The sequence below is a fragment of the Quercus suber genome, unplaced genomic scaffold, assembly GCF_002906115.3.
Source record: "Quercus suber isolate HL8 unplaced genomic scaffold, Cork oak 2.0 scaffold_802, whole genome shotgun sequence".
Classification (NCBI taxonomy): Eukaryota; Viridiplantae; Streptophyta; class Magnoliopsida; order Fagales; family Fagaceae; genus Quercus; species Quercus suber.
This window is the reverse complement of record NW_027070237.1, coordinates 1-60,400: the sequence shown is the minus strand read 5'-3', so window position 1 is coordinate 60,400 and position 60,400 is coordinate 1. Positions and strand designations below refer to the sequence as shown.

The following is a 60,400-nucleotide window of genomic DNA, read 5'->3' as shown; positions in this document are numbered from 1 at the left end:
CGCCATTACCAACTGCCGTTGCTTCCACTTACACTCAAGCTCTTCCTGCAGACGGCGCCAATTGTAGGGTTAGGATTTGTGGCCCAAGCCCAAAACAATGAATTTGTAGAGAATGGGTGAAAGAGTTAGACTGACTATGGAATTGACAGCAGTTAATCACAACCTCCAAGTATAAACCAGCATGAATTTACACATAAAAAAAATGGAATCAATTGGTGTCCGAAGAGGCATATCATTGATTATATAGTGATTACAATTCTTAGAGCTACAGTAAAGTTTTCTTTTCTTTCCTATTGCCTTTTTTTTTCTCCCCCCTTTTTTCAAGAGCCTCCTTCCTTTATATATCATCTTTTTCCATCATCTCCATCGTCCACTTGTACTTCATCTGTGAGCCTACTTGAGTATATGTCACGTCAAGTATCTCCTTTAGCTCTGTGTGAGTGGCGGTAAGTGAGGTTATACTGTTTAGGGGTCTTCTCCACATAAATGCGGCCAGAAAAGTTGTTGCAGAGCCTTAAATATGGTGGTAGCAGCTTTTCCTTTAGATATTTCTTCATTCTTATCGTCTCCAAGTATACTCAGAGCTTATCTTGATCAGGAGGAGTCCTCGGAAGATCATTCTGACCTTTTATACGTTCAATTGATCTGTACTATTCGCGTCAGAGGAATAAAATCTCTCCGGACAGAAGGCGATCTCTTCGAATTGTAATCATTTTTCTTTTTGGGGATCCCTCTTCCAGATGGGCCTTGCCCTTACCCCTCATTCTCTTCAGACGCACAGTAATCCTCACATGGGGCTCTAGGCCCACTACGTTAGACTGAGCCTTTTCCCCCACATATATAATTCTTACATTTTGAATAATACATTGTTGATGCCCATTTTTGCAAATTCGTACCCAAAGGCCCATGAGGAAGAAAGCCTAATAAGTTGTAAGACGCAAAGGCCTATAACGAAGAAAGCCCAATGAGAAACAAGGCCCAAAGACCCACCAAGAAGACCGAAGAGTAAAGAAAGAAGTGCAAGTGAAAGCAAATCTATAGCAAAACACAAATCTGCTGCAGAATACAAATCTGCCGCAGAATATAGCTTTACCGCAGAATATAATTCTCTGGTAGAATGGCTTCGGCAGATAAAGTCACAAGGCCCTATTCTTCGGCAAAAGGCTTTACTGCCGCAGAATACAGATCTGCCGCAGAATGTAGTTCTTCAGCAGAATACATATCTGCCACAGAATACAGTTCTCTGGCAGAATGGCTTCGGCAGATGAAGATAAATTGGGCCTAATACTCTTTTGATCTAGTCAACATTATTGGGCTCACAAAGGCCCAAATTCTTTTGTATAGAAAAGATAGGTCTGAAAATTGATATGAAAAAGAACGATGATAAGAAACAAGGAGCAGCAGGAAACGTCAGCAGCAGGAAATGCGTGAAGGAAAGAAAAGCCAAGCTAAAGGAAATAACAAACACATCAAAAAACGTGTGAAGAAATAAGACAGAGACATGCAACAGGACGAAATAGAACTAATCTGCTACGGCAGGAACAGCATAGGAATGAAAGAAAACAAAAACAGAAAGGCCGGAGCCCCACCAACCTCTACCCAGCCAATACAAGGGAGGTGGGCCCACGGTCAAAAGGATTCAGATGGTGTGATTTGATGGTGGGGGGAAAAGGGGGTCTATATTTGGTTTCCTATCATAACTTCTTTTAGGAATATATCTTGCTGGGATGATATCTTACCCAAAAGAAGTAATAACTGGTTGGGACCATCTGATGCATGCCATAGAGCTAAGTAGTGAGGTAGCCCATTCCTGGTCTTTGAACCTAGAGGTAGAGGTATACGGCAAGAACAAATAAAAGGGAATTTTGTCGTGAAATGAGTAGCATTGCAGCAAACATGTATTAAGCAATAACAAGGGCAACCAATGGGTGAGTGGGTAATCTTGAAAGGATGCCCACAACAAACCAAAAACAGTTGGTGAATCCCTAGGAGTAAAAGGGAGAAATCCCATTGAATCAGTTTGCTATAAAAGGAAGGTAACCACGGTAGAAAAAAGGGGACGGAGGTAAAGGAAAAAATAGGGAAAAGAGTGAAAAACAGGGGAAGAAGAAAAACACCCAGGGGGAGGGGGAAAAGCACCTAAGGAAGGAAGCTCATGATAAGAGAGTAGTAAATACTCAGAGAAAGGAACCCAGAAAAAGGGAAAAGACCCAAGTGAGAAAAACAACCCACGGCAAGGTAGTAGTTAGAAACTAAGAGTAAAAAAAAGAACACAGAGAAAGAAAAAGAAGAGAGAAAATGTGGCAGGAATAGGGGCATACATCAATAGACCATCTTTTCACTCACTCTTAGCAAACCCACTCTTTGAAGTATCCAAAAGTAATAGCTAGTAGCCATTTAGGCCTATTCTCCAAAATACACAACTTTTATGGCAGGAACCTATGACAAAGTTATTCAAGTTGGAGTTTGGGTTCTTTCTTGGTTTACTTATTCTATAGGTAGATTCAATATTTAATTTTGATTGCAAATATATTTGATTTCTCTCATTATAATTTATATCTACCATATTTAGTCATTCTGCTGTAGCACGTTTTTATCATGTCTACCACATCAGTTGTCCTGCTGCGGTGTCTTTACTAGCTGAACTAGTTATTCTACTGTAGTACCTTTTTATTATATTTACCATGTTAATTATTATACAAGCTAAACATTTCCTGCCGAAGCTTTCTTCTTTATTTGTTATTACGTGTTTTACTGTTGACACAAACTAATCATTATCTTGCCATAAGTATATATATATATATATACATATATCTTTATTTACGAACATGTGTACATATTTGAGAATATACTAACCCATTTAAACTAACATTTGTTTGATGAGTATTTTCTTTGGGTTTTAGATTTGTTTATGTGCAGGAAGTGGAAAAGTATTTTTGCAGTAAAAATTAAGAGAAGTCATTCACACAGCAGAAGGCTTTAAAGCACAACAGACAGCTCTATTGCACAGCAAAAGGCTTTACAGTAGAAAGTTTTACTGCACAGCAGAAAGCTTTATTGCACAGCAGACAGTTTCACTACATAGCAGAAAGTTTTATTGCACGGCAGACGGTTTTACTACATGGCAGAAAATTTTGCTGCATAATAGAAAAGTCAATCCTACGATAGAAAATGAAGAAAAGTTTCTTCTGCGGCGAAAACTGGCAATGGAAGAAACAGAGGATAAGCCCACTTTGCAGCTTCTTCCCTTGGACTTGGACTCAACGTTTGCGCACAAGTCGGACCAAATTGAGTTGCAGTTGGACCGGTCTCAACTCCTTTACTAAGAATACTTGGGCCTACTACCGCGGGAGGCAGCCCAACCTAACACCACTAACACTCTTTTCTTATCAATCCCTCTAACAAGAGAGGTGGATTCCATCCATAAGTCCCATGTGAGGACCATTCCTTGAGAGATGGGAGAAGACTCCATGATTAACCTATTAATTTTTCTAAGTTAACACGACAAAGAGTTTTGAATGGTGTGTCAACAAAAGTACAATTAATCAAGAGAGATAATTATTTTCACAACTTCTAATGTGACTTGTTGGGATTAGTGTATGATTAAAGTGGTGTTAATAATGGATCAATGTAACAGTAATTGTGTTTCCATCACAAGTTATTACCTTGATAATCAATCATCAAAAAAGTTATTACCTTAATATATTGTGAAAAACTATGTGTTTATTTAATAAATGGAAATGCTAATGAATGCCCTTAGGGCATTCGTTAAGAATCTATTTAAATAAAGTTTTTATAGGAAAAGAAAAAAAAAACAATTAATGTTTTGACAGCTTTTTTCATTTCCCATAAAAGTGGTATAAAAAATTTTCTAAAATTGATTGTTAACCAATGCCCTAAGGGCATGACCCTTTTATAAAATGAAGGGTTTAGTTAACAACTATCAAAGTGCATTGGTTAATGTTGAATTTTTTTATTGCAATCAACTTGCTTTTTTTAAGGAGTCAAGCATTTTTTAATTAAGGGATATTTGTTTGTTCTTTTTTACGGGTTGTAGGCTCACGTAATGCGTGAGAATATATAATTATTTTGTAATTGTGAAATAATGTATAATTTGTTTTCTAAAATTTGTTAAAGATAATTTCTTTTTCCTAAAAATTAAACAATTTGTAATTGAGTGCATTTGATTAATATTATTCCTTTATGAGACGGTTCATATTCATCGAAATTATCTTTTACTTTTTAAGTTTCAAATAAATTATTCAAATTCTTCATTCTCACTTAAATGCATAATCAATATTATGTTTTGATATAAATTCAATTCTCATTTCCAAAATAACTATGTATTAACTTAAACAAAAATCAAACCAAAGTTATAAAAGGGAAATGGACTACTTGTGCTGGAGAACTAAAAAATACAATACCAACACTTATTAACTCATAATAGAATTTTAAAAAACACAAAAAATCACCAACCTAAAATCGAGTTGCAAGAAAAAAAAAATATGAGAGAGAGAGAGAGAGAGAGAGAGAGAGAGAGAGAGAAACCATTTTTTAAAGAGAGAAACCATTTTTTAAAGAGAGAATGTGAGAGACAATAACAAATTCATAGAAAATAAGATGAAAAGAAAAAGTAAAAGGGAGGGGAAATGTTGAAGAAAGTGTAACAATAAGTAATAACTTGAGAAATTAAGAAGCAGAAAAGTGGTTAAAAATAAGAGAGAATTGGTTTGAAATAAGTGAATGAGGTGACTGCTGATGTGGCTCAACAGAAGTGTAACAACAATAAATGCTAAACTTGAGCTTTTAGATATATATAAATAGATTAATCTCAAATACAGCTAGATTCCTCCTTATCATGTGCTATGTCTACAACATTTTCACAACAAAACTTAGGTAGTAGGTTGTTACAGGTTTTTAATTTGAATCTATTACTGAAATTACTTCTTTGCCCATCAATAACAGTTCGTAACAACTTACTACCTAAAATTTGTTGTGAAAGTGTTTTGAAAATGTTGTATAATCTAACATTTCTCTAACAAAAGCCTATAATTGACTATAAATCTTGAAATCAATATTTTTGAATCAAAGCTTTTTGTTGGAAAGCAAAATAGTATTTGGGGGTTGTGAAAAAGAGGTAAAAGATGGCGCAGCAATAAATTTCTTCAGTAAAATTTGAGAGAATCGCTGCTTTTTGTGAAAAGCAAAAAAGTATCTGGGTTTTTTCTAAGAAATGCAGAGAAGCACGAGGGCGAAAGAGAAAACAAGTTCTTTTATTTAAGCATTAGTGAAGTGGACTGGTTTCTTCTTGTGTTGGTTTGAAAATCTCATGAGGAGTGATAGACAGGAGAGAGAAGTTGGCGTTTCTTTGTCTTGTAGCCCTTGTAATCCAAAGCCTTGAATAAATAAATCAGAACCCAAGTGTCAGTTAAGTTTTGCTTTTCATTCTCAAAAAAAAAGTTAAGTTTTGCTTTGTGTCCGTTTCAGAACCAATTACCCAGACAAAATAGCCACCAAAAAAGGAAAAGAAAGAGAAATACATCTTTGCTGCTATTATATATTTCATTATTTTGAGCAACTTTTATAGGCCTTTTTTTTTGGGTTATACTCCTTTTTTTTTTTTTTTTTTGCTTGTTAAAGTTGAATTTTGAGTGAGGAAGGAATTGGGTTTTCACTTTTCAATGTCTTCAGATCTTTATATCTTTGATGACCCTTTTTACCGCCATTCAAGCTCAGACATGATCTCCTCTGATGGAGACCCGACCTTTATGTCAGACTCACCGATTGATATTTTTCAGGGAATTTCAATTTCAGACAGCCAAAACTATCATAACCGAGTTGAAGAATCTCACTCCTTTGACCACTTTTCTCCTCCACTTGTGTCTTCCTCCTCTCCAAGCCAGCAATTAGATAGCTTGAACCATATGCAAACCCATAATTTGCAGTGTTTGCCTAATGTTTCTGGTGTGCCATATGGGTTTGGGAATTTGTCTGGCTTGGAAGGTTTAGAGGTTAAAAATGAAGAATGTCAATTGGGTTTTGAGTCTTGTTTAAGCCAGGTCTTTGTTCCTCAAAGTTACAGTTGTGGGACTGAGAATGTGGCTAATAAGTTCATGCAGAGGAGCTATAGTAGTAATTGTTTTGAAGGAAAGCCCAGCTTTCTCTTTCAGCCTCACTTTGATACTTTCATGGAGTCCCAAAACTTCCAAAACCAGGCCTTAAGCCCACCTGAAAATAGTTTTTTAGCTGGACAGATGAGAAGGGTTTGTAGCACAGGTGATTTGCAGGTCAGAACTTAGAAATTTCTCTCTAAAGTTCTCTTCTTTTCCTCTGTTTTTATTTTCCTCTGTTTTTCAATTTAACATCTAATCAAATTCTGTGTTCTTTTGCTTTGTTTTCAGAATATCAAAGCAACTCACACTGCCCCAAGGTCCTACTCAGGTCCTTTGGCTACAGAAAGCTCATTCAATGAAGAAACAAACTTTAAAGTAGGGCGATATAGTGCAGAAGAGAGAAAAGAGAAGATTTCCAAGTACAGAGCCAAAAGAACCCAGAGGAACTTCAACAAGACCATTAAGGTAATAAAATTATGGTTGTTAGAAAAACAATTAGTTTATTAATTTTACCTTGTTTGTGCAAATCTTTAATAATCTAATCAAAATACTATTAAGAAAGTGCCTTATAGGCTTATATTATATAAGTGTTCGATAAATTTTTTTTTAAAAAAAAAACTAAGGCCCTGTTTGGTTGTGCATTTTAAACAACATTTTAGTTTTTAAACAGCATTTCACACATTTCAACACACTTTTTCACCCACACATATTTCAAAAAACAATAAACAACAATTTCAAACTACTCTACCAAACACCCTAAATGTGGCTGCTTTTTATTTTTATTTTATGTCTAATGTATTTGCATCACCACTACCTCAGTATGCATGTCGGAAAACACTAGCCGACAATCGACCCCGCATACGTGGCAGATTCGCACGCAATGACGAAACTGGTGAGATTCCCAAAGCTGCATGTTCAACCGGTATTGAAGATGAAGATTATCTCTGGGTAAATAAAACACTTAATACCCATTTCTAGATTTCAATTCTAACACATTTTCTCTGTTTTTTTTTTTTTTTTTTCTTTGCTACAATCTTAGTGTATTGTCAATCTGTGTATGCAGCTTGAGCGTTTGCATGAAGAGAATGGAACAGTGAATATGGGACAGTTTGTGAACGGTTTTGGTGGAGCCACAGAAGAGTTTCAGTGCTATGGCTTTTGAATAATATTGATAGTTGGAAGAATCTATAAATCTTTTTCTTGGAGGAGCTTTCATAGTATAGTTAGGTCCGTACGACATGACCAGAAAAAGGCCTTTTGAAAATACCTTTTTTTCCTTCTGAATAAGTCACCTCGTGTTGCTGAGGTTTAAACATTGTAGTTTGGGAGTTGTTATACACTAAGCAGTCTTAGCAAGAGTTAACTTTAAAGTCTTTTTTTTTTTTTCTTCTTCTTGGTTGACATTTTCCATGTCTAATAATTTGTCTATATTTATATTTGATGATCAATAATGAGATACAATGAATTTTATAATCTTCCAATTTCCAAGCTCTGACCTTGAGTGAGATCTAGATTCTATTTGGTATCTGTTTTTGGTAGCTTTTATGCTAAATGCGTGACAAAAAAAAAAAACCTAAAATTAAAGCTAATTTTATTATTATTATATTTTTTTATAAAAAAAAATTAAGACAAAAAACAAAAAGCAAAACAAACACTAGCGATTTATTCACCAAATTATTGGTTATATTGCTCCTTTTGGGTAAATATGTCTAATTGTGGGTGAATTTTTGGAAAAGATGGTAATTTAGCCATGCAGAAAATAAAGAATCATATTTTTGTTAGTGTTGGAGGGATTAGCGTAAAAACTAATCAGAGATTAAGAATTAAATAATGTGATTAAAATAATTGAATTGACACCTTTGTTTTCTTTAATTTTTTTTTTTTCAAAGTAGCACTTTAGAACAAGGGAGTCAATACCGTACCGGAGGCTGTACCGATTTGACCAGCGGTACGATATATTTCGGATACCGGTCAATACCGGTGTACCGTTTCAGGTTTACCACTATTTTTTATATTTATAAATATATATATATGTGTGTGTGTGTGTGTGTGTGTGTATATTATAAAATATATAAAAGTTTATCATAAAACATTTCTTCAATTCAGAACTAATTATTCATGATTTTAGACTTTAGTATCAATTAAAAGAAAAAGAAAAACACAATATAAAAAATAGAAAGCTTAAAAGTTACCATTGCATACTAAGAAAATAAATAATACTAATAAGTTACCATTCTGCCCTAACAAAAATTCAAAATTTACAAAACTTAAAAAAAATAAAATAAAATAAAAACTTTTTTCTATACGCCCGGTACGCTCGGTACCGGCCAGTATAACCCGAAATTGGTCAGTATAGCCAGTACGGCCGGTATTTTTTTCGGTACGAAACAGGGAGGTTATATGTACCGGTTTGCTTGCCGTTACGGTATATACTGGTAATACCGGCCGGTACGATACGGAATCGACTCCCTTGCTTTAGAATGTTATTAGACATTTTAATGAACCTTTATAGGTCAAATGACCAATAACTTTCTAATAATAGCCCAACCCAACATATTAGTCATTGTTTAGAATCACACTCATATATATATATATATATATATATTTTTTTTTTTCATTTTCATTAGTAGCTAAAACACACTCTTGTAAATGATGCTAGACAAGACAACAATGTCTTGCTTTGTCCGATCTGTGGTCTCTTCTTTATTTTAACCTATAATAGCATTATATTCTCCATTATGAACCAGTATCAGTTAATTCTTATTTGAATATTTTTTTTCCGGTCAAAAGAATAAATGTTTATTATGCAACGGATTTGTTAGAAACCTGGGAAACGAAGACATCATCAAGTAATTTTTATCTATGTTTACTAGGAGAACAACTTGTGCAGGAAAAAAAAATTGTAGAACAATTTCCCTTCTACTCGGCCAAATTTAAGAGAAACTTGAAGGGAATTTATAAGAGTAGAGGCAAAAAATATACAGGAAAAAATAACACACAACTTAGGAAATATTCACGAATTCCTAAATCTGTGAGATGCGCAAATAGAGAAAAAAATGTGCCAAAGAAAATAATTACACAAGATAATATTTACGTGATTCGGCAATTTGCTTACTTTGACAAAGTTAGTACAGGTTTTTGGAAACAATAATATTTATATCTCATATAGAGGATTTACAATGGGCTAAAAACGGCCCAAATTTTTTTCCCAAGGTTTGGGGGTAGCCTATCAACCCAACCATCCGCTCCATAAACTAAATCTCAAAAAATTTCCCATTAAAAATTTTAACACTTTTATATCAAGTTGAGTCATAATCTGAATTAAACACAAATTAAGCTCCATATATTCCAAAGAAACTTTTGTAAGAAGGAAAAATATTTGAGGAAAAATCACATTTGCACCGTACACAAAAAGTCTGTTTTGGATTTGTGGTAGAAAATTGACGCAACCAGGACACAATCACACGCAATCACAGAATAAAATGCGGTTCAGCCAACTGTTATGGAATCGGGTGGAAGGAGAACATTTAGCATCTTACAGTTACATGAAAAAGACATTACAACTCATGGATTTCTAGTTATATGCATAAAAATGGTATCAATTAAATATTTAAATGTGAGCCCTAATTGCTAGCTAATTAGGGTGTGCTTTAAATTATAAGAACTTTTTCCAGTTAATTGAGTCCATTAATTACACGATAATATTCTGTTTTCCTAACTTATCTAAATGCATATTTTCTTTTTTTCCTTTTCATCTTTGATGATCATATTGTCCTTTATTACTTTTATGGCCTGTTTAGATGCAGGGGAGAAGGAAGGGGAGTAGAGTAGTGTTGATTAAAAATAAACTAATTTTGTGTTAAATCTACTCTACTCCCCCTCCCTCCCCCTCGATCCAAACGGACCATTACTGTCTTCCACTTGAATGATTGAATCCTTTACCGTAATAATGCATCATATGTTTTTGTTAAAAGAATATCCGCTCCTATTTAAATTCTACCATTCTCTCTTTTTTCTTTTTTTTCTTTTTGAGAAATTTTTAGCTAGGTTTGTGACAATTTTTGTAATTTTGTATGCTTTACATGGAGATTATAAGATCATTGAATTTTTTAAATACCACACGTCTCTCATGTAGCTAAAAATATTAAAAAAAAGAAAAAAAGAAAAGGAAAGATTTAAATGTGAGAAGTTCCTTTTGCACAAATATCATCACCCTCCTTAAAATAATTATACAACTCAAATGTTAGTCAGCGCCTAGTGCTTACATTTTAAATTTTACTCTAACAAACTCCTTCAAAGGCACTCCATAGAAGCCAGCCCTCTAGGCTTTAGTAAATCTGAACTCATACCAATAATTCATCTTTGGATTTCATCAACATATTGTTGAAACCAGATGTGGTTTAAAATATTTTCATTTGTGCCTTCTCATTCATCCTGTGCTCATTTAAATTCCAAGACAAGGTTAGCCCAACTTGATTCTTAAGAAAACAAAATTATTTATCATGTGTGTTAAGAATAAACAAAGCAGACCCCATCTATTGTTTGCTCACAATGCTAATCTCTAATTAAACGGTGGCTGGTATTAAAAAAAAAAAAAAAAATTAAATACCTGTCTCGTTGTCTATATTTTTGAGCGGTGCTAAACTTGTTATCTTTTGCCATCAAACAAAAAGCAATCCACAAAATCTCCTCCTCTATTTTCTGCCTACAAATAAACCTTTCAACTATTATCAGTAAAAACTATATTCCCTCCCCACCCTTCATTTTTTTTCAAGTTCCAAAATGATGCTACTTATAGAGCAAGTTGCTCTAGATACTTTAAATTTAAAGTGTCATGCAATATTTGCTAGCTTATTGGTTAGCTAGACCACAAAGGCACACACTACATATTTGCAGGAATATGACAAAAAGTACACTTACAAGGACTCGGTTAAGGTACTATTGTACATTCATTTTAACATCTTTGACTGAAAAAGAATATGGAAAATCTCATTCAATACATGTAAGATATACCTTTGGTCATTCTTCCAAATAGTTGCCATGTATTTGAGTGCATTTTTGGATTGGATGCATAGTATTGCTTTTTCTACAACTTGGTGTGGCAAGGACTAAGATATGTGGTACGATATTCACAACAGTAATATGCTTCAACTCTGAACCGGGGTAGTCACACCTGGTTTACCATTTGATGAGATATAAGGTTGTCCCTCTAGATTTGACTCTGGAAAAGTATATGATTCTGCACTAGAGGGATCCTCATTGTGTTTTTTTCCTTCCTCTATTTTTCCCTTCATAGCTTAAGTTGCTTACTTTGTCTCAACAGTATAATCATGCTGAAATAAATCTTGTCTAAAGTAACCAAACCATGAATGGGGTTCTTTTGGCTCAACCATTATATATACTCATATTCTCTTCTTGATTAGATAGCTTTCCTTTCCTGCCCAAAATTGGAAAAAGAACAAAGTGCAAGTGAAAAAGAGACAAAACATATTGTTTTTTAATAAGATTAATGTGACAGCCTTTCAAAATGAGAATTTTGTTCACCAATCATAGATCAGTCAAAGAATTTCCAATTCCAGAGGATTTTATATATAGCTTATGCTTCAACCCTTTCAAGTGTTGTCAAATCGTTGGTCATAATAATGAATTTGCAGCGCAATTTTGAAGTGTTAAGTGTGGACTACAAGACCCGTCTAGTATGCCACAATATTTCTAAGTTTTTACTTAGTGCCTATATATGCTATTCTTCCCCTCTTCATAAAATGGTTTCAGGAATAGCACTTATGTAATTTATGCAATTGATACAATCATTTTAATCATTTTGATTTTGAAATGAAGATTAGTGATAAACCACATTAAACAGAATAGGAGTTGAACCAGAAGAGAGGCTTGTTAAGAAATAAACAAAAGATACAGAAAGCTTAGAGCTAGAATACATTTTTACCCTGGACCAGAACTTGTTTAAAATATAAACTTGTGACGTTGTCAACGTGTAGGTATGTTTTTTTAATAAATTATCAGATAGATAAGCTGTGCAACTTTGCCCTTCCTTATTTCTGAAGCAAGAAAAACACTGTATCTTCTTTTGCTCTAAAAAATTATGAAGGTATCGCCAAAGTTCTAATCATACAATGCCTAGACTACTAGACAATCATTTCTATACAAGAAACTCAAAGCACCAATAAAGTGAGGTACCCATGTGTCAATTTGATCAGAGCTAGGTAGCATTGCTCACAAAGGGACATTTTGGAACCATATCTACAGGATGCGATCACTCTCAATTGAAAATGCTTAATGACTAATTGTACACATTTTCTTTACTTGAACAATGGCAACAAAGGTGTCTAGGTACTTGTGTATCATCTTTGGCATTAGAAAGAGATGCTTGATCATAAAGCTCTTATCTTTCCATCTCTGCACCGTATGTTTGTTTTAGCAATAAAATTCTTTCAGCTTAAAAAGCAAACAAAAAAAAAAAGTTCATATCTTCACAATAGTTTCTGAAGCCATAGCCCTCAACAAGCTTGGCATCTTTAACCTTCCATTATCACAATTTGAGCACCTTCTTTTTGAAAAAAAGATATGAACATTTCTTAGCCGAAGAATCCCCTAGCCATATTATGTTCAGAATGACAACCTATTATTGATCACTCCATCAAAAATGCCAATGGAAACCTAAAAAAGAAACAATAAGCATCCAATAGGAGTCATGAAAAGAGCTATAAAGATCGAATCTTATCAGCCCACCGCCCTGATTTTTCCATTCTTGCTCTAAATATCTATCATTACAAAATTAGTTGATCATTAGGAAACCATCTTCCTACTATGATAAAAATGAGAATGCAAGAAGACTCACTTAATGGGGAGAGCAGTATAGAAAAGAATGATTATTAAATTCAATCAACCCAACAACAATGATTCCAAAGACTAACTTTTGACTAAACCACAAAATTAGAATAATTGATTAAAATAATCTAGTTCAATTTCCTATCATTGCGCTGCTATAGATTATGAGATAATTAGCTGATTAGCCAATAGGAAAGATACCAAGAGAGAATTTTCTCAAATATGAGAGGAAAATGACCAAGAAAAGGTTTCTTCTTGTTGGTACATAGGAAATTCCATGTTTGAAAAACTTTAAATATTAGTTTTGAAAACTGGATAGTCACGACGCGTTTTGCTTCCTGCGTTTTCTCTTTTTTTTTTTTTTTTTTTTTTTGCCGCAATTGTTGACATTTTGGGGACAAAATTTACTGTTTATACACTGTTCACGCACTGTTCATGCACTGTTTACGCAATATTTAATATTAAAAATAGGTCCCACGATACTATTTACACATTTAAAAATTATTTTGCTACAGTGTTTTCAGCAACAATAAGTTTTTATCAACTTTCAGCAACAATAAGTGCTATCCAAACGAACCCTTAATTGAAAATGCTTAATGACTAATTGTACACATTTTCTTTACTTGAACAATGGCAACAAAGGTGTCTAGGTACTCGTGTATCATCTTTGGCATTAGAAAGAGATGCTTGATCATAAAGCTCCTATCTTTCCATCTCTGCACCGTATGTTTGTTTTAGCAATAAAATTCTTTCAGCTTAAAAAGCAAACAAAAAAAAAAAGCTCATATCTTCACAATAGTTTCTGAAGCCATAGCCCTCAACAAGCTTGGCATCTTTAACCTTCCATTATCACAATTTGAGCACCTTCTTTTTGAAAAAAAGATATGAAAATTTCTTAGCCGAAGAATCCCCTAGCCATATTATGTTCAGAATGACAACCTATTATTGATCACTCCATCAAAAATGCCAACGGAAACCTAAAAAAGAAACAATAAGCATCCAATAGGAGTCATGAAAAGAGCTATAAAGATCGAATCTTATCAGCCCACCGCCCTGATTTTTCCATTCTTGCTCTAAATATCTATCATTACAAAATTAGTTGATCATTAGGAAACCATCTTCCTACTATGATAAAAATGAGAATGCAAGAAGACTCACTTAATGGGGAGAGCAGTATAGAAAAGAATGATTATTAAATTCAATCAACCCAACAACAATGATTCCAAAGACTAACTTTTGACTAAACCACAAAATTAGAATAATTGATTAAAATAATCTAGTTCAATTTCCTATCATTGCGCTGCTATAGATTATGAGATAATTAGCTGATTAGCCAATAGGAAAGATACCAAGAGAGAATTTTCTCAAATATGAGAGGAAAATGACCAAGAAAAGGTTTCTTCTTGTTGGTACATAGGAAATTCCATTAATGGGGAGAGCAGTATAGAAAAGAATGATTATTAAATTCAATCAACCCAACAACAATGATTCCAAAGACTAACTTTTGACTAAACCACAAAATTAGAATAATTGATTAAAATAATCTAGTTCAATTTCCTATCATTGCGCTGCTATAGATTATGAGATAATTAGCTGATTAGCCAATAGGAAAGATACCAAGAGAGAATTTTCTCAAATATGAGAGGAAAATGACCAAGAAAAGGTTTCTTCTTGTTGGTACATAGGAAATTCCATGTTTGAAAAACTTTAAATATTAGTTTTGAAAACCTATAGTTCAAGTGAAACTCATTTTTTATGTTTGCTCACGAATGGTACATGATTATTAAGTAGACCAGCTCTATTTTTTTTTTCCAATATTTTAACTATCAGACAACCATATGTCACTGATGATGAAACTTTTGGTCTAGATGGAAAAAAATGAAAAGAAATTGTGCCTTTTTTCATAGTGGGAAATCAGTTGGACTGCCATCTAACAGCTAGCAGTTTAGAATTCAAAACTTATTGGAATCAATCTCCAGAAATGAGATGGTATACTATTGTTAAGAAGAACAAATATTATATGATAACTAGAGCTGTATACAAATTTTGCCACCTCCTAAAGAATATTTCAGTTCAATAAAATGACTATCTGCTCGAATAGAATTGAAAGTTGGAACTTTAGATGGATTCAGGGCATCTGCTAAGTAATGGTTAGAGATGGTTATAGTTGACCAAACTGTAGAGGTAGAATTATTCTTATAGTTTATTATTCTGTAACTTTCTTGTGATTTGCGCACTCAATCCTTGGAATTAGGAGTGAGGTCCATGTCATGCTAATGTTTTCTGGTTTGCTTTGTCTATTTGTTCACAATCTCGGTGCGCGCGCGCGTGTTTTGCCTTTCATAAACTTGATTTTATATGAACAATAATGAGCAATCCTTCTCTGAAGCATATTCTTTATGGCTTGGTTAACAGGTTAAGTGAATCTTTCGCCTTGCTGGGAGAGTGGCTTTTCCTTTCCTAGTTTTCTTTCTCTTAACTTTGTATTCATAATCAAGTGCAGTTGTATTTAGCAAAAAGTAAAACGTAAATTTCCCACAAGTGGTCAAATGCTAGAGTAGCTCTAGGTCTCTTAGGCAGAAAAAATTCCTTCAGCGTGGTAAGAATCCACAAAGTTACTCATTAACCCTTTTCTTTCCAAAGGTATTTTGCAAATGGGGTCTCTTCCAAATCTTAACAACTTCAAGATGGTGACAAGCTAGTGCACGCCGCAGTGTGAATGCTACCAATTTCAATACCAAACGCAACTAGAGGTAAATCGGATATAAGTTAGTGCTTATATAATTGTAACTTTTGAGCCACTCTAGAAAGAGAATCCAAAAAAGACACTCAATAGTTCTCTCCTAAAGGTGTTTTGCATATAGGGGGGGGTCTCTTAATAACTTCAGATTGTGACAAGTGTATATAGTTAAAGGCAGTAGTGTGGCTACAGCCAATTGTGAAATTGAATACCAAACAGAATTTGAGGTAAAGGAGATGTTAGTGCTAGTAACTTGTGTGAGGCAAAGTAGTGTTATTATGTCTGCAAAATGGTTTGTCTGTGGGGCACATATCCTATCCAATGAACTCTTCGAACTACTAGAATTTCAATAACCAAGTTCTACCTTTACACTTCCTCTACATGTGTCTTTCTTTCCATATTTAATTGAAAAGAAGGTGGTTTTCAACAAGGCACTAAGCCGCCCCTTTTTTGGTCGTGAAAACCACTACTTAGACCACATCTTCAATTTTCAATGGGACAAGAGTTGGTGCTCACTGCTCTTACATAATATAGACCTTATGATAAATGGGACATTGATGTGTGGATTTATTATATATTTACCTTCACATCATAGAAAACGAGGATGTGCCAAATGGATTGAGAGAGAAAAAAAAAGAGATAAAAAAAATGAAGAAAAAGAATACTAAATAGCATGTTGCACATGCAAAGAGGTTAAAAAGGGAAATATAATGATGTGACTTGCTTTGCCATTGAGAAAATATAATTATGCATCACATTGTTATTGAACTAAAATGGTTCTACACTTTCAAAACGATGAATGCTGCCAATCTCTCAAAATTCTTGTGGTGTATGTACCCTCCAAAATCAAATTGTGTTCCCTATCAAATTCTTTGCTATTACCCCACTCCCCAGATAATCACCAATTATATGTATCCTCATCATACATGAACAAAATGTTACTTTTCCTATTTTTGTTTTCCATTAATTCATACTTTCAAACTTCAGTATTTCATATATGTAGGCACTCTTCAAACTGACTAGGCTGGGGCACAAGATGATATGTTTATATTGGTACAAGTCTTGTGAAACAAAATTCCCACATAAACTTATGATTACTGGTTGATTAGTGATTAGTGTTCCTTATCCACAGTGGTTGTGTTATTTAAGTAAAATAAAAAAGTAGGTTTTTGTTTTTACTGTATGTAAACCTCAAATAAGTTGTAGTGTGTGGTTCCAAACTCATCTTTCTTAAGTTTCTTGGAATCGCATATAGATTTTGAATAAATTCCTTCTTAGATTTACCCATCTTGATAGCTCCTTAACCTAATTTTACAATTAGGCCTTACATTTAACTATTATCTTATATATTATTCCTTTTATTAATGGACTGGACACCACTTGGTTTTGGCTTAGTTGTAACACCTTTTTTCTTACCATTACTTTTCAAGCATAAATCTTGGCAAGATATAATATATGCATTTTTTTCTTTGTTAATGTGTGCACAAAGTTTTTCGAACACTTGACTATTTCTCTGGTGAATCCAACCCCTTGGGAGTTGGGATTGATTGAAAATAGACTTTGACTATCTTCTCTATCTTGCTGGTTTTTTTTTTTTTTAATGAGTCTTGGTCCCAAGGAAAAAGGGAAGGTTCAAAATCCTCCACACTTAATGAGCCGTGAATCGTGATCACCAACTAATTGTGCTAACCTGGGGTTAATTTCCATTTTTTTGTTCTCTACAAGCAACTACTTGTATTCTTCAGTATGTCCCACTGTTACTCTAACAAGAAACAATCATAGAGGGCTTTTCACTAGATCCTTGTGAAAGAAGACACTATGATCTAGTCCTAGGAGATTATGTAGTAAGAGAAGTATTATCAGTTACTCCAACAGACACAAAATCAACATTTAAGTACCCACGTTTACATAATTCTATACCTATGCAAGATTCTTTCTTGTTCTTGTTCACTTACAAAGCTTGTTAGCTTTAGGTAGCCAGAATTCAGATTTAACTTACATATTCACAGCAAGAATTTCCATAATATTAAATATTTTTCCACCAAAATGGGCAACGTTTTTTTATTGAGACAGAAGCTAAAAAAATCTTAGGCGGATCAGAACACATAAACAAGCATGTTAAACCTATGGCAGTTAGTTGCAAGCTAAAAGAGTTCAGTAGTTAGCCACTGAGCCTATGATATGAGCTGCAACATGAGTTCATAATCTGGAAAGTATGAATGAAGTCAAGCAGCAAAAGAGTTGCAAATCATAATCACTGGTCATTCTTTTTTAAAACGAGAGAGAAAAACAAATTACACAACTTCTGTTGGGAAAAATTCTATATAACTGTGAATAAATTTTAGCAAGCATAACCACACAATAACACAAAAATTTACGTGGAAACCCTTTCTCCTTAAAGGGAAAAACTACGGGACAAACTCCGAATAATTTCACTATATTAAATAGAGATTACAACAGTTAGAGATATAATTTGAGTAAAGAAAAACTCCCTTTTCTTTTCACTCACTGCTCTCTTCCTCACTGTATTTTCTCACACTCTCTCTATTTTTCTCTTCTCTTTTGCTTGCTCTTACTCACACAGCTCTTCCAAAACTGCACTTAGTCCTCAGTCTCATTTGCTGGGACTTTTCTTCTTTTTCTCTGCTTCTTCAAATGGCCGAAACCTCTCCCTTTTATTTCTTTCACCTTTTCTTCTTTTCTTCCTTTCACACTCTTCTCATCAAATCCCAATAAATGCATTTCTTTCACCTTTTCTTCTTTTCTTCCTTTCACACTCTTCTCATCAAATCCCAATAAATGCAAGCCACTTACTTTGACTTTACTTCAACCAAATCTCTTTTCTTCTCTGCCATGACCGAATGATACTCTTGCCTTTTGCTTCTTTCTTTTCTTTTGTCTTCAGCGTGTCCAACACACTAAGCCAACCAACCATGCTGAATTTTGTACATAATGAAGAAAAGTGAAGAAACGTGAAGACATGCTCATTAAATGAGCATGTCTATTACGTGGGCTGGATTTATGGTGCAGTGCACCCAACAACTTCAACAATCACATTTGGTCTAGATACTACAAGCCTGCAGCCAAGTGTTGGTTATTCAAACCTGAGGAAAATGCAGGTGTGTCCATCAATGCAAATTTTTTCGGAGACATAAACATCCTGCATTGCTGTGAAGAACGATCAATATCCAGCAGCTCAGATGTCCTTCGTTCAAAAGAAGTTTGAACTTCATTTGGCAGCTAAGCCATCTCCACAGTTACCCAATTCCCAAGGGGACTCGCAACCTGAAAATACAAAATAAGTGATCCATATGTATACCAGCTTAAGAAATTGAAAAAGGAACACACTCTGGGAAAAGAGGGACAGAAATGCAAACCCACCTTTCCTTGGCTCTGATCTAAAAGCACGCTCTCTAGCAACAATTGCATTGGAAAAAAGAAAAGAAAAGAGCACAATTAGTAATCACATACAAGCATAGAAAAGATTGTTAGGCATGGCATTAAATGAACAACATTAAAAAGGATAAAGATTATTACCATCATCCAATCCAAGTGTCCCCACAAAGAATTCCATGTCAGCTGCCCTTGTATTCGATTGGATGCACCCTTTATGATTGTGCAGGAATTTTTCATCTTCAACAAAGCTAACCTTCTTGGAATAATGATTAGTTTTTGAAGCCTGATGTAGATACAGAGTTTCTTTATTTAAAATGTTTGTTAGTGCTTTCCTGCCATTTACTTTATTTTAAGCATAAACTGATGGCTCTTTGTTGACTGGCTTATAGTGGGTTCAATAACATTGACCTCCCCTTGGACAGAAGATACTGGCGTAGAGACATCAATTTCTCTATTGTCAATGCTCAACTTGCCTGTATGGTTCTTCTTTGATGCCTTAAGTGTAGAGGGTTTCTCAGAGTTTGGGAACTCAATAAGGACTTTGATCTTTCCTCCAGAAGGAGATGTTAATTTACACACATTATGCTCTCCACGGGCTCCACCAACAGCAACCAACTTATTGGAATGGTTCTTCAATGCCAGGCATGTTGAGGGTTTTGCTGAATTTGAAAGGTCAGCTAGTGCTCTTTGACTGCCCACTGATGCAGTTTTCTTTCTAGAAACTATAAGTATGAAAGTTGAATATTGAAACTATAATAAGACACAAAATAATTACAGTAAAAACAACAATAAACAATAACATGTACAGAACAAAGGGTTAGACAGGGCTTCTAGTACCTCTACAGTGGGAGTTCAAATTCTGATCCTGAATCAAGCCACCAGATTGAGTTGCCATCCATTTTTTTGTTCTCTACAAGCAACTACTTGTATTCTTCAGTATGTCCCACTGTTACTCTAACAAGAAACAATCATAGAGGGCTTTTCACTAGATCCTTGTGAAAGAAGACACTATGATCTAGTCCTAGGAGATTATGTAGTAAGAGAAGTATTATCAGTTACTCCAACAGACACAAAATCAACATTTAAGTACCCACGTTTACATAATTCTATACCTATGCAAGATTCTTTCTTGTTCTTGTTCACTTACAAAGCTTGTTAGCTTTAGGTAGCCAGAATTCAGATTTAACTTACATATTCACAGCAAGAATTTCCATAATATTAAATATTTTTCCACCAAAATGGGCAACGTTTTTTTATTGAGACAGAAGCTAAAAAAATCTTAGGCGGATCAGAACACATAAACAAGCATGTTAAACCTATGGCAGTTAGTTGCAAGCTAAAAGAGTTCAGTAGTTAGCCACTGAGCCTATGATATGAGCTGCAACATGAGTTCATAATCTGGAAAGTATGAATGAAGTCAAGCAGCAAAAGAGTTGCAAATCATAATCACTGGTCATTCTTTTTTAAAACGAGAGAGAAAAACAAATTACACAACTTCTGTTGGGAAAAATTCTATATAACTGTGAATAAATTTTAGCAAGCATAACCACACAATAACACAAAAATTTACGTGGAAACCCTTTCTCCTTAAAGGGAAAAACTACGGGACAAACTCCGAATAATTTCACTATATTAAATAGAGATTACAACAGTTAGAGATATAATTTGAGTAAAGAAAAACTCCCTTTTCTTTTCACTCACTGCTCTCTTCCTCACTGTATTTTCTCACACTCTCTCTATTTTTCTCTTCTCTTTTGCTTGCTCTTACTCACACAGCTCTTCCAAAACTGCACTTAGTCCTCAGTCTCATTTGCTGGGACTTTTCTTCTTTTTCTCTGCTTCTTCAAATGGCCGAAACCTCTCCCTTTTATTTCTTTCACCTTTTCTTCTTTTCTTCCTTTCACACTCTTCTCATCAAATCCCAATAAATGCATTTCTTTCACCTTTTCTTCTTTTCTTCCTTTCACACTCTTCTCATCAAATCCCAATAAATGCAAGCCACTTACTTTGACTTTACTTCAACCAAATCTCTTTTCTTCTCTGCCATGACCGAATGATACTCTTGCCTTTTGCTTCTTTCTTTTCTTTTGTCTTCAGCGTGTCCAACACACTAAGCCAACCAACCATGCTGAATTTTGTACATAATGAAGAAAAGTGAAGAAACGTGAAGACATGCTCATTAAATGAGCATGTCTATTACGTGGGCTGGATTTATGGTGCAGTGCACCCAACAACTTCAACAATCACATTTGGTCTAGATACTACAAGCCTGCAGCCAAGTGTTGGTTATTCAAACCTGAGGAAAATGCAGGTGTGTCCATCAATGCAAATTTTTTCGGAGACATAAACATCCTGCATTGCTGTGAAGAACGATCAATATCCAGCAGCTCAGATGTCCTTCGTTCAAAAGAAGTTTGAACTTCATTTGGCAGCTAAGCCATCTCCACAGTTACCCAATTCCCAAGGGGACTCGCAACCTGAAAATACAAAATAAGTGATCCATATGTATACCAGCTTAAGAAATTGAAAAAGGAACACACTCTGGGAAAAGAGGGACAGAAATGCAAACCCACCTTTCCTTGGCTCTGATCTAAAAGCACGCTCTCTAGCAACAATTGCATTGGAAAAAAGAAAAGAAAAGAGCACAATTAGTAATCACATACAAGCATAGAAAAGATTGTTAGGCATGGCATTAAATGAACAACATTAAAAAGGATAAAGATTATTACCATCATCCAATCCAAGTGTCCCCACAAAGAATTCCATGTCAGCTGCCCTTGTATTCGATTGGATGCACCCTTTATGATTGTGCAGGAATTTTTCATCTTCAACAAAGCTAACCTTCTTGGAATAATGATTAGTTTTTGAAGCCTGATGTAGATACAGAGTTTCTTTATTTAAAATGTTTGTTAGTGCTTTCCTGCCATTTACTTTATTTTAAGCATAAACTGATGGCTCTTTGTTGACTGGCTTATAGTGGGTTCAATAACATTGACCTCCCCTTGGACAGAAGATACTGGCGTAGAGACATCAATTTCTCTATTGTCAATGCTCAACTTGCCTGTATGGTTCTTCTTTGATGCCTTAAGTGTAGAGGGTTTCTCAGAGTTTGGGAACTCAATAAGGACTTTGATCTTTCCTCCAGAAGGAGATGTTAATTTACACACATTATGCTCTCCACGGGCTCCACCAACAGCAACCAACTTATTGGAATGGTTCTTCAATGCCAGGCATGTTGAGGGTTTTGCTGAATTTGAAAGGTCAGCTAGTGCTCTTTGACTGCCCACTGATGCAGTTTTCTTTCTAGAAACTATAAGTATGAAAGTTGAATATTGAAACTATAATAAGACACAAAATAATTACAGTAAAAACAACAATAAACAATAACATGTACAGAACAAAGGGTTAGACAGGGCTTCTAGTACCTCTACAGTGGGAGTTCAAATTCTGATCCTGAATCAAGCCACCAGATTGAGTTGCCATTGTTCTTTTACTGTGAAAGAAAGTAAGGTTTGCTGCAACAAATATTCAGTGCAACATTATCATATAGGGTTTTCAATATAATATCTATTCTGACACTGATGCTTGACATTAAGCTTGTGATATTAAACCATGTACAATTCACAGAGTGGAAATGTTATCCAGTTGGTGTAGATTACAAGCCAAAAACGCTTTGCCATTTAACTTACGTCTATGTAATTAGATAGTCGAAGCTTGATCTTTCAAAGAAGCATGAATCGTGATAAGAAGAAAGAACATATAGCATATCATATGAGATATGCAATCATATATTCAAACTTCTATCCAATGTAATGATGAAAAAGCTCTAGACCAAAACTACCCAAAGCTACAAGAGGCTTAGTAAGTCATGATAAATACATATTAACAAACCTGAAAAATTAAAAAGGTATGAATTAAATACTTAAGTCAATCATTAAAAAAAATCATAATGACAAAATATTTGTATGCAAATTTGTATATAATTCAATTTCTTTATCCTCTTTCTTGATTTTTTTTAAATAATTTGCAGTCACTCTGCTTTAATAACCACTAGGCCAGATTCAAGTCCATGTATGAGTGAGGTTGTAACTTGCCTAACCAATATGAACCTTCCTGCTTTGGGGCTAGTAAGTCAATTTGTTTTTTTCTTTGTATTCAGGTAATTGCCATCCTTAAAGGAGGAAAATTTTGTGATATGAACGTCAGCAATAGTCTTACAAAGAGGAAGCTGAAATGTTTGCACCCCAGCTCACAATGAGGACAAAAGTACGGTTTCCCAATTCTCTTACATTAAAACAAAAAAAAAACAAAAACAAATCGATTCTTCCAAGAATGTGTTTCACCCATTAAATTATGAATTTTAAACTCCAACCAAGTACTAGGACTATTATTATTATTATTTTATCAATCACAATTAAAGATTACCACAATTCTGTCAACACAAGAAAACACCAAGAAAGACTCATCAAGAAAAATAAAGGAACAGCAACAAAAAACAAAAGCAATAAAGAAACTAGATGAAAGGCTACATTTAATTTATAGGGGAAAAAAAGGGGAGGGCAATGTCTCGGCAAGAAACTAAAGGAATAGAAAGAATAAAAAGAAAAACTCACATTTGGATAATCTCCGAATAGTTTTGCTGTCTATGAAATTTTGTCGAGTTGCTTCTATTTCATGGAATAGTTGTCTTTCAAGTAGTGTCTTTTTTTTTTTCAAAATGTTTCAACATGTTTGGAGCAAAACTTTGTCCATAATGTTTAGCATGATCATATTATAATCCACATCACACATAATCACTTCTTTCTACGTAACTAAATTATCCAATCCTTCTTCTTTCCCCCACCCCCCCCCCTCCCCCCCCCCCCCCCAAAAAAAAAAAAAACAAAAAACAAAAACAAAACAAAAAATCCAATCTTTCAATGCATTCCTAAATTTTTTTTTGACATGACGCTGAACAATTGCTACCAGCCTACCACAAATTAATTTTGTCACGTTGACTCCAATTTGATTATTCTACGCTTATATAATTTTTTTTTTTTTAAAAAAGTAGATCATATAAGCAAATAATTAAAGATGGAATTACTCCAAAATTCAAATGTGGAAGGCTACTAATAATATTGGTAGGTTTGGATTGGAGAATGGGAAGAATCCAACATGAACCAATTCATGAATACTGTTTCAGTGTTTGCCTTCTATGTTTCAGATTTTTTTTTTTTTTTTTTGGGTGTGGAGAACCTTGAGGGCATAGGTTCAAATTGACTATATAAACCAACCACACAATGATGCAACTTTGGAACACTTTTAAGTTTTAATTAATAAATTCTATAGATTCAAATCACAAAAAGTCATTTTTACATGGAATTGCGCTTGACCCATTCATGACTTTTCCTACCCTAATTAATCCCTTATTCTTTTCATACAATGCATTCATGACTTTTCCTACCCTAATTAATCCCTTATTCTTTTCATACAATAATGTATGAGCATCTCCGATACATTCATACAATACTCATCTTTTTGTTTCCAATTCCATACATCATATGAGACATATCATGCATCATACAATATTATCCAATATGCACATATATATATATATATATATATATGTATATATCGCAATTTGTAGATAATCTTTCACTTAAATAAAAATAACTTAAACCATTCAAATTAAATAACTTCAACAATTTATACCCAAAATGGGAAGATCGTCATAAGAATTAGGACAAAATTTAGCTACAACCTTATTCAATATCTTTTTATTGAAAATGAATTTTAATAAATTCATCATTGGATTACATCTTCTTCTTATATTTTCTATGACCAAACTAATTTCTTTTAAGATTACGGCAACACTTGATTTTTAACCCATCTTGTCAACATATTATTAATCCCATACCAGGCATGTTTTCCATTTATGATTGGCCTCTTTTTCCTGCGCACCCTTTTTCATTTCAAAACAACTGAGATTTCTCTGGAGATGGGATATGGTTACTAATTCACAAATACAAAATAATTTTTTTTTCAGCAAAAATGTTAAAGAATAAAGTTCAAGTTCAGACGGGTTTAAGGATTTGGGTCAAATTTTGGTAGACCTCTAGGTTGTGAACATTATTTTTCCTTTTCCTCCTGGAATCTGTAAAGCATTTGATAGTTGATATAATTAAATCAAGGCAACATATAATAATTCTGGTTAGTAGGTTTAGAAGAATTGCATGGGATATGAGGTGCTTCTAGCATTTGCAACTGAAGATGATATCTGCTTGCATAGGATTTCTGAGGATTTAAGGGGCTATACATCCCCTTCACCAATCCAAATTAACAAAAATGTAAATCCAGATCCATTATTTTTCTGGGAAAGGTACAAGTAAATTATTGCAAATTAAAATACAAAATGTAAGCATCGTTTAAAAAATCAAATGTCATGAACAATATATATAATATTTCTTTTGAAACCGCAAAAAAATACAGCTCATCTATTCAAATAAATCATAACTTTGAGTTGTATGGACACTTATTTTCCAAAATTTCCATTGAAAATTACAAGAAGGGCAAAAGTCATCCTTGTCAACTAGCTAACCTTGGGTACTAATCAAAGGAAAAATGTTGGTATTGAAAACTCAGCACGAAGATAAGTGAATGCTTTTCAGTCGTCATAACCATAGCCATCATCGTCATCAAGCTCCACTTCATCATCGGATCTATTCATGAAAGTGAGAAAAAGTAGAACTGAAACGAGCTGTGCTGCCACAAAATATTTGGCCCTTTTTCTAAAAGTTTTCTCCTCCTTTGTTTTTTCCCTCTTGGATTTGCTCTTGGGCTTTGAACCTATGATTGATCCAAATTGTATGTAGAAAGAAATGATAAGCAAAGGTACCAATAAGGCAGAGACAAGAATCCCACATAATAGGATTGCATAAAACTGACAAAGCATAATTTTTATTTATTTTTTATTAGTATAAAACTGACAAAGCATAAATTATTTGTGTGCTAGTGGTGAAACATAGCAATACAATTTATTTAAGGTCAGAATATTTCAGCCATATTGATATCTCACATAAAACGAAAAACAGCGAAAATGTTCAATTAGTCATGCCTCTGTTCATTCGCATACACAATAAAGTTTCTATTTCTGACATGAACACAAACAACAAATGCATAAACTGAAACTTTCAATTCCAAAGCCTACAAGGAGAACCTTGTCTTGACCAAATTCTACTCCTTTGTTTGCTCAGAAGGAAGGTCTATGATTCTACTAGTACACAAAATGCTATTATGGAATGGTCATAAGAAAGTGACTCTACTGTCAAAATGAACTGGCAGGATATTTACATTGTAGAATTGGCAGTGTGTCAATGACTTATTTGGGAATGCCTTTGGGGATACCTTCAAGGCTATCTCTGTGCGGAATCCTATTTTGGAAAAGGTGGAATGGAGATTATTTGGTTGTAAGAGACTATATTTGTCTAAGGGAGGTAGGCTCACATTGCTGAAGAGTACGCTTTCTAGCCTACCTACTTATTACCTCTCCTTATTAACTGTCCCAAAATCTGTAACATATAGGTTGGAAAAGATTCAAAGGAATTTCTTGTGGGGCACCTCAGAGGAGTTCAAATACTCTTTGGTGGCATGGACAAGGTGTGCTCTCCTATTGAGGTGAGTGGCTTGGGGTTAAGAAGATTGGGAACTTTAATCAAGCTATACAGGGGAAATGGCTATGGCATTTTGGGCACGAAAATATACATCTATGGCATCATATGGTGTACAAAAGCTGGTAGATGATCACATGGATGTAGCCTTTGGTAGAGTGTTAGAACAAGTTGGGACTCTTTTTTCCAACATGTGGCTTTTGAGTTAGGTGATGGTGTTCATGTAAGGTTTTGGCGTGATAAGGGAAGTGGCCACCTTCCTCTGAAGGATTTGTACCTTGATCTGTTTGCCTGCTTGGCCAATAGGTAAGCTCTTTGATTCGTTGAATTAAGGGTTGGATGGGGAGGTTAGGAGTTTAAATGTATGATTTCACAGGGAATTTCATGATTGGGAGTTGCAATATGTGAATTTTTTTTTAAATCATATCTACTCTTAGGTGCCTAGTGGGAGGGGGCTAATAAAATGAAATGGTGATTAAAGGGGTGTTGCAAGTTTGATGTTTGTTCTTACTTATTAAAAAAAAAGTTTGATTTTTTTTTTCTTACTACAAGACTATTTGTGGCACCACTGGCAATCCTTTTCCTCTTCTGAGCATATGGTGTGTCAAGGCTCCAAAGAGGGCGTCTTTCTCTTTGTGGACAATAGCTTGGGGTAAAATTCTAACTATTGATAACCTTATCAAGAAGGGCTTATCTTTAGTAGGATGGTACTGTGTGTGTCAGTGTTAGCAGGAAAATAGTGGATCAATTATTGCTTCATTGTGATGTCACTTACGTTTGTAGAGTGTGAAGTATGTTAATGTTTGGAGTTTAGTGGGTGATGCCTCTGACAGTAACATCCCTATTTTTGAGTTTCACAATTCTCTTAGATTTTTTGTAATTTTTATAGGCACTTTGTGTTCATCATCATGAACATGATGTGATTCTCTTTTTCAATAAAACCTCTTTTGCTTACTCATCAAAAAAAGAAGAGAGGAGGGGGGCAAGTTTGTGATTTAACTATTTTAGAGAGGCAATTTAGAGAAAATCCCAGAAAGGAAGTGACAATGTCCAAGCTAAAATGACCTGAACTGGACAGTGGCATAACCTTTTACAAAGAAAATCAACTAAACAAAGAGTCATTCAAGGTTTACATTGTACACCTTTTTATTGTAGCACCCAGGCAGCCATTATCCAAATTTAAAAAGATAAAGGTTTGGCTAGATCATGAAGAATGACGTAGCATTTAAATCAAAAATCGCTCACATCAGATCTGCCCGTATTTTTTTTTTTTTTTTGTGGGGATGGGGAAGGGGGAGGAGGGGGATATGTACTATATCTTCCTGTCAATATCAGCAATAAATTCTGGGAAAACACAAGACACAAGCAAGACTGTGTTGATACTGATACCCTATTAAGCTTTTTTAATTACAGATTTCACTTTATTTAAGTATCTGAAATCTAATACGAACATGATTCACTAGAACTTTAAAAATGTAATCTGCAACTCTGGATTGCTCTTTTTTATTCTCTTTTTATTCTCAATAAAATTTTTAGTTACCAACCAAAAAAAAATGTAGTCTGGATTGGTAAAGGCATTAAAACTGCCCAACCAAAATTAATCAATAAAGATTTTAGAGAAAAAGTACAAGTCTGGGATTTTGAAGGATCTTACTCCAATTTGAAGGACCCTTTCTTGGAACTGATGATGAAGGGCCCGACTGAAACTGTGGGACAGAAGAAGATGACGAACCAGCCTCTATCTGCTCCATCTTATGTTTTTCAGCATACTTTACAAGATTACCATGCTCCAAGAGTGCATTCCTCAGCACTGATGTTTCCTGATGGTATTGCAGGAAGCATGCTTAACGTCACTACCGATAATACTAAGACTTAAAAATATATTTAGTACAAAGCAAAATCTAATGATGACCAAGCTCAGACATTTTTTACCAACCTGCAAGATCAACCTCCAATTGACACATGGTTAGTACAATACGTAAAGCATCAGAAAAACACAAGCCCGAAATAACTTCTGACATTAATTTCTCATCCAACAACTAAAAAAGGAAAATTGAAAATAAAATTTTCTCATGAGATGCACTAATGAGGGGAGATGTCATTTGAGCTAGAGCTCATGGCTAATAAAAATTTCACAATGACAGTTGATTTCAGCTAGTGGAAAACTCACATCAGAAGCTGTTGGTTGGGGGGGGGGGGGGGGGGTGTGTAAGCCTTCTGACAGCAGTGACACTCACCAAATCTTTTTTTTTTTTTTTTTTTTTTTTCTTCAGATGACGGTTGATTTTATTTTGGGGGAAGGAAAACATCATAATTTTTTGGCCAAGAGGGCGAGGGAGGAATCTAGTTTTGAGGGGAGTATACAAGAGTCAACACAGAAATCAAGACTTGCTAAGTTCAACAAAGATAAACTTCAAAGTCAAAACTAATTAAAATCAATATACTTTATTAATCACAAAAATAACCACAATCAGTTTCACAAGATCATGACTACGTTACAATCTGTAAGATCACTCACAGGTAATGCTTGAAGAGTTAAAAGCACATGCGCAAGAAATATTGCGTCCACACTCGATGGCCTACATGAAAGGAATAACGCATGCAGTTATTGACATCAGCATGTTAAGTTCACTTAATGCGAGGAGAAAAATCTCAGAAAGTTCCACAAATTTGTTGTTTAAGGAAATAAAATATCCAAGACAGGATAGCCAGAAGAGTCACCTGTTCTCAAGAGAAAGTCCTGTTCCCCTAACCTATTTGACAGAGCTTCATATGCAATTTTTGCTCTATTGTAAATCTGTCTCCAATAAAATATAATTTAAAACCTAGAATAATTGTTAAAACCAGTGAAGAACAAATGGTAAGTAGTGTATATACAATTTCCTAAAACATTTGTGTGCGTGTGTATTTGAGAGAGAGAGAAGAGAGAGAGAGAGAGAGTCTGAACATATCAAAGCAAAAACAAGGAAGATCAAGGAGAAAAGGGTACCTCTTCCTCCTTTTGCTCAGCATTGTCTTTAGTTATTCCAAGTTGCAGCATTACAGTCTGAGATTGTTTCCAGAACAGAACCTTTCCTATTGGCCATGGAAGATCAGGATAATAGATCTTCTTAGCAGAACTACCATCAGACCCCACCCAGAGTTCATACATGATTGCATCTCCTAGCCAGGAGCTAACCATTGCTTTTGTTGATATCCATTCTGGGACTGACTTGAACTCAGTGTCCAAATCAGCAATACCATCTTTCTTCAAACTTTCAATAACCCCGCCATTCTCATTATTATAGGCCACATAATCACCAGACTCAATATATGGAATTTGATCTAACAAAGAGCCAACAAACAACCCCACAATTAGTATGCTTATTTACTTAAATATGAGTACAAGCATAATGGTTTTCTTTCTTAAGTACCAGAACACATCTACACCATGTAGATCATATACACACACAGTTATACTATACTGTTTCTACCTACACAAAGACATACACAAAAGCATAAATGACATGGATGTACAGTAAATAAGAGGAGAATTAAGCTCTAACTGTATCTAAGGTTCCCTAAGACATAGACCAATAGTACATGCAAAAAAAGGGTAATCAGGAATGGTCTTTCTTAGTCAAACATGAAGGACTGTCAAGCCAATCCCTAATCTATTTTCAATTCGAATGCAATTTGAATACGAACAATGTGATTTGCAACTTCCAGATCAACCTAAAGCATCTCACCTTATGCTTTCACCTTTTAAAACACTGATGAAGACTGAAAAGTAAAAGAATGGTAAGAGAAAGTCTCTCTAAAAAATACACGCAGCAAGACAGCAATCACAGAACCCAGAATACACACAGTGAATTATTACTTAAATACTTTAAATAAACAACAAAAAATTGCAAAATAACAACACATAGCAGTTGTGACTTGTGAGCCTCAAACACAAAAAAGCAACCAGGCCAACACCCAGAATCTCTAATCACCAAAACTTACACAAGTATAACAATAGAAACATGAAGCAAGAGAGAGAGAGAGAGAGGAATTACCAGAGTCAGGGTAGATAGAGCTGAAATCCAAATGGAAAGGAGTTGAGCAAATTTGAGATACAAGTAAAGAGGGAGGCATGAAGGGCATGCTGGGGAGACCAAAACAGGGCTTCCTTACCACCAATGTGAAATTCTGCTCTTCTCTCCAGTTATTCTCAGTGTTCATCTCCTCCATATTTCAAAACACCAATAGTCACAACAACTACAACTACAACTACAACTACAACAGCAACAAAAGTTTACAACTTTTTAGAGATATACCATTTGTTTATAGTTTGATTTCGTGAAATACAAGCAGCCAACCAAAAAAAAGAAGAGTCAAATCGGAGAAACAAACCCAATTCAGAGCAAAAGGAAAAGAACCCAGAAATGGATTTATTAAGGGTTTTACCTGTCGAACTGTATAAGAAGGAAGAAGGTGTCAACTGTATTGTGTAGAAGATGAAGAAGCGAGAGGAGGTGTGGACTACGAGGTGGGGTTTTTCTTTGGGTTTGAGGGATGCGTGGGTTGCAAACTTGTGGGTCTGGGCCTGGGCTGCTGTATATAAGACTGGCTTAAAAGTAAAAAAGAAAAATTAAAAAATATTGTGAGTGGATGAGGTGAATTTGCACGGTCCAATTGCTAATTGTACCTGTTCTCAATCCCTCTCCGTTATGTATGTATTTTTTTTTTAATCTTAAAAACCATCAGGTTGCGTCAATTGAGTAAATGGAATACCTTGTTAATGAGCCTAACATTTTTTTTAAAAGAAACTAACTGTTAAACACACACTTAATTACACTCTTTTAACAAGTTCACACATAACTCAAAGTACCACTACAAAAGGACGAAAATTAACACACCATCTATGTGTCCTAAAAGAAACTATATTGCTCATCCTATTGCATGTGATCATATATCTATATTACACATTAATCACTTCTTTCTATATAACCAAATTATTCGATCCTTCTATGCATTCCTAAATTTCTGTTTGACATTACATTGACCAATTGCTACCACAAAACTTTACACAGACTACAATGTAAATAATGAAGTGCTTTAAATAAAAAGGGTGGAACATGTATGTAAAAAAGTATAAATGAACTTAATATTTTGAGATAAAATAATCTTATAATCAAGAGTTTTGTAATTCAACTAATACCTTCTGCCACGAGTAATTTAAATGTGGAAGGCTACCAATAATATTGGTTAGTCAATAGAAAGGGGAGAATCCAGCATCAACCATTCATGAATAGTCTAATCTGGTAGCTAAAAGCCACCACGGTTTTCCTTGCAACCGAGGTCAAGACAGATTAGCATGGGGAGGTCTACTCATGGAGGTTTTGAGCATAAAAGTGCCTATAAACTTGCCATTGGAGGTGAGGAAGGGATTCTTCGTTTACTGGCCAATGCTTTGGAAAACCAACATACTCCCCTTATTCAAACTTTTGTGTGGATATGCTTGCATAATAGTATTGGTGTAAAGAGTGCCTCGCAGAGAGAAGGGGGGGGGGGGGGGTTAAGGTGGATCCAACATGCCCTCTCTCAATCTGAGTCCATAGTCCATGCACTAAGGGATTGTAGAATAGTTAAAAATTTATAGGCTCAGCTGGAAGCAGAGGAGGTCAACACATCATTTTTCAGTGAGAATTTGCAACAATGGGTTGCTACTAATGGAAGGGCTGAACAGAAGAAGCATAAAGACCACCCCACATGGAGAACTTCATTCCTTTTTGCAATCTGGCGCATATGGAAGTATATGAACCAAGTTGTATTTCACAACAAGCCCATACAACATAATTTGGGTCGTGAAATTTTTAGAGAAGCCATGAAGTACGAACACTGTGTAAAGGTTCCTAAAGCAATTACCAACCAAGTGGTGAAGAGAATTAGATGGGAAAGACTAGAGGTGGGGTGGTTTGGACTCAATTTAGATGGTTCCTCAACGGGTAACCCAGGCCCAGCTGGTAGTGGTGGCCTCATCAGAAATGGAAAAGGAGATTGAGTCCGTGGGTATGCTAGGAAAATTGGAGTTACAACGAGTTTTGCAGCAGAACTTTGGGGTCTTAGAGACGGATTACTACAATGTTTTAATCTTCATTTACCTGCTGTTGAGATCGAGATCAACACCAAATCTATAGTTGACTTGCTGAATAACTCCAAGAATGCTAACAATGTCACTTTGGCTTTGGTGGATGACTACAGGTACCTCATAACTCACCTCCCTCAAACCTGGATTAAACACTGCTTCTGTGAAGCGAATAGATGTGATGATGCTTTAGCAAGACTGGGTTCCAACCAAATAGAGGATTTTTGTGTTTTTAGTAGTCCGCCTATGGACATTGTTGAGCTGCTGAAAGCTAATTCTGGTGGCTTGTATTTAAATAGACTTTGTACTGAGCCTATTCTAGCTATTTAGTTCTAGTTATATATTCCTTTTTTACCAAAAAAAAAAAAAAAGAATAGTCTCTTAGTGCCCACATTTTTTATTTTTTATTTTTTTATTTGTTTACGATATGTGAGGCATGGGAATTCAACTATGTTATATACTGACCATAATGAAGTGAAGTAACTTTGGAACACATTTAATTAATAAATTTTATAGACTCAAACCCATCATGTTAATGGTTGTGAAAAATTTTATGTCTTAGAATTATTATAAACTAGTCCGCCAACATGTAATACACAAAAAAAAAAAGTTTTAAAAAATATTATTTTTTTCAATTTTATTTTAGATATGAAATGTAATCATTATTAATTTAATATAGTTATTTTTGAGTATTTATTATGATTGTGTTTGTTTATGAAACTTTTTTGTTCTTGTAAAAATTATGAAACTATTTATTCTACCATTTAATAAAAATATGGTACAATAAGATTCTAATTGAAGATTTAAATATAGAATATAATTTTTAACTTAATTATATTTATAATTGTAGGGTCTATTTTTGTAGCCCAAGCCCAAAAGGTTTGGATTATGAGCCCACTCGACCCAAAATAATGAATTTGTAGAAGATGGGTAAAAAAGCTAGGCTAATTGTGAACTAGGCAATAGTTAACTATGATGTTTAAGAAGGAACTGATATAAAAAAACACTTCAAGGCTTTTCAATTTGATGTCTGAAGAGAAATATTATTGAATGAAAAATGAATACAACTCTCCAAAAACCTCCCCCTCCTTTTTCTTCTCCAGAAGCTTTTTCTTTATATAGCATCCTTCCTCCTTATCTTCATCGTCCACTTGTTCTTCATCTAAGTGTCCACTTGAGTATGTGTCATGTCAGATCTCTTCTTTAGCTTTCTGTAAGTGGTAGTAGCTGGGATGACACTATTCAGGGGTCTTCTCCACATTAATGCGGCCAGAAAAGCAGATGCAGTGCAGTTAATGTAGCGGTGACAGCTTTTTCTTTTTAGATATTTCTCCATTCTTCTTATCTTTAGGCATGCCCGGAACTTATCCAGATCACTGAAGTCATTAGTAAGATCATTCGAACCCTCCAGATATTTGCTTGACCAAGAATCTTTACATCCGAGGAGAATAATCTCTTCGGACCACTGGTGCTCTCTTCAGACTGATCCACATCATTTCCAGGTATCTTTCTTTCATGCGGACTCTTTCTCAACAACTTTCGCCTCTTCGGACACACAGTAACCTTCAAATAGGGCCTTGGGCTCAATACATAAGTTTGGGTTTCCACCCCCCACAATAATTAATAGAAGAGTAACATAAATTTGTGAAGTTTCAAAAGTTTATGTGACAAAAATCAAAAATCAAATTTCTTCAATTTTATATATTATTACAGATTTCGCACATGCAAATCGATAACTTGCCATGTGGCATTGAGCTTGAGCCATTCATAATTTTAGCTTGTTGAATTTTTTTAATCTCTTCTCTTTTCCTTTTCCTTTTTCATTTTATTTTTTATTTTTTTAAGTCATTAGATTCCGAAAATGCAGGAATGTTTCTCTTTTTAAGATAGAAGTAAAAAATAATAATAATTATTGAGCAGCTTTATTAAATTAAATGTTGTTGAGATTCTCTTAGAGATACAAATTAGAACACATTCTAAGTCTTTGACAAACAAATTGCACTTCCAAGTGCTCTAAGTTTAACCACAACTTCTTTCTATCTTCAACAAGGCTTGAACGAAAATAAATTGTATATAAATGGACATTCTCTTTCTAAAATACTAGGCATCACCAATTCATTTTTCAACCAAAATTCAGGGAACGTATCTCTTTTGAAAACAAATAAATTTCATAAGCCTTTCTTGTGTTCTCAAAAGTCACACCATTCATGATAGTACAAAAACTTGAAGGTTTGATACATTTACTCATATCCAACCATGAGCATAGACAACCAAAACATTTTACACTTACAAAACTAAGTTTTCTTGTGATATTTTCTAGAAACTTTTTGAACCATTTTGAGACTTAAGAGATAATTTACAGGGTAATTATTTTCTTAGTTTCTTCCAATATCTTAATGGTGGTCATCTGAACACTTCATTGCAAAGGCACCAATTTGATATTTGTGTGTTTTTAACAATCTTAGCCTCAATTGAATTGATTTTTCAAAATATTAATACTACAATGATAATACCAAAATCATGAAATATTAACTATATTATTGGCATGTTAAATGTCTTTCATGCAAAATAGATTCAAATTAGTATGACAATTTTTCATGTGCATAGAGTATTTCAAATAAAAATAATTTAAAAAAAAAAAACTTATAAATTCTAAATGGTATTGTTTTTGTCAAATACCTCAATAATATGGCCCATCTATGATAAACTCTATACATTTTAGAACCTAAGGTGACCATTTTTAGTAGGATCTTTTATTTTAAATATTAATTGAATAATATTTACATTTTAATATTGTTTTATTTAAAATATATTTTCTTCCTTTTGAGATGTAACATTACTACTGTGGGGATGTTAGGCCCAGTAGAATATATTGGGCCGGGGGCCCAGTCCAAGGATGGATAAACATGTTATAGAGGTCAGCACTAATAAATAAAGGAAGGGATCTAGGCATGATGTTCCAGGGAGGTGATCCGAGGAGGAATGCTTCCTCGACTAAGCAAAGTCGATGTCAGAAGGTGCGGTCTGACATCAAGAGCAACATTCCGGACAATTCCACTGATGAGGATAAGTATCAAGAAGGAATAGGACAGAGGGAGGCTATGAAATATCTAAAGGGAAAGCTGCAACCACCGCATTAAATACTCTGCAGCTAACTCTTTGGCCACATAAATGAGGAAGTGATAAAGGAAGAACACCTGAGTGAACCAACTGAAGGGACTTGACTTATTCAAACCAAACGATAGCGGCTTAAAGCTAAGCCTATCACAAGCAGCGTCGCTGCTTGGTCGACGGGGAGGAGCATCTCAAAGTATGGGGCAAAAGATCAAGCGCTTTGACTTTGTCCCTCGGGATCCACCATAGTGTGGGTTTGAGAGCCGTGTGATGGGTTACTATCTAGCACGGTTCGGAGAGCACTTTTAGTCTGCGTTGGTGAATGGGAGCCCTCCCTATCAAGCAAGAAAGAAGCGGCTCTTCCCATGGCGGAGTCACCATTGACTTTATTTATTATTTATGGTAATCAGTGTATCAAGATGTCAAACTGATATCTTATTTCGGTTCGATACGTCCACCTACGAGACTCACCTTTGGCTTTCGTCTTGATAGGTGTTTTATTATTCATTTTCCCAAAAGAACATTCATTCGTTTCTTTCTTCCCCGTCGACCACGACTACTGAAACGACGGGAAAAATCCAGACTCGAAAGGAGAAGTGCCGGTGGTGGGCATTTGGGAAAGTCAGGCCAATCGGGTGTCTTCATTCAAGCGGCGATATAGAAGAAGAACGAAATGAAGTGAGAGGCCGGGGGCAGGGAAAAGAGTCGAGTCAATCAGGCTCGACGACCAGGAGAAGCAAAACGAAATTAGGATTTGGCCGAAAAAAAAGCAACGCTATAGATACCATGACTTACAGCTACTCCCCAAAAGACTTCAAGAAGATGCTGATCGGACAAGGATCAACACCAGCAATCTAATCTACATGTAGAGGGTAGAGATAAAGGAGGATGAACATATAAAATAGAAAGAAAACCCTAAGGGGAAGGGATCGGAGAATTAAGAGAGAATTCCTATAGCAATAAGAGCGGTACTTGTAACCAATTTCAAGAATTATATACAAGAGCTAAGCTTCTCGAACTGTGCCGAGGACAATTTTCATAAGATACAACCAGTCTATATTTACTTTATTGTCACTTGGATCCACATGAATTGCTACCCAACTCATTAGAGCCTAATTTTCCAACCCATTCTCTACAAATCATTATATTAGACTTTTTGGGCCTAAATCCTTTTAATTTTTGGGCTTAGGACTCATATTTGGTCCTTACAACTACTAATTATGTTTTTTTTTTCTTGCCTCCGCCAGGACTATCTCTTTAATTGGTAATAATAGTAATATCACTAATTCACTTAATCTTTCTTGTTACATAGTCAAGCTTACATAGGATTTATCAATTTTAATTTTGGCTTACTTTTTTCCTCCAAACACAAATATAAAAGTATTGTTAGTTTATATTTTATAAGGCTAATTGCAATTTACCCACCTGTGGTTTGACTGAAATTTAAGTTGCCTATCCATAATTTGAATTTTGACACTTTACCCACATGTGGTTTGGCTCAGTTAGGATTTTGTAACCCACTTATGTTAAAAGTAATGCTAAATATGTAATTTTGTTCCCATTTTATGTCTCTCTCCTCCAAAACATAAAAAACATAAAACAATAAGGGAAAACAAGATCAAAAAGTGAGGGTTTGGTAAAAATTAAGAACAAGAGTGAGGGTTTTGTATGAAATATTATGCGGGATCGGATCTCTGGTGCTCTGCTTTGTAAGACCCATGTTCAGATCTGAAGAGGATAAAAGTTAAGGTTGACGGACCCGTTCAAACGAACCTGCCATAAGTGACGGTATTGAGTTAATGGATGATAAAAAACAAGTCAACAGATTGAGGTACTAAATGGAGAGATCACATAATGGATGGTCCCCCATAGTGGACGGATGATCCTCCATGATGAACGGATTCTAGGTACACGGGCACAAGGCCAACAGATATCAAGGCCACGTGGTACCCACATGGCTTAAGTAAACTCCAAGGAATTTTACATGGAAATATCTTGCACCCTACGATTGACCCTGGTCAATAGAATCCTTATATGGGAAGAATCCCGCAAAATATATTCATTTATTAGGATCTTTCCCATAAGGAAACATCTTCTTGCCCAAGAAATAGAAGTCGGTTCTACATTATTATAAAAACCTCAAACCCTCAAAAAATAAGGTATGCATAATTTACCCCAGCTCTAGTACTCTAAAGTTATGAAAGTTCTCTAACTTAACTTTCGGAGGGTCTTTAGTCGTTACCACACTGATGCTCTTTGTAGGATTTTTCTTCTTCTTTGTTGTGCAAGTTTTGTCTAGAGCACGTGAGGACTGTGCAATTTACTAGCGATTTTCAGCATTATCAAGATCTGTATGGATTTGTCATTGTAATTGTATTTTCTCAGCTTCTGCATTTCATTTTCCTAGTTTTGCTTTTCTGTAGTTTAGGGGTTTTTTTTTTTTTTTTGTGGGTTTTCGTTGAAGCTTGACAATATTGGTGGAATTGGCATTTAAAAAAAAAAAAAATTTGGTGGTACTTTTGATTTCGTTGTAATGTTTCAAGAAATTTTTTTTTCCCTCTCTTGTTTTTTAAACAGGCATATGGTTTAAGATGTATAGTTTGATTGAAATCATAATATGATTGGAGATGTTCTATTACCTTCTGTTGATCATGTGAAAGATCGGCTTCTATGAAAGTATACTCATCATATTTGATCAACAAGTATTTTTCCACATTCTCATTATTAAGATTTCAATGAGATTATGGAGTTTTTTTTTATTAGTTTGTCATATAAGATAAGAATTTGAGTTGCTTGATTTGATGGAGTTTTCTGTTTTTGAATAAATATTAAAAAGTATTGATGGAAGTTGAGACTAATGTTTGTTCTTAATTTTCACTAAACCCTTATTTTTTGATCTTGTTTTCCTTTGTTGTTTTTTGTTTTTTATGTTTTGGAGGAAAGAGACATAAAATGAGAGCAAAATTACATATTTAACCCCATTTTTAACAGAAGTAAGTTACAAAATCCTAATTGAGCTAACCTTATAGGTAAAGTGTCAAATTTCAAATCACAAATAAGCAACTTAATTTTAGCCAAATCTCAAGTGGGTATGTTGTAATTAGCCCTATTTTATAAGCAATACATTACTTAATATATTAATTAGACCATTTTAATCTATTTATAATATTTATGTTAAATTTTAAATTCTAAAAATAAATCTAAACAATCAATTTAAGAATAAATATCATTATTGAGATAATCATTATTTCTCTAAGCAATATTGGATTTTAAGTATTGAACAATAGATTTCAATAATCAACTTGTCAGGAGAACTATTAATTATAATTCTAAATTTTGATAAGAAGAGAAAAGAAGAGTAAAATTTTTAGGAGATTAAAAATATTGACACTCTAAGGGTCCATTTAGATACAGCTTATTTTGCTGAAAATTAAAAATTTAAAACACTGTAACAAAATAATTTTTAAATATTAAAAAAATTACTGTTCACTCTTTTTTATTGTTCATATGCCTTGGTATACTGTTCATATCCCATGAACAATGCACCAGGTGCTGGTCTTAAAAAAAGAAAAGAAAAAGCTGAAAACGCTCAAACGTAAAAACTAAAATAAGAACGTGCTATCCAAACCAGGCCTTAAGCTACCACAAATATAGTAAAATGTATTGATAGAAAGCCACCAAAGCACGACCATCGAAAAGAATATAATATTTTCCAAAACAATTTTTATTCATTAAATTCGTAGGCCTTAATTACAATTTTTACATTGTAAGACTGATAGACAATGCATTCTATTAGAAGGTTTTTTTTTTTTTTTTTTTTTGCTAGGCAAGAGGCTTACTTTTTTTATTTTTTTTTTTTTTTTTTTTTTTTTTTTTGTGGGTTTTCGTTGAAGCTTGACAATGTTGGTGGAATTGGCATTTAAAAAAAAAAAAATTTGGTGGTACTTTTGATTTCGTTGTAATGTTTCAAGAAATTTTTTTTTTCCCTCTCTATGTCTTGTTTTTTAAACAGGCATATGGTTTAAGATGTATAGTTTGATTGAAATCATAATATGATTGGAGATGTTCTATTACCTTCTGTTGATCATGTGAAAGATCGGCTTCTATGAAAGTATACTCATCATATTTGATCATCAAGTATTTTTCCACATTCTCATTATTAAGATTTCAATGAGATTATGGAGTTTTTTTTTTATTAGTTTGTCATATAAGATAAGAATTTGAGTTGCTTGATTTGACGGAGTTTTCTGTTTTTGAATAAATATTAAAAAGTATTGATGGAAGTTGAGACTAATGTTTGTTCTTAATTTTCACTAAACCCTTATTTTTTGATCTTGTTTTCCTTTGTTGTTTTTTGTTTTTTATGTTTTGGAGGAAAGAGACATAAAATGAGAGCAAAATTACATATTTAACCCCATTTTTAACAGAAGTAGGTTACAAAATCCTAATTGAGCTAACCTTATGAGTAAAGTGTCAAATTTCAAACCACAAATAGGCAACTTAATTTTAGCCAAATCTCAGGTGGGTATGTTGTAATTAGCCCTATTTTATAAGCAATACATTACTTAATATATTAGTTAGACCATTTTAATCTATTTATAATATTTATGTTAAATTTTAAATTCTAAAAATAAATCTAAACAATCAATTTAAGAATAAATATCATTATTGAGATAATCATTATTTCTCTAAGCAATATTGGATTTTAAATATTGAGCAATGGATTTCAATAATCAACTTGTCCGGAGAACTATTAATTATAATTCTAAATTTTGATAAGAAGAGAAAAGAAGAGTAAAATTTTTAGGAGATTAAAAATATTGACACTCTAAGGGTCCATTTAGATACAGCTTATTTTGCTGAAAATTAAAAATTTAAAACACTGTAGCAAAATAATTTTTAAATATAAAAAAAATTACTGTTCACTCTTTTTTATTATTCATATGCCTTGGTATACTGTTCATATCCCATGAACAATGCACCAGGTGCTGGTCTTAAAAAAAGAAAAGAAAAAGCTGAAAACGCTCAAACTGAAACGAGAACGTGCTATCCAAACCAGGCCTTAAGCTACCACAAATATAGTAAAATGTATTGATAGAAAGCCACCAAAGCACGACCATCGTAAAGAATATAATATTTTCCAAAACAATTTTTATTCATTAAATTCGTAGGCCTTAATTACAATTTTTACATTGTAAGACTGATAGACAATGCATTCTATTAGAAGTTTTTTTTTTTTTTTTTTTTGCTAGGCAAGAGGCTTACTTTTTTTATTATATATTTTTTGCAATATTATAAGTCAAATAGATTCAATATATTATATTTTAGGATGACTTTCTTCCCTTTGGGAGCCCTTAGGCCATTAGGCTATTCATTGCCTAAATAGCCTAATGGTTGAGCACCCTGAACTCTTTGACTCTCTCGAGCATATTAACAGGCTATTTGTAGAGAAATATACAAAATGCCAACTCATTATAACATCATACAAATTGTGGGGGTAAAGAAACATGAACACCAATAAAACCATGGCATCCTGCTAGTTTGAACGCTCTTCTCTTTTTGTATACAAAGTTAAGTTGGCTTATCATCTCAAGTAAAGCGCCTTTTGAACAGGTGATGTCGCTTGGCTGGATCCTTGGGCTTACCCTTCAACTGGCCTTGCATTTTTCGCCCAGTACTGCAAATGGAATAATAGTTATATGACAATTACAGATTTACATGATGAACCGAGAGTACCAATATGGCAATATGCATTAAAAAGAGTGGCACAAAAAAACTGTGGAGATTAAGTGTGGGGAAAATGGGATACCATACCTGTACTCCATGTAAACCATCCCATTTGCACCTGACATAGCACTCATGGATCCCATAAAACGACGGGCTTTATGAAGTGCTATGTCATCTGCATCTTCTTCTAATTGCTCTAAACCAACTGCATCATCGCCAGCACTCAACACCTGATGTGCAAGAAAGGTCAGGAATTTCTTATTCAACGACTGAATTTAAAGTTGAAGCGCAGTGCAGATAAAGACCTTGGAAAGTAGTGCCAATTGATCTTGTAAACTGTAGTAACTCAAATCAGCTCCCGTATCAGGTGGAGGCAAGCTTGTTATTACCTGTCACAAGTAAAAGTTGAGTGCCATTTACGAACTAATAATAACCAAATGAAATACAGTTTTGACAGCTATGTGCATAACAGTTACTGGGCAAAAAAGCAAAATTCTACATGTATTAGCAATTAGAATCCTCATCAGAATAACTGCTTCTGCAATAAAATGAGACGCATAATAAAACATAAACATATACCTTAAAGCTATAACCTTGATCAATCAAAAACTGCTGCCTTTTGGTAGAGTAGTACATCTCCTGCATTCAGACCCAATAATTTGGCTATAAAAAATCTTAACCAAATATTAAAAGGTTCATACTTCCAAATTAAAAAAAAAAAAAAAAAAATCTATAATAAAATAATTTGACAAATTACCACTAGTCCCAAAAGCTTAAGCTAATAGAAAAAGATGAATTTAATCGCTTAAATATTATTTTTAAAACTCCACCCAGACTCCCCCCTTAATATGTGAAAATTTTAAATTGGAGGAAGAGTGGAGACAAGGCTCTAACTCAAGATACCTACTCTAGGAAGTGGTGATTTAATCACTTAATCATTATCCTCACACAGTTCAACAACTAATCAAATCAAGAAAAGAGAACAGATGCATACCTGTGTATCTGTTGACACAAGGGAATAGAAAAATGCATTGTATTCCTCTTTACCTCCTGCCATCCTATCTTGAAGTTTACCCTGTACATCCAAATGAACAGAATCTTAAATCTGATGGTCGGCATAATCCATTAAAATGAAACTCTCACAACAATGTCCAATGCTTTTTTATTCCAAAATCATCGCAAACAATCTTCCATAATGATGTCAATCAATTAACGTTGCTAATTATTTCTGATGAGCCTTAATTAGTCCATTAAGATCCATAGCTAACACCAAAATTTTGGAACTAAGGCTTGTTGTTGTTGTTGTTGTTACCAACTACTATAGACAAGCGAAGATTATATTGTATAGAAAGAGGATATGAAATGAACCTTAGCCCTAAGAATACGACCCAGACGTTGGGCTTCTTGACGTCTTGAACCAGCATGTGAAGAAATCTGAATGATAACATTTGCCTCAGGAATATCTATCGAATTATCACCCACCTGAAAATGACAAAACAATTAGGACAACCTTCATTGATATAATGTTCCAATTTTTTTTTTTTTTTTGATAATTAATATAATGTCTCAACTTCATAAGCTGTATCCAATTTAAAAGGAAAAACTAGTCAATACTGTGGAGTTCTAATTGTTTTCAACTCCGAAAGAAGAAAAAATTAGAAAATTCAATAGTATGGGCAAGTGTACCACATCGACCCAAATAGGATCACATATATGCACCAGTTTCTTGACCTTGACACACACCCAATAGAGAGTTCATACATTCAAGCATGTCATAATGATCTTACAAATACTTCAATCATCAAGTAAAGCAAATTGTATGAACCCATCAGAAATAAGATGCCAATATTTTGAAGAACCAAAATTACTGAAAAAAGAAGATAACATCAATTGAGCACCTTGGACAGGAAAACTGTGTTTACATCCTTGCTAGTTTTGAAAGCTTCAAGAATTTTTGTCCTCTCAACATGGCTAAAACAGTACACAGAGAGATTGCCAACATTAGATATGAAGCAGCACAAGTAGAAGCATACTTCTTAAGAAAAATATCTTCATAGACAACCTGGTAGCACCATAGATCATAGGTTTGCGTAGTTTCATCGCATACTCTGTGAGTGCAAAAAGATTGTCAGCAAAGACAATTATTTTATCGCCACGCTGCTGTTCATGAAACCTTATAAGAAACTCGCATGCCCTGAACTTATTTGGGTTCATCACATAGAGTGCCTGAAAATTTGAGAGACCATTAAGTTAATGAGGGGGGATATATAACAGCTGGGAACCTGCTGACTTTCTATAAAGCAATTACTTCCATAGAGAAATGTATATATAAAAAATCACAATCAGAAAATAACAGCATACCATGAAAGTCAAAATAGAGCATCAGAAGTTAATCAAGAAAGACATGTAACAGCAGCAAATAAAAGCATTACATGAAGAAGAATTGACATGATGCAGAATAATACATACATCCATCCATGATTTCCAATTAAGAAATAATTTGCATGAAGAGAAAACAAAAATGAAGGATTTGTAAACCAGGCAAACCTGCTTTTTCTTGGAGTTTTCTTTCTTCAAATATTCAGCAAAAAACTCCTTTGTCATCGGACACCATACTTCAGCACACTGTACATTTGCAATAAATCCACCTTTTACTAGATCCAACCAGTTTGCTTCATACAATTTCGGCCCAATAAGAAAGTTCAGATCAGTAATCCTTTCATCCTCTCTAACAAGAGTGGCTGCAGTAAAATTAGTCAACAAATTTTCAGTTATCATCAGAAAAAGGCAAGGGTGTATGTTGCAACATTGTAAACAAATAACTGAAGACATACCAGTGAGCCCAAGTTTGCAGTGAGATTTAGTGATACTAATGACCTTTCGAAACATGTGAGCAGGAACCACATGCACCTGAACAAACCAGATGTAAATCACCAACCTATAATGCATATAACATTTAATAGTTATATGACAATTACAGATTTACATGATGAACCGAGAGTACCAATATGGCAATATGCATTAAAAAGAGTGGCACAAAAAAACTGTGGAGATTAAGTGTGGGGAAAATGGGATACCATACCTGTACTCCATGTAAACCATCCCATTTGCACCTGACATAGCACTCATGGATCCCATAAAACGACGGGCTTTATGAAGTGCTATGTCATCTGCATCTTCTTCTAATTGCTCTAAACCAACTGCATCATCGCCAGCACTCAACACCTGATGTGCAAGAAAGGTCAGGAATTTCTTATTCAACGACTGAATTTAAAGTTGAAGCGCAGTGCAGATAAAGACCTTGGAAAGTAGTGCCAATTGATCTTGTAAACTGTAGTAACTCAAATCAGCTCCCGTATCAGGTGGAGGCAAGCTTGTTATTACCTGTCACAAGTAAAAGTTGAGTGCCATTTACGAACTAATAATAACCAAATGAAATACAGTTTTGACAGCTATGTGCATAACAGTTACTGGGCAAAAAAGCAAAATTCTACATGTATTAGCAATTAGAATCCTCATCAGAATAACTGCTTCTGCAATAAAATGAGACGCATAATAAAACATAAACATATACCTTAAAGCTATAACCTTGATCAATCAAAAACTGCTGCCTTTTGGTAGAGTAGTACATCTCCTGCATTCAGACCCAATAATTTGGCTATAAAAAATCTTAACCAAATATTAAAAGGTTCATACTTCCAAATTAAAAAAAAAAAAAAAAAAATCTATAATAAAATAATTTGACAAATTACCACTAGTCCCAAAAGCTTAAGCTAATAGAAAAAGATGAATTTAATCGCTTAAATATTATTTTTAAAACTCCACCCAGACTCCCCCCTTAATATGTGAAAATTTTAAATTGGAGGAAGAGTGGAGACAAGGCTCTAACTCAAGATACCTACTCTAGGAAGTGGTGATTTAATCACTTAATCATTATCCTCACACAGTTCAACAACTAATCAAATCAAGAAAAGAGAACAGATGCATACCTGTGTATCTGTTGACACAAGGGAATAGAAAAATGCATTGTATTCCTCTTTACCTCCCGCCATCCTATCTTGAAGTTTACCCTGTACATCCAAATGAACAGAATCTTAAATCTGATGGTCGGCATAATCCATTAAAATGAAACTCTCACAACAATGTCCAATGCTTTTTTATTCCAAAATCATCGCAAACAATCTTCCATAATGATGTCAATCAATTAACGTTGCTAATTATTTCTGATGAGCCTTAATTAGTCCATTAAGATCCATAGCTAACACCAAAATTTTGGAACTAAGGCTTGTTGTTGTTGTTGTTGTTACCAACTACTATAGACAAGCGAAGATTATATTGTATAGAAAGAGGATATGAAATGAACCTTAGCCCTAAGAATACGACCCAGACGTTGGGCTTCTTGACGTCTTGAACCAGCATGTGAAGAAATCTGAATGATAACATTTGCCTCAGGAATATCTATCGAATTATCACCCACCTGAAAATGACAAAACAATTAGGACAACCTTCATTGATATAATGTTCCAATTTTTTTTTTTTTTTTGATAATTAATATAATGTCTCAACTTCATAAGCTGTATCCAATTTAAAAGGAAAAACTAGTCAATACTGTGGAGTTCTAATTGTTTTCAACTCCGAAAGAAGAAAAAATTAGAAAATTCAATAGTATGGGCAAGTGTACCACATCGACCCAAATAGGATCACATATATGCACCAGTTTCTTGACCTTGACACACACCCAATAGAGAGTTCATACATTCAAGCATGTCATAATGATCTTACAAATACTTCAATCATCAAGTAAAGCAAATTGTATGAACCCATCAGAAATAAGATGCCAATATTTTGAAGAACCAAAATTACTGAAAAAAGAAGATAACATCAATTGAGCACCTTGGACAGGAAAACTGTGTTTACATCCTTGCTAGTTTTGAAAGCTTCAAGAATTTTTGTCCTCTCAACATGGCTAAAACAGTACACAGAGAGATTGCCAACATTAGATATGAAGCAGCACAAGTAGAAGCATACTTCTTAAGAAAAATATCTTCATAGACAACCTGGTAGCACCATAGATCATAGGTTTGCGTAGTTTCATCGCATACTCTGTGAGTGCAAAAAGATTGTCAGCAAAGACAATTATTTTATCGCCACGCTGCTGTTCATGAAACCTTATAAGAAACTCGCATGCCCTGAACTTATTTGGGTTCATCACATAGAGTGCCTGAAAATTTGAGAGACCATTAAGTTAATGAGGGGGGATATATAACAGCTGGGAACCTGCTGACTTTCTATAAAGCAATTACTTCCATAGAGAAATGTATATATAAAAAATCACAATCAGAAAATAACAGCATACCATGAAAGTCAAAATAGAGCATCAGAAGTTAATCAAGAAAGACATGTAACAGCAGCAAATAAAAGCATTACATGAAGAAGAATTGACATGATGCAGAATAATACATACATCCATCCATGATTTCCAATTAAGAAATAATTTGCATGAAGAGAAAACAAAAATGAAGGATTTGTAAACCAGGCAAACCTGCTTTTTCTTGGAGTTTTCTTTCTTCAAATATTCAGCAAAAAACTCCTTTGTCATCGGACACCATACTTCAGCACACTGTACATTTGCAATAAATCCACCTTTTACTAGATCCAACCAGTTTGCTTCATACAATTTCGGCCCAATAAGAAAGTTCAGATCAGTAATCCTTTCATCCTCTCTAACAAGAGTGGCTGCAGTAAAATTAGTCAACAAATTTTCAGTTATCATCAGAAAAAGGCAAGGGTGTATGTTGCAACATTGTAAACAAATAACTGAAGACATACCAGTGAGCCCAAGTTTGCAGTGAGATTTAGTGATACTAATGACCTTTCGAAACATGTGAGCAGGAACCACATGCACCTGAACAAACCAGATGTAAATCACCAACCTATAATGCATATAACATTAACATAATCTTATAGGTAGGAGGCTACAATCAACAAATGAAGTAAAAAAGATTACCTCATCCATGAGAAGCAAACCCCATTCTCTATTTCTTATCTCTTCAATAATCTTTTCAGATTCTTCAGACCGTTTACCACCAAAAGCAACCATGTTATATGTTGTCACAACCACCCCAGCATTACCGCGGAACCTTTCTTTGCTATCAGATGTGAAACGACAGATTTGATCTTCTCGGATGGTTGACCATAGCCTGAACTGGAAAGCCCACTGATCCACAGAAACAGCATTTGTTGCTAAGCAAAGGCAGCTTTTTTTTATTCGGCAAGCTGCAGAGACACCAACCAGAGACTTTCCAGCACCACAAGGTAGCACTATGATGCCAGATCTTGCTCTACCTACAATTAAATAATTTTTTAATGTCAACTGAAATTATATACAATCATTCAAAAAGTTAAGACAAGAGTAATATATTTTTTCTTGCCAAAGCCATCAGAGAGCTTGAGAAAATCGAACAACGAAAAAAATTGTAAAAATGTTAATAAGAATACCAGTAACAAATAAGGAGAGAAAAAAAATCATAAATTTTCAAGTACAGAAGATTTAACATTAGCATGTGGGGTTTCTACACCATTCAAAAATCTGCATAAATTGTATAACTAATCATGATTTCTTTTTATCTGCTCACGTAATCTACTACGTTCCTTAACAATGGGCTGAAAATCAGTCTTAAAAAATGTGACTCAATCTATATTTGGTCCCAACCAAGAGATAATTAAACTTAGAAATAATATAGAGGGCGTCCCAAGTTAAAATCAGTTAAATCAGATCTTAGGAAAAGAGGTATGTACCACCACAAACTAAGCTTACCATTTCCAAACATTTTACTAAGACTCTTTTCCTGATATGGCCGTGGTTGTGCATGAGGCTTCAATTCCATATCGAGGTCAGGGTTAACCTGCAGAGTCAAAGAGCAAAAGTTATGTTGGAGGGGTACATAGTGACAAAAGATACGTACAATCATCATATGTGACTCCATAATATGATGAAACTTGTAAAGGTGCTGGATGTCCTTTCACTCCACAACACTGAAATTCAACTCAACATTCAGTAATAATTTAAGATAAGGGGAAAAACATGTGAATTCTAACTCACGGTATCATTTCTGAAGTCATACTCCTCCAACATGGGGTAATTTAAAGCATTTGGCAAGCAACGTTGCTTTACATTCTCAACCTGTCGATTAGAGAACAAAAAGAGTTTCATTAAGAGATCTCTTCAAATAAGCCATGAAGGATCCAAGTATAAAAATGATAACTTCACCCCATAAATATTAACTCAACCAAATCTACAGAATGCAATGTTCTCCATCTTTGTGGGCATTTCTGTTTTTCCACCACAATGGAACAAATTGATATAAATGTTCAGATTTATTGCTAGTGAAAGAAATGTATCTACATATAAACATGTTTTTTTAAGAAAAAAAGTCACAATTGCACCCCATGGGTCTTGAACCCACAACCTCATCCTCTACTGTGCTCTTTTCAAGGGGAGAAGGTGCCTTTGGAGCTAGAACTCGTTGGCATACATATAAACCAACTTACTCATGCAACATACAGAAACAAGCAGATCTGAAAGATCCTTCATAATAATAATAATAATAATAATAGTGATGAATAATTGTATTGATCATTTAAAATAGTACAACAAATCATGGGAACAAATTAAGTATACCAGTTATATCATATATGTTCAAACCTCCCCAAAAAACAATTCAGACACACAAAGAATCCAAACATCTACAATATTATATGGTATACACTTATCTAATACCATCCAGTTGAAGAAAGAGCCAAAAAATATTGAATCAGATCCAAAAGGTCATACAGTACAAGACAAGCCTCCCCAATAAACCCTTTCAAAGAAATCCTGGAAGAGAAGGGCGGGGGGTGGGGGGTTGGATGAAGCTGTGTATGCTTTCTATGCACTACATAAGTCAAATTTAAGTCACAGATTGGGACCAGGATGACCTAAATCCAGCTGATATCCTTTTGCACCAAATGGGTGCCTTACTGCTCCAATCTAAGGAGTTTAGGCCTGACAAGGCAACACAAATCATGCATGGTCTAAGATGTGTTCGATTTCAGAAAACTCTTATAGATTACCTGAGCAGGGTCAACCTCAAATGCATGAGTTTCTTTTTCTTCTGCTGCAGCTGCCACTTCTGCTCCACTAAGCAAATCCTCATGACCAGTTCCAATTTCAGCCTTTGCTTTGCTGATTGTAAAGCCATCACTTCCATTTGAAACCTTAAGTCCACATAGAGATTCAACATTCAACTAATAGAAAATGTTGAAATATGATATAAAGCTACTTCTCCAAGTAAAAGAGAAGAAAACAAAACAAATACACAATCATGTACAGCCATTAGATTTTAAAAGAGGAAGAAAAGGAGTGTAAAGCAGCTATAGTTGACAAAAAATTTGTGAGAAATATACTGGCACTAGACAATATACATCATACATTGATAATGTTGAAAGTTTAAAAATTTATGTACTAAAGCTCACCATAATGAAGCACAAAAATGAATCTTAATAAGGTCTGATAAGACAATCAATCTTCAAAAATTATTGGAAAGAGGCAAGCATACACACAAACAAAGAGACACACAGTAAGCACAGCATATGAACCTAAAACATGCCTACAATTAAAGATGGTCTACAAAAAAAATGTTCAAATAACTGGTCACCATGGATCAAACAAGCCAGTTCTTAGAATAGTATCCATTAAGCCATTTCTCAATATCTAAAAACCACCAGTCAAATCATCCAAAGATTAGAAACCTATTAGAAATAAGTCATGCATGGAAAACAATACACACACCAGCCATTTACAAATTTAATTGTATCAAGTAACCAACCTCAGCATTAATCCTTGCTTTGGATATGGCTTCATCCTTAAGCAACTTCTTCAATACCTGCAAAGAGTTCACTAACCATTAGCATCACAACTTGAAAATCTCTATACACTGCCAATAACCAAAAAAGCTCAAAAAATAGTCACTTGCCTCAGGAAATGGAGATTCCACAAAGTACCTATTCTTCTTTAGCACAAGCTTCACTTTGCCATAATTGGCCGTGGAAGCATGTATGAAATCAATCATTTCCTTAGGCAGCTTTGTCTTTGACAGTTTATTCAAAACAGCTATGATAGTTTCAGTTTCAAGACCAACAGACACCGCGGCATACAACGAATGAGGGGTCAGGTTGTACTCATGCATCGACTCGGGCCTATAAATCAAAATTCACACACACAACACTGCTATAATCTGACAAATACAGACCCATATAAAAAAAAAAATACTCAATACATAAAACACAAATTGATGTGTTACACTCAAAATTTGATACCTGCAAACAGGTTCAGCTATAGCAATGAGAAAATCATAAGCTTGTTTATACAATGGCGAAAATGTTTCGAGGAAAATACGGCCATCCGCGCAAGCCCACAAAGGCCTATTAGCATGATCCGGTTTCAACTCTAATTTGGTAAAGTCTCTCTTTTTCTCACCTTGAATCAATCAAATTGAATTCAAATCAATAAAAAGAAGAAAAATAAATAAATAAATAAAAACCCAACAAAATAAAAATCATTATAGTTTATACAAAGAGCAATGACCATACCATCGCGGTTATCATCGTCGACTTCTTCGCCATAATATGCATCTTCATCTTCAACAATGCTCCTGTGATCCTCCTGCACATGGTGCTTTGGTTTTGTGAGTAACATAGCTTACAGAAAGTTAAGAACACCCATGTGGGTCTGTGTAAAAATCAAAGAAATTTGCATAAGTAATAGTGGGTTTTTGACGAACCTTGGCTGAAGATTTGTGCTTTTTGTTGGGTCGGCCTTTTTCACCTGGAATCATGAATTCAAACCAAAAATTAAAAATAAAAATCAATAACTTTTTTTTTTTCCCATTAATTTCTATTTAGACAACAAATTTTATACTAGGATTTTCATGAAAGTACCGTGTCCCATGACTGACTGTTCTGTCTGATGTAGTTTGAGGAAGCGAGATTAGATTTATAGTGCAGTACAGTTACAGAGGAACCGCCTCAGATTTTCGGATTGTGGAATCGGTGCTCGCCTTTTGTAGTTCAAACTTTTATTTATAACCGAAGGCCCGAACCCATCAAGCTTCAGAAATAACGAACAGGGCCTACTATTGAGCCCATCACGGCCTACGTTGAGAGTCAATTTATTGACCAGCAATACCCGGGTCATATCCATCAAGCACAAGGTGGTCAACCAACCGGTTCTCTAAACCGGCTTAGACGACCGTTTATTTCACTGTAAAACATTTTTCAAAATACATTTTCAATAAAATGTTTTAAGGTGTTTGGTGTGATACAGCTAATTCAGTTTATTTGAGGTTTTAAAAATTGTGTATAAAAGTTTTAAAAAATAAAAAGCTAGCTTATAAGTGAGTCTCAATGTAAAAGTTTCAAGCACAAATCATAAAAACTTATGGCTCAATCATTGGAGTTGTCAATGCCGAAGGTCTAGCCACTAGATTGCTAGGACTAACAACTCGCTCAACCAAACTACGGCAACTCTAGTAACTAGACAAGTGGGTTAGGCGACTGAGCGCCGACATTAACCACTAGACTAGGGGCTACGGCGACAAGAGGGTCAGCAATAGTTGTTTGATCAACAACATAGACACCAAAAGGTGGTCGAGAGACAATATATGTTTTTGTAAAATGTTTTATAAAATAAAGGTAAACCGTTTTACTATATTTTATAAAAATAAGGGGTTGTTTGATATAGGAGTTTAAATACATGTTTTCAGTTTTTAAATAATATTATATATATTTTTATATACTTTTTTTACCTACACATATTTTTAAAAAATACAAACAATATTACTAGAATACTCCCTTATTTTGGAGTTTTAATGAAGAAAATAGAAAATTTATTCATTTGTTTGGGAGTTTAAGTGGGAGAGAATGGAATAGGTAGGAGGGAACACTCATTCCTCTCTAATCTCTGGTCCCTTAAAATCTCAAATTTTCATTCCTCCCGAAATTGGGAGGAATAGGAGGGAATGAAATTAGATTTAATGATTTTTTTACTAAAATTCTCAAAATACCCCTATATATTCAACTCTTTATTTTAAAATAAAAGTCTAATAGTAATATTGTCATAAAATGATTCCATTCTATTTTCTCCATACTGCTCCCAAACAAGATTACTTATATTCTATTCATTTTCATTATTTTATTTTAAAACATCCAATCAAAATTACTTAATTTTATTTTATTTTATTCTTTTCTCTTACTTAAATACATTCTATTTAATTCCATTATTTTTTATTATATTATGAACATTTCATTTCATTTTATTTTATTAACTTCCCTTAAAGAACTCTCAAGCGGAGCGTAGGGGTGACCAAAAATGAAACAAAGACGGTAATTAAAGCAATTAAAGCCAAACAAAAACAAACGGGGAATTAATTACTCACGCACAGTAATTTTTAAACGAGAAAAGCGATTTCTCGGTCTCCACCATTGCCATTTCCCATTTTCGCTCTTCTTCTTCTTCTTCGTCTTTCTTTCTCTCTCTCTCAGATAGAGAAGACGAAGACACACAGACACAGAGATGAGTGGCCACGACTCCAAGTACTTCTCCACCACCAAGAAAGGTGAAATCCCCGAGCTCAAAGAGGAGCTCAATTCCCAGTACAAGGTCTCTTTCTCTCTCTCGCAATCTCTTTCTCTTTCTATATTTTTATGTAATGGAGCTCTCTGATCTGGATCCATTTCGTTTCTGATTTGATGCGCGTGATAATTTTGTGGCCAATTTGACGAGACTTGCTAGCAGATCTATTGGTTTACCATTTGATTTGCATATAGATTTCATCGGATTGGCTTTCTATGATTACGTAGCGTTTCTGAATTGTACGGATCGAAGTTATTTCTTTGTATGTGACGAACTTTTTTCTCTGTTTGGTGGCTGAGAAAATCGCTGGGAAATGAATTAGAATCTGGATTATTTTTTCTGAATCAGTATAATTATGCGTAGAATGAGATTTGCTTTAGCTGTTAACTTTGATAAATAGGGGGGTTTCGATTTACGTCTCTAGCATTTTTGAGTTTCTGACTGTGGAATTTAGATGTTCTATTTGATTGTCGTGGAATCATAGGAGAATAGAAGAAGAAACATTGAAATGGAATGGGTTTTGGTATTACTCTTAAGTCTGAGCTGTTTTAACAATTTGGGGATTTCCATTTCACCTATGTAAGAGGGTTTGTGGGTATTTTGTAATATTTTGATTAAAAAAAGCATAGGTATAGTTAATGGTATATTGCGTTTGGGGTCTTAGGAGTAGAGATGGAAGCTACCTTTATGTTGATTGAGTTTGAATTAAGACGACAATGTGAAGAGATAGGCCATTGAATCAAGCAGAACATTGTGGTCAGATTGCTGAGCAGCATAGTGCTGGAAGGAATGTGAGGGTATCATTATTGCATTTTAGGCTTTAAGAATAAATGTCAAGACTACTTTTACTTGAGAGGAGTTCTTATTTAGAGCGCAACTTGAAGAAGTAAGCTGTTGCGTCTAGGGGGAAATTGTTCGATGCTAGAATGTGCCTGTGAAGGTTAGTGTTGGAAGTAAGAGAGGCTTACTTGGAAAACTGTAAAGAATTACTAGTTTTATAGAACTCTTGCATGGCTAAGGATAGTGACAATGCTGCTATTGGTATTAAAAGAATCTATGTATAGGACATTTACTTGTAATATTATTTAGATGTGATTTATTTCTGTTTTACTTTTTAATGACCATAAATTATTGTTATTTCTCCATTGCAAGAAGCTTATGGTGTTTCTAGTGCTCTTAGATATCATTCCCTTTGATTGAGAGGTTGTTAATAAACCAATGAGCCCTACTTCAAATTGCACCTCCTTCCCTTGTAAAACCAAGGCAGAGGGTGACGTTGTAGGTTTAAACCTATTTGGTGCACTCATAATTACAAAAAATAAAAAAGAAAAAAGAAAAAAAGAAGAAGAGAGTAGTTGTTTATTCCCCTCTCTATTGGCTGCAATAATATTTTAGTATTTAAGTCTCTCTCTCTCTCTCTCTCTCTCTCTCTCTCTCTCTCTCACATTTTGTAGTTCATCAGAAACTATGTAAAGCAGACTCTTCTTTTATTTGTTATGCAGGATAAGAGAAAAGATGCTGTTAAGAAGGTGATTGCTGCAATGACTGTTGGGAAGGATGTTTCATCCTTGTTCACAGACGTAGTAAATTGCATGCAAACAGAGAATTTGGAGTTGAAAAAGCTTGTTTATCTGTATCTTATTAATTATGCTAAAAGCCAGCCTGACCTAGCTATCCTCGCAGTAAATACATTTGTGAAGGTAAGAACTAGAATTGAATCATCTGTCTTGCATTGTTTAAAACTTCAAATTTGTTAGTTCTTAGTATAATTATTGACATCAGTGACACAACAATTTAGTATATATTTAATAAAATAAAATATAAAAAAACACAAAATGGATGTGTGTTTTTTGCAAACATCCCCCTATCTCACAGGGATGGAAAATACCCCTCCATCCTAGATGATAGTACATTTCTATCTTATACTATATTGAAGGCTTATGTTGATATCTTTTCCTTCAAGTGATTTTGAAACATAATATTTTTGACACTGTAATGAGCTTTTAGGCATCTCTAATTAACTTTTACTTTATGAGCATTTATGCAGGATTCACAGGACCCAAATCCTTTGATTCGAGCTTTGGCTGTACGGACAATGGGATGCATACGTGTTGATAAAATCACAGAATATTTGTGTGACCCCCTTCAAAGGTGTCTTAAGGTGATTTAAGGAGGGAATTTTTACCACTCACGCATGATTGTTGGAATTAAGTGTCAACTTTTGATGAGTCAGATACATTCATTACTTATTTGACAATTATCCTTCTCTTGCACCTTGCTACCCCTCTCTCTCTCTTATTGTTCTATGTTAAACTCCTTGAAATTTGACCCAGCAATCTGAGCTTTCCTTTTTCTTATATTTTGACAGGATGACGATCCATATGTCCGAAAGACAGCAGCTATATGTGTTGCAAAACTTTATGATATCAATGCTGAGTTAGTTGAGGACAGAGGTTTCTTGGAATCTTTGAAGGATTTGATATCTGACAATAATCCAATGGTTGTAGCAAATGCTGTCGCTGCTCTTGCTGAGATACAAGATAATAGCAATAGTCCCATTTTTGAGATCACTAGCCACACACTCTCGAAGCTTCTTACTGCATTAAATGAATGCACAGAGTAAGTTTGCGTCTTACTTTTATTGATAATTTGAATATAATATATATGACTGATATATAAGGAATGACATCAATTTGCCTTAAACAGTATGTTAATTGTTATTTGAAGCAGTTGCTAGTGTGCTTCTTTTACAATTCAGCGTAGTTTGAAACCAAGCCTCACAGTCGACCTTGCTCTTACAAGGGAAGGAGATGTCATTTGAGCTAGAGATAGTAATATTATGTAGAAAACAAACTTCATGTATTTGTTATCAATATCATGTGTCAAAACAGTCTTAAAGTTTCTTTTTATTCCAGTATCCATTCCTCAGTTCAGTGTATGTGCTTGTGTATTGGTATTCTGAGGCTAGCATTGATTGTCACCATAGGCTAGAGCTGATACTTCATGTCTAACTTAGGTTTTGTGGTAGCAGTGTAGTGATAAGCTCTTAGTGCATGCTTCTAGCACCTTTATAGTTATCAATCTTTTATTTAGTTCCTCTCTTTTTTCCTGTTTGTTTCTTTTCCTGCGCAATTTTCTGCTGCAACAACTTGCTTGTCTAACATTGGTTGTGATACATATTCAGGTGGGGTCAAGTATTTATCTTGGATGCTCTTTCTAGATACAAGGCAGCTGATGCTCGTGAAGCTGAAAATATAGTTGAGAGAGTTACTCCACGGCTACAACATGCTAATTGTGCGGTTGTACTATCAGCCGTTAAGGTGGCATTTATTTCCTTTGATTAATTGGTGTTCTGCATCATTATTGTTGCTGGTAGCATTTTCAACAGTTACCAACTTGTCAACTATGATAAATATCTATCATCCTTTATCTTCTTCTCCTTTTGCTTTGCAGATGATTCTCCAACAAATGGAACTTATCACCAGTACTGATGTGGTTCGAAATCTTTGCAAAAAGATGGCTCCTCCTCTTGTGACATTACTTTCTGCAGAACCTGAGATACAATATGTTGCATTGCGTAACATCAATCTTATAGTACAAAGACGGCCTACGATCCTTGCCCATGAAATTAAGGTGAGTTCAACCCTATACATTGTCATATCATTATATGCTGATTAATGTACTTAGGGGGCTCTTGCATCCTATGTTTTACTGAATACTTTGTTTGTTTTTAGGTGTTTTTCTGCAAGTACAATGACCCAATATATGTGAAAATGGAGAAATTAGAAATCATGATAAAGCTTGCTTCTGACCGAAATATAGATCAGGTATGTTCCTTTTCTAAAAGTTGTTGTTGTCAGTTTGAGTTTGCCTTACTCTCCAACATCTCTTCATCAGAGTTTGTGATGCTCTCATGGTTAACCTTTCTTCAGGTTCTATTGGAATTTAAAGAATATGCCACAGAAGTAGATGTAGACTTTGTTAGAAAGGCTGTTCGTGCTATTGGCCGTTGTGCCATCAAGCTAGAAAGAGCTGCTGAGCGATGCATTAGTGTTTTGCTTGAACTGATCAAGATTAAAGTGAACTATGTGGTTCAAGAGGCAATTATAGTCATTAAAGATATCTTTAGAAGATACCCCAACACGTAAGTTAACCTTTCTATTTTGGTGGAGTGGGGGGGGGGGGGGGGTAAGAGTGGTTTCAATAGCTTTCTTTTTTATTTGTTGTATTTGTTTCAAGTATAGAGTGTTCATCAACGTGAACACAATGTACTTTTTAAAATCAATAAAATCTCTATTACCTATTAAAAAAGACAAAAAGAAAAAGAAAAAAAGAGTGCTTTCAATAGCATTTTAGTGAATGATGGTATCTTTCTTCCAAACTCTGTTATCCCATACAGCTATGAGTCTATCATTGCAACACTCTGTGAGAGCTTAGACACTTTAGATGAGCCGGAAGCTAAGGTAGTGCTTCTTCTTCTGTAACAAATCAATTATAAAAGTTTTAAGCTTTCTATTATCATTTTTTTTATTAACAAAATAATTCCTCCCCCCCCCCCCCCCCAAAAAAAAATCCCCAAGGCTTCAATGATCTGGATAATTGGTGAATATGCGGAAAGAATTGATAATGCTGATGAGCTCCTTGAAAGTTTCTTGGAGAGTTTCCCCGAAGAGCCTGCACAAGTCCAATTGCAATTGCTGACTGCAACTGTCAAACTTTTTCTCAAGAAGCCAACTGAAGGCCCACAGCAGATGATTCAGGTTCTGATTTACTATTTGACTAGCACTTGTTTAAATCAGTTGTGTGTTCTTGCTTTATTCTTTGTTCATTTGTCTTCAGATGGATTTCTAGAATGTCCACTACCTCTTGTTTGCACATATTCACAGCTGACTGAGCATGATGTTATTAAAGCAGGGGTGGGGTTCGTGTAGATTATAATTACCACATTAAAGCTTAGAAAAAAGGGGGAAGAGAGAGAGAAATTTCATCTAAAGGAGAGTGAAGTTATTGGCTTTGTAGCCTAATGGTACTTTTCCTTCTTTTCAAGGAGGTCTGAGGTTCTACCCATTGTAGGTGTAGGATTTGTGGGGATTTATGAGATAAGGGGGGCCTAGGGTTATTTCTATTGTTTTTTAAGGGAAAATGTATCCAAAATAAATTTTAAACTTACTAAAAAGAGGACATTCATGAAGTACGTAGACAGCAAGACAGCGTATATTTTTGGTGTGAACAAAGAAATATACAGTGATGTTAAAAACCCAAAGCAAATTTTTTCTTTTAACAACATTTCAAAAGTGACACATTGATTGGTGTTGTATGTGTATGAATAGTAGAGAGGCAGTGGAGCTCCTTTTTCTTCATTGTCCTGTAATTANGTTTTTTTTTTTTTTTTTTGTCGAACCTTCTATATATATATATTTTTTAACCTACTGTAAAACGAACACTTGGAACTTAGAACACTTTGCCCGGTGCGCCGGCCAGCACCCTAATCCTTCCCACAGACGACGCCAATTGTAGGGACTCAATTTGGATTGACCCCGAGTGACGGGTTTTCAGCCCAATAAGCCCAAACAATGAATTTATAAAGAGTGGGCTGAGAGGTTTGGGTGCTGGCCGTCGATCACCATGCACGAACTTTTTCTATAAAAAATAAAAATGCTAAGGGTTTCTTTACAAATGGGGGGATGCTCCTCGGCCTGTGGCCGAGGAGGCCTGATTGTTCTCTCACTTTCCCTTTCTTCTCCCCCCCCTTGTTTACTTTACTAACTTTTTTTTTATAGTTTTCATCTTCCTATCCCCTCTTTCCATCTGTTGATCATCTATTTGCCTTCTTTTCTGGCCGTCCGTCCCATCAGAGGCCTTATCGGTACTCAACTGGTTCACTCTGATCAACGTTATCCTGCCAAGGGGTTACCTCCCCATTAATGCGGCCAGGGGGAGTTAGTTGAATGCATTAAATGTGAGAATGACAGCTTACTTTGGGGTTAGTCTCTCCCCAAAATCACCTTTGTCAGGCCGAGGATAAGGTGGTCATCGGTGTGGATTGGAAAAAAAGCTTTCCCTCACCTTGGCCCTGAATAGCCTGTGCTCCTCGGCCTGGGCCTTGGGCCTGCTACATGATGGGCCGAGGCCATCAGGCCCATGGGCCCCATAATATATATATATATATATATATGATAAATTCTTTATTAGAATGAGAAATTTGAATACTGTATTTGAAATTTAAACAATTTAGTTGCACAAGAAAACAAATTAGGAAAATATAGCACACAATAACATAATTCAACAAAGTATTGACTGTCTTAAAAATGAATAATATCAATCGAACAAATTCAAAATTAGAAGATGATGATATTTTTTTTGAGATAGATAAATGAAAAATAATTTTAAAAATTGTTTAATTTTTTGGGAAAGCAAATTATTTTCTACAATCTTTTGAGAACAAATTATATATTATTCCATAACTAAATACAAAATAATTATTTATTTCCACGTATTGCTCTGGTCTGTGACTAGTTTATATAAAAATGTAGAGACCTTATACGAGAGTGTATGAGGTCTTGCCATGTAGCACTTTAATTTTGCATTTAGCTATTTTTACCTCTTTTTATTAAGCTTTTTTTATTGTTACCAATAGATCATAGTAACTTATTTTTACTGTTATATAAAATATGGGTTGTTCTTGACAATTAGACCAAATGTTATTTTCTACAAAATGGAGTAACTTTTAAAAATAAACTAAACCTTATGAAAAGCTCAAGCTCAGTTATTACCTTATAGATTATGACCCAAGTCTGACCCTTTCCACATGTAAATCAAAACCAAAACTCTTACCCATTTACAAACTCTCTTCCTCCTCCCTCACATATAGATGATACTTCTAGAAAATCTCATTCTCATGAAATCATGTCTTCTTTTTTTTCTCAATTTCAACTCAATACATTTTTGTTTATTAGTAATGTTTTATGCAATTTATGCTGACAAATTCTCTTTGTCATCGGCCAGTGCAATAAAAATATATATAGAATTTGAGATTCT

At 34.5% G+C, this 60,400-nt stretch overlaps 5 protein-coding genes and 1 long non-coding RNA gene across 6 annotated transcripts; 2 read left to right on the top strand and 4 right to left on the bottom strand.

Annotated features, from left to right (window-relative positions):
- The first annotated feature begins 5,290 nt into the window (after window positions 1-5,290).
- Window positions 5,291-7,580, top strand: LOC112017226 (uncharacterized). The gene is made up of 4 exons (XM_024049700.2): window positions 5,291-6,287; window positions 6,402-6,578; window positions 6,933-7,061; window positions 7,177-7,580. Exons 1-4 carry the CDS (start codon window positions 5,682-5,684, stop codon window positions 7,273-7,275), a joined length of 1,011 nt encoding a protein of 336 aa, XP_023905468.1. The 5' UTR covers window positions 5,291-5,681; the 3' UTR covers window positions 7,276-7,580.
- Window positions 7,581-17,937: 10,357 nt separating this feature from the next.
- On the bottom strand, window positions 17,938-19,816 carry LOC136064938 (uncharacterized). The gene is made up of 3 exons (XR_010626593.1): window positions 19,237-19,816; window positions 19,081-19,112; window positions 17,938-18,984 (listed from the first exon to the last, which is right to left on the bottom strand). It is a non-coding gene; the product is annotated as an uncharacterized LOC136064938 (long non-coding RNA).
- A 709-nt stretch (window positions 19,817-20,525) lies between these two features.
- Window positions 20,526-22,598, bottom strand: LOC136064937 (uncharacterized). Its single transcript, XM_065767411.1, has 4 exons — window positions 22,521-22,598; window positions 21,825-22,405; window positions 21,669-21,700; window positions 20,526-21,572 (listed from the first exon to the last, which is right to left on the bottom strand). The coding sequence occupies exons 1-2, from the start codon at window positions 22,576-22,578 to the stop codon at window positions 22,023-22,025; spliced, it is 441 nt and encodes a 146-aa protein (XP_065623483.1). The 5' UTR covers window positions 22,579-22,598; the 3' UTR covers window positions 20,526-21,572; window positions 21,669-21,700; window positions 21,825-22,022.
- Window positions 22,599-25,474: 2,876 nt separating this feature from the next.
- Window positions 25,475-31,293, bottom strand: LOC111993901 (mitochondrial outer membrane import complex protein METAXIN). The gene is given in 8 exon segments (XM_065767410.1): window positions 25,475-25,920; window positions 28,396-28,561; window positions 29,260-29,334; window positions 29,476-29,538; window positions 29,731-30,065; window positions 30,779-30,820; window positions 30,823-30,869; window positions 30,871-31,293. Coding segments are annotated over 8 exon segments (993 nt in total). The 5' UTR covers window positions 30,954-31,293; the 3' UTR covers window positions 25,475-25,738.
- A 9,963-nt stretch (window positions 31,294-41,256) lies between these two features.
- LOC111993898 (general transcription and DNA repair factor IIH helicase/translocase subunit XPB1) lies at window positions 41,257-51,798 on the bottom strand. Its single transcript, XM_065767405.1, has 29 exons — window positions 51,670-51,798; window positions 51,513-51,556; window positions 51,322-51,394; window positions 51,049-51,208; window positions 50,706-50,928; window positions 50,559-50,615; window positions 49,804-49,947; window positions 48,794-48,874; window positions 48,509-48,596; window positions 47,699-48,036; window positions 47,521-47,596; window positions 47,234-47,427; window positions 46,749-46,912; window positions 46,585-46,657; window positions 46,055-46,168; window positions 45,681-45,761; window positions 45,266-45,325; window positions 44,992-45,075; window positions 44,717-44,916; window positions 44,526-44,629; window positions 44,239-44,432; window positions 43,754-43,917; window positions 43,590-43,662; window positions 43,060-43,173; window positions 42,686-42,766; window positions 42,271-42,330; window positions 41,997-42,080; window positions 41,779-41,921; window positions 41,257-41,641 (listed from the first exon to the last, which is right to left on the bottom strand). Exons 1-29 carry the CDS (start codon window positions 51,677-51,679, stop codon window positions 41,554-41,556), a joined length of 3,369 nt encoding a protein of 1,122 aa, XP_065623477.1. The 5' UTR covers window positions 51,680-51,798; the 3' UTR covers window positions 41,257-41,553.
- Window positions 51,799-53,093: 1,295 nt separating this feature from the next.
- On the top strand, window positions 53,094-58,122 carry LOC111999865 (beta-adaptin-like protein C; the record flags this gene model as incomplete). Its single annotated transcript, XM_065767406.1, is given in 10 exon segments — window positions 53,094-53,389; window positions 54,865-55,062; window positions 55,410-55,523; window positions 55,731-55,981; window positions 56,547-56,682; window positions 56,816-56,995; window positions 57,097-57,189; window positions 57,295-57,506; window positions 57,762-57,825; window positions 57,943-58,122. Coding segments are annotated over 10 exon segments (1,515 nt in total), but the record flags the coding sequence as incomplete, so codon positions are not given.
- Between the last annotated feature and the right edge of the window lie 2,278 nt (window positions 58,123-60,400).

Excerpts from the sequence above, each read along its gene's own strand:
- LOC112017226 (XM_024049700.2), top strand. The coding sequence starts at position 5,682 with ATGTCTTCAGATCTTTATATCTTTGATGACCCTTTTTACCGCCATTCA. Across the intron at positions 6,579-6,932 it reads ACTTCAACAAGACCATTAAG|TATGCATGTCGGAAAACACT; the intron begins GTAATAAAATTA and ends CCACTACCTCAG. Across the intron at positions 7,062-7,176 it reads AAGATGAAGATTATCTCTGG|CTTGAGCGTTTGCATGAAGA; the intron begins GTAAATAAAACA and ends CTGTGTATGCAG.
- LOC136064937 (XM_065767411.1), bottom strand. The coding sequence starts at position 22,578 with ATGGCAACTCAATCTGGTGGCTTGATTCAGGATCAGAATTTGAACTCC. Across the intron at positions 22,406-22,520 it reads TTTGAACTCCCACTGTAGAG|TTTCTAGAAAGAAAACTGCA; the intron begins GTACTAGAAGCC and ends TCATACTTATAG.
- LOC111993898 (XM_065767405.1), bottom strand. Across the intron at positions 50,616-50,705 it reads TGGAATCTCCATTTCCTGAG|GTATTGAAGAAGTTGCTTAA; the intron begins GCAAGTGACTAT and ends AACTCTTTGCAG. Across the intron at positions 42,081-42,270 it reads ATCAAGGTTATAGCTTTAAG|GTAATAACAAGCTTGCCTCC; the intron begins GTATATGTTTAT and ends TACTTGTGACAG.